The sequence below is a fragment of the Staurois parvus genome, unplaced genomic scaffold, assembly GCF_062004578.1.
Source record: "Staurois parvus isolate SC_StPar_1 unplaced genomic scaffold, SC_StPar_1.0 ptg000048l, whole genome shotgun sequence".
NCBI classification, from domain to species: Eukaryota; Metazoa; Chordata; class Amphibia; order Anura; family Ranidae; genus Staurois; species Staurois parvus.
The window spans coordinates 21501817-21573905 of record NW_028317844.1 but is presented as its reverse complement, the minus strand read 5'-3'; positions in this window follow the sequence as shown (position 1 = coordinate 21573905).

Sequence of the window (72089 nt, the reverse complement as noted above, 5' to 3'; positions counted from 1 at the left end):
TCTTACAATATAAAGCTCTTCGCTGTAGGATTTATAATTTTTAAACTACAACTGTTTGAAGATGGCAACCGCCAGTAAAGTGAGCAAGTTGGAGCAGTTTGTTTTTAACCGCTCTTCTCTGCCCTTGCTGTAGAGTGAGTTGCCATAGGAACCCAGGTGTGTGAGCAGGCAGCAGAGTGACAAGCCACTCCACCCAGTTACTCTGCCCACTCCAGTTGTAGACTACTGGTGGAGGCAAGAACACTTCACACAATTTCCCCAGAAATTGTAGCTTTTCTAGTTAAGTGTTCTTGCATGGCAAGACCACTTACTGTTATCTCACATATATATTCTTATTATTATAGCCAAATTTACCACCCTAACTCCTCCCACAGTTTTTACACTACATAGACAGTAATATACAGAAACGTGCGGATTGTTCCCGATTGGTGTGCTATTACTTTGTGGAACGCTTCTCCGAATGGTGCACAAAATATCGCCGTTTTTGTGGTGAAATTGGTCCCATAGGAATGAATGGCGGAATGTTCAAAACTAGAGTGGGAGCTGACAAAAGCTAGAGTGTGAGCTGAAAAATCAGGATATGATTTCTAAACTGCCATCACTCCCTCATTTTCAAGCCCACCTACACAAATCTTATTACAAAACGTTCAGCTATCCCTGCTGCCACTAAAAATGTCCACTGCTAAGCCATAGTCTTGATAGTTTTCACAATATGACCATTTGTTTGCAACTCACGCCGCCCATTGACATTCATTGAAACTGCACTCTAGCCACCTCAAATTTGAAGGGCAATTGCTAAACTGCGACTGTGCTTTCATTTTTAATATTTCAGAGACATACTATGCATCAAAATGTAGGTCTGGGTCTTGTGATTCTCACAATATAAAGCTCTTCACTGTAGGATTTATAGTTTTTAAAACTACGACCATTTGAAGACGCCAGTGAAGTGAGCAATTTGGAGCAGTTTTTAACCGCTCTTCTCTGTCCTATTTGAAATCGAATTTTGAATTCATGACAGTTTGGCCGGCTTCTGGTTAAAGGTTTGGGAATAAGTTTTCTATAGTAGAAAGTATTTGAGGTGTTTAACTTAAGATCCATACTGTAAATATGATGTTCCTTCAAAAGCTCAAAAAGGTATTCTTATTCTTCTTATCATAATGGAATAGAATAGATAACATACTGTATGATACTAGAAAAATAACAAATAAAGCACACCTGCACTTAAACCAACAGGAATAAACAAATATACAATATACATGTTTAGATATATACATTGTAAGTAATAAAAAACTCACAGTAACCAATCAGGCAGAAATAAATAGTATGCCTCCTGGATTGTCCAATATATCCTTAGCTCCCTGCCATCACTGTGGAATAGTGAAGGATGGACTGTTCCATGAGCCAGAGCTTTGGAGCTTACAGTGTTATTAAACCCAGGATCCTGGATTCATTTTATCTGGTCTCCCACATTACAAAGAACATGGAAATGCAATTATTTTAGTAAATATAAACTGCTAAATAACTTTTCTCATTATACGTTAGAGCAGTCTTGTGACTTCAATCAGTGTCCAGCAGAGCACATGTTAAACTTTGTAGGAGTTTTTTTTCTGCTCTAGGAGGATGCAAAACCCCTGACCCTCTGTCTGGACAGTGCTGATTGGCCCTGTGCTGATCACATGCACTCTCCCAAGAAAAAAAAAACCTCTATAGCAATACACACCAAACTGAGCATGTGCAAATGCCTACAGTTCAGTTTGTCTTATCAGGAGACAAGAGGTGATCGCTTGAAAAAGGGGATGGACAGAGAAGAAAGGATCAAATGGCCTTTTTACACAGAGGATTAACCCCTTAGGTTCCACAGTGAGCATAAAAAGCATGCTTTACTGCATATACAGACTGATTTTACTGTTGTGGGTTTAGTAACACTTTAACTGATTTTGTGGAGAGGTATAAAGAAACAATTTGCCCTTCTATAAACACAAATATAGGAAAGGTAAGTTGTCATCAGCCAATGTATTATAGCTGAAGTTTGTACTCAAAGTATATGTAAACCCTCACCTTGTAAAACAACCGATACAGTATAAAATAGAAATGAAAGGTAAAGCATTTGTGTATGGATATAAAAACATTATAAATACCTTTTTACCCCCTTTTTTTTTATAAGTGACCACATACCCTTTATTCTCAGCTGCATAGAGAGGTGGGGGAGACGTCTGTCCAGTGAATGGCTGTGTAGGGCAGGAGGGGGGCATGTCAGTAGAAGTCTGATCATTGGAGGAGAGCACACTAAATCCCCAGCCAACCAGAGAACTGACCGGTCTGTGCTCTTCTGCTTAATGTGGTCAATTTTTTTCATAGGAAAGAAAGCAGAGAGACCGACAGGAAAACCACATATTTCACTCAAAGGCAGCAATACAAAAAGAACAGGATACTTTTTCATACAAGTTAATGACATGGCAGGCACATATCAGGAATATAAAATGTTGGGTTTAGATATTCTTTAACTCATGACTAATGTAAAAAATGTAATTAAAAAGACATTTTTTTACAGTCAGATTCAGGGTTTGAATGTGATTTTTGATAAAGGAATCAGAGTGACAGAAACAGAGGAAGTTACGTTCTTCTACTGACCTTGCAAGGCATTCTGTGGAATCTGGATGCAGTGGATTACATAGATCAACTGTTTGATTTAAGCACACTTTTATTGTCCACTAATTGACTCACTGAATGTTTTTACTTGTTAACTGGCATTGCTCTTTCATATACGCAATGTACTACTGTATACTTTGTGATTGTTGCTTGTTCCTGTTAGTATGCTAGTGATTTTTTCTTATTTTAACTTACAGGTTAGAAATGACTGCTGCCTGCTAAACTATATTTACATACTATTTATACATTTTATGTCTCGTCTTGTCAGAGTTGGTACATCATGTAAGAAAATGAAAGCAAGGTCAACCTTCTTCAGTGCTCAGAAACACTGTTCTTGACATTGATGTATCACTTTTTGATTATTTTCAAGGGGGTAGCAATTACTTAGGAAAGTGGTCTTTAAATATACTTCCAAAGCGAGATAAAGAATGCATTGTCTAGCAGAAAAGTACACAAACTGTAATTGTACAGAAAACTTATCATCTTATGACTTTTTCCAAGTTGCAAGCATGCATATATGTTAGTAAGAAGATGGGTTGAATGCTGTTATTATATTTCAGAAGGAAGAAATATATAATAAAAATGCACCTTCCATAAAAACCTCCAAATGTGACACATTGAAAGGAGGCGTATTGACTACCAGTCTTTTAAATGTGTTTGAGTTTCTCTTTCAATGAGAGGGAAGCATGGGGGTTGGAAACAAAAGTAATTCTGTCATCTCAATTTATTTTCACACTGTGATAAACTTCCTTTCAGCTACTAGTTTGTCAAGTGACCTTTGCAGCTTATCCATTTTTAAAACAAAACGTGAAAATGCTACTAAAGTTTACACATAACACATTATTATTACAATCATAATCTATAAATACTATAATAATGATAATAATACATTGTTTAGACTGTATAACATCAAGACATTAGAAAGAGTGAAATAAATATATAGTCTAATGCAGATATACTCTTTAGTCAAAAGAAAAAATGAAAAAAAAATCTCTGGTGGTTCACCTGCTAATTTATATAGTTTTATGCCAGTGACTTCAACAAAAGTCCACAAACTACAATCAGGTCATAGCCTAAAAAAAGAAAATAAATTTCAATAGCAACAGATCTGATAAAACCACATGTAATAGCTGTGAGCTATTAGCTGTCAGCAATAATACTGTGCACGTTGATATGTCACCAAACCTATCCTCATGAATCTTCAATGGAATGAAATTGCACTGGCTTAAAATACACTGATCTTATAGGTTTTCTTACAAATAAACTCATAGAGGTTGATTTGCTAAAACTGGAGAGTGCAAAATCTGGTGCAGCTGTGCATGGCAGCTAATCTGCTTCTAACTTCAGCTTGTTTATATAAGCATTGACAAAAAAATCCTGGATGCTGATTGCCTTCTGTGCAGAGCTGTACCAGATTTTGCAGTCAGTTTTAGTAAATCAACCCTATAGACAAATTAGACTTAAAAACTTTTTCAATGGTAAGTTAAATTTTTTAATAAAATATCTAATTTCACCCTTTTTTTCATCCACTGTTGAATCTCAGTACTGCTAATCTCATGCAGCCTAGCACTTCCTGTCTATATGCATGCTCTTTAATGGTGGCTACCAGGCTTTCTTCGTCACGATTTTTCCTGATGGTGAAAACTGTAGACAATGTTTGCCTAATGTGTCTTAATGGTGACACTTGGGGGTTTATTTACTAAAGCAGGTGAGTGCAAAATCAGGCTCACTTCTGCACAGAAACCGATCAGTTTCTAATATCACCTTGTTCAATTAAGCTTTGGCAATAAAACCTGGAAGATAAATGGTTTCTATACAGAAGTGAGCCTGATTTTGCACTCTCCAGCTTTAGTAAATTAAGAAACCCCTTGAACTCACCAATAGAAGCCCATGTGAAATGTTCTACAATAGTATTTGTATATTTGCTTTTAGTTGTCTCTTTTTTTTCTTTTTTCGCTGGGGTGGATGTATAGCATTTACCATTTTTCCACAATCTGCATAGCTTAAAAAAACAAAAACTCACACTTTCAGAAATGTTTTCCATTATTATAATATGTCCATCTGTGGACAAATAGGCCTTAGATAAAGTTGATGTTTACTAAAAACAGAAAAGTGTTTTAACAGGATATAATATTTTATGAATATATTCAAGAAAATAAGAGAATAAGTACAGAATAATTACTGGCATGAGTATCATAGCTGTCACCATGATTATAATTAGGGATGAACTTTAGGTTCAGGTTGACCATGAGTTCAAGTGAATGGGCAAACTGAAGCCAGCTTTAGATGGATCGAACCTCAGCTGGTGGAACAGACTGGGAAGAATTGCCATGCATAAATCCAAGTTGGTTACTACTAATTAGACTGTTTTCATCAGAAAATTCCTGTATATGGTTCCTTATAATTTTTTGCAATTGTTTACATCATATTAATGTTAGGCTGACTGGTCTGTAGTTTCCTGGTATATATCCTGGACCTTTTTTGAATATTAGTACCATGTTTGCTTTTCACTATTATCTGGTAGTAGTCAGTAAGCTTTCCTTAAAAAATAGAAATAATGGTCTGGCTATAACATGGCTAAGTTCTTTGAGAACTTTCAGTTGCAAGCCATCTGGTCCTGGTGATTTTTTTCACATTAAGTTTTTCTGGTCTTTTTTGACTAATCATGGAATGTCGATGAGGACTCTTCTGCATTGTATTTATTAAAGGACCATTTTTTCCTCATTGATAATCCTTTTAATATTATTATTCAGCCACCCAGGTTTAACTTTTGTCTTCTCATATTTGTTGCCTGATGAAATGCACTGATGTATGGCATTGTTTATATTTCCTTTGAGCACTCCCACTTTTTATCAGTGTTCTTTCATGCAAGTGTTTGATCCCAATTAGTATCATGTAACATGAAGCGCAGCTTGGTAAAGTTGGCTCTTTTGAAATTAAGTGTATGTATGCTTTACCTGTGCCTCCCTTTCCTATAATTTATGGCAAACTCAATTATTCTATGATCACTATTCCCTGAATTATCCCTTACTTCCACATCTACACGTCCCACTGAATAAATTTTTACATGATATCTGCAGACAACTGTGCTCCTGGAATCACAGGTACTCTTTTGTTCATCCTTTCTGGCAAGTGTGCATAGCTTCGTGTATAATTTCCATATACCAGTAGGCTAAGCCTACTTGGCTTATAGGAATAGGAACTGCTACATTATTAGCTATATTCCCTGCCCACTTGTACAGAGGCAAGTATTATAGTACAGTATTGTTTTTGATAAAATCCATACATGACTCTGATCCTAGAAATGGGTCTGGCATGGATTTTTAGGTGGGGCCCCACTCAAAAAAAAAAAGAAAGGGAATGATCCTCCCTAAAAACGTCATACCAGTCTAATTACTAATGCTATCCAAGACTCAAATTTTCACCATGGGGTGCTGAGCTACACACTAGACTATGTGTGGTTCATTTAGAATTCAGATGAATTTTTTCATAATTCTGACATTGAACAGATTAGAATAGAAAAGAAAAGAACAGGAAAGAATAGCACAGAAAAGAATAGTAAAAAATAGAATAGAAAAGAGTAGAATAGAAAAAAACAATAGAACAGAATCAAATAGAATATAATTGTCATCCGAAATTCAAATTTTGAAGAGAATAAATTTGAATTTGAATAGAATAGATTAGAATAGAATAAACAAAGAATAGAATAGAAAAGAAAAGAATAGAATAGAAAAAAATAAAATAAACAATAAAATACAATAAAATAGAAAGAATATAACTGTTGTCTGAAACACGAATTTCAAATAAAATTATTTCAAATAGAATAGAAAAAAACAATAATAAGAATATAACCATCTTACGAAATTTGAATTTTAAATAGAATACATTTAAATTTTAATAGAATAGAAAAGAATAGAATAGCCCTTGTAGTTCCGGCTGAGGATGGCTTCTGCCTGGCTGAGCTGTTGCGCTGTAGCATCAAGCACGGTCGTCTGCCATGATAACCAGCGTGGAACACAAGATGAACTCTCTTCATTATTGACCTTTTGTATTACTAAATTTTACATAAGTTCTTGAAATATATCCCCCCACCTCCTTCCCATCTGGGTGGGTAAGTAATTAATAAGGATATGTAATCCTTTATATGTATGTGCACACATACATATTTATGCAATAGGTGTTTTTTGCCCCACTTTTTAGTACTGAGTTCTTTGACATATTGTTCCACGGGTTGCTGGAAAGAAAATCACTCAGAGTAAGTGTTGATGAGGGAATCCCTCCCCTGGAGGAGGAGCCAAGTAGGCCTAGCCTACTAGTATATGGGAATCATACACAAAGGTATGCACACTAGCCAGAAAGTAAAAGAGACAGAAAAAGGGTGAACAAAAGAGTACCTGTGAATTTAGGAGCACATGTGTCTGTAGGTGTCATGTAAAAATGTATTCAATTGGATGTGTAGATGTGGAAGTAAGGGATTCATTAGGCAATAGTGATCACAGAGTAATTACACTTGCCATAAATTAAGTGACATGGATAAAGGATACATACACTTAATTTTCCATTATAAAATATTTTATTAAAAAAATAATTGGTGAATACAGTTTAACAAAAAAACAAAAAAACACACACACACAAACAAACAAACAAACAAACAAACAAACACAAAAGCAGGCAAATGGAAATGTGAAAGGCCACCCAGCTCATGAACTAGAAGAAAAAGGCTGTTTTCAGCAACTGGTATGATAGCAGTTGAACTGACAATCAGTTTTGCCAAGCTTTCATTCAGTTGCTTGGGGTTTGGGGACTTTTATTGCACACTTCTGCAGGGGAATGGAAATCTGGCATTGGAAGCTAATTATTGGATATAGTAATTTTGGTGTTGGCAAAGGCTGGCTTGAGTTTCAAGGCTTCACTTTGAAGAATGGTGGGAAGCCTATGGCCATAGGATTGTATGCTTCATTTTTGTTTATCCCTGTGAATCCCATCTTATCCCTGGAGAAAAACCTACATTTCAACCCCCCCAGAAAAGGGGGGTTGAACTGAGTCTCCCACCAAATATGACAGCCCAACAAAATTCAGTTGGGTCCCCTTGATGCTTGTTGCCAATATTTTAACTTAGTTTACGTTGTTGTCTCTGCCTATGTATGGTTGACCTGGGCAGGGACAGCCTTACAAAAAATACAAAATTGCAAAAAAAAAGTAATAATTGATAGTGAATTACATATATAAACCTATACAAAATATATTTTAAAAAGTACAAAATGTAGAAAAACTGGCTTCTGAGTGTCTGGGATGAGAAACACTATGCTGGCAAAGCAGAGAGATTTCAGGAATGCCTAGTCTCTGCTGTGCATTGCTCTACCACTGTATTAACCCCCCCCCCAAAAAAAAACCCCAAATACAAGTAAATAAATACATTCCCAAAGTTGGGAGCATGAAATTGTCCAAAATGTCTTGGTATGCTGACACCTTAAGAGTTCCCTTCACTGGAACTAAGGGGCCAAGTCCAACCCCTAAAAAACAATCCCACACTATAATCCCCCCTCCACCAAACTTTACACTTGGCACAATGCAATCAGGCAAGTTCTGTTCTCCTGGCAACCGCCAAACCCAGACACGTCCATCGGACTGCCAGACAGAGAAGCGTGAGTCGTCACTCCAGAGCAAAAGTCTCCACTGCTCTAGAGTCCAGTGGCAGCGTGCTTTACAGCACTGCATCTGATGCTTTGCATTGCATTGGTGATGTAAGGCTTGGATTCAGCTATTCTGCCATGGAAACCCATTCCATAAAGCTCTCTGCACACTGTTGTGCTAATCTGAAGGCCACATGAAATTTGGAGGTCTTTAGCTATTGACTCTGCAGACAGCTGGCCACTTCTGCACACTTCCACTTTAGCATGTGCTGACCCTGCTCTGCCATTTTATGTGGCCTACCACTTTGTGACTGAGTTGCTGTTGTTCCCAGTTGCTTCCATTTTGTTATAATACCACTAACAGTTGACTGTGAAATATTTAGTAGCAAGGAAATTTCACAGATGGAGTATGGCAACCTATCATGGGTGCCGTGCTTGCATTCACTAAGCTCCAGAGAGCGACCCATTCTTTCACAAATATTTGTAGAAGCAGTCTGCATGCCTAGGTGCTTGATTTTATAAATTTTATACATTTTTGGCCATGGAGGTGATTGTAACACCTGAATCCAATGATCTGGAGGGGTGTCCTAATAATTTTGGCAATATAGTGTAGCTCTTACTTGCAATAAAAATAAAACCTTCCACAATCCTCCAAATGACCAACAGCTGATATGGACACCAACTAATATTGCCCAACATCAAACAACCAATAAGGGGAAACAAAGCTGCAGTACATCCTTCAAGGCCATGTGTGCCAAATCAGCTAATGAGCATTGAATGAAGGGCACCAAACCACAGGTGTTGTAATTACATTCTGGGAGAATGGTAGCAGGGGATACAAAAGGGAGGATTTTCCTCTCAGATACCACATGTACAATCAAGGTAAAATGAGAAACTTATATAATTGGGATTGTATATAGACATTTATTGTATATAATTGTAATTACATCTAATTTTATAAAAAAAAATTTTGCATTGTTGCATTTTTTCATCTTTTGTTGTATCATTCTTATTAGATCTTATATAGTCCCTGAATGATTATAACTATCCCTTGTGCTATTTGTGGAGGTTTGGAGGGATGCCCCCTTGGAGACATCTAACTACACTCTCCCCCTTGATTATTATAACTTGTGTCTGCACTGTTTTTTTCTGTATGTTATTTTTTGTCTGTGTTTATTTCAGGCTTAGTTTCAGAATAATACTTGAAACTCCCTGAAGAAGGCTTAAAAGTTGAAACTCATTGGGATTTTTCTCATGTATGCTTTTAATGAAATATGTATATGTTGGGATGTTAGCCTTTGGAAGGTTTTTTTATCATTATGTATAAATAAAATCATGATATATTTTTTATACAGTTGCAAGAAAAAGTATGTGAACCTCTTGGCATGAATTGGGCATAAAATGTGCTCTGAAAGTCACAACAATAGAAGAACACAGTCTGCTGAACATAATACTACACAAACATTAGATGTTGCCATGGTTTAATTGCACAGAACATGTAAACATTCACAGTGCAGGGAGGAAAAAGTATGTGAGGCCCTAGCTTAATGACTTCTTCCAGAGCTAATTGGAGCCAGGAGTGAGCCAACCTTGACTCCAATCAGTGTGATGATATTGGATGTGTTGCTGACAGCTGTCCTGCCCTTAAAAAACACACACCTGTTTTGGGTTAACTGGTTTCAAGAAGCACTGTCTGATGTGAACCATGCCTCGCAGAAAAGAGCTCTCAGAAGACCTAAGATCAACAATTGTTGACTTGCATGAAGCTGGAAAGGGTTACAAAAGTAAATAAATGAATAAGGTTGGCCGATGACGCTGGTTGTTAAGGATGTAGTGGGTGCCAACACTCACTGTTTCCTTAACAACCATTGACAGCAAGGAAGCTGTCATGGATGGTAGCTGTATTTCTACTGCTCCCAATGAATGACGGAAAGGTCTGGTGTTTGGGCAAATGCCCAAACAGCCAAAATTTGATCCAAACTTATGTTTGAGTTGAACTTTTAGCTCATCCCTAGTCACTATGAATGCAACTTTTTTCTCAATTTCCTCTCCCTCCTTATTTATATATAGGCCCCCATATACAGTGTTTGATGAAATGTAGCTTAACTAATCAAAAATCTACATTGTAGCCATCCCCATGACAAAGAAAACTGAAAATTCACGCTTACTTTTAATTGTTTAGAAAGTTTTTGTAGTTTGACAATTTGAACAGCTGAGAAATAGCAAATTGAAAAAAAAATAATTCAAACAGCTATTTAACTCTGGCAAAAATGTTGCACTTTTAGACAAAAGTTTTTCCTATGACTTTATTCTTGTTTTAAGCATTATAAGTGCTTTATTGTTCATTGCAAAAAGCTGTCATGAAGTAATAAATGTCAGTTTAATAGTTTACTGAGCTTGCAATAAAGTTAAAATCTCTTAGAAGAGAGGCTGAGCAAATACGTTTTGTTTCTCTAGGGCAAACTGAAATTTTACCTCAGGAGACGGAATCAATTTATATCATTGCAGCTAAGACATACAGAATACAAATCACACAAGGCTTTGCAGCAGCAGAACTGACATTTTCTTTTCCTGGTACCTTAGACATATTTTACAGAATATTATAACAATGGTGTGCTTGCAAGAATGAAATAGAAATCCTGCAAAACTGGGCACAACATTAAAGGTAGTTTTAACAATTTTTACATAGTGAATTTTTGATGAAATGCAATCATAGCATGGGTATCATTAATCCTCACTATTAGACAAATACAGTATGTAGGGCTAGCTTAGGGTATGTGGTGCACTATTCTTAACAGGAGTCCTAACATGTCACCAAAGGCCACAGTAGCACCATTTCAAGGAGAATGACAGTGCTGTTTTAACAAATTAATTTCTTTTATCACCACGTATTTTATTGAGTTTCAGGAACAGTTGTGTCCACTGAATTCTTAAATACATGACCTGTTGGAGGTGCTCGTAGGCTGGAATAAATGAAACACTGGGGTAAGCCAAGTGTTAGCCTTTACAAGCACTATAGTAATCAGCCTTCTTAAAGCCTGTGAGATTTACACAAACTAAGTGGGATTACAGTTGTCAGCACAATGTGATTTTTGTCATGGATTAGGACTAGTGCAAACTATTTCTTATGATGACTGCACAGTAAAACCAAGCATAGTTACAAAAATATTGTCAAAACAAATTTTTATGTAAGCCCGAGAACAAAAATGTAATATATTGCAGCATACCATTTCACCATCACAAGATGTGATGCCTGCTTTAGATTTTTTGTTGTTCAGGCTATTTTTCCTTTATTTTCACTTGGTGTTCCTGTTAATACCACATTTTCTATACAAGGGTGACAGGGCTCATTCACTGTTTTGTATGAAGGGTCACAAACTGAGCAAAACAGAGCAAACTGGAACCTACCTTGACTGTTACTGGGTACAGCAAGTAGCAGAATTTATGTAATGGGTGGTATCCCCTCCTTTCTAGATTGTAAGCTCCAAGGAGCAGGGCCCTCAAATCCCTCTTGTATTGAACTGTATTGTTGCTGTATTGTCTCCCGTTCTATTGTAAAGCACTGAGCAAACTGTTGGTGCTATATAAATCCTGTATAATAATAATATTCACAAGGGACCTCTTCCCAGGTGTTTGCACTCCCAAATACTGGCAGACATAGCAGGAAAATGCAATAGGACCCCTGATAAAAGATGACCAGATGACTGTGTGGAGAAGGAGGTAGCTGGTGGGAGCACCAAAGAGAAATACTTGGATGTGCTTAACTGCGAGGGCTGAAGGAGCAGTGTTTGGTAAATATAGCATACAAGAAATAGCTGTGCCCAGCTGTAGAGGTGCAGAGGAGCAGAGTTTGGCAAACAGAGCATAACAGGAAAAACTATGACTATCTTCAGGCCCACAGGAGCAGCGCTTGGCAGGAAAGCCTACCAGCAACAGTACCAGTGTCCAGGAGCATCAGGTGGGGCATGTCAGGAGGGGCAGCTAAAAATTGCTCAGATCAGTAAGGCCTGGTTCACACCCATGTTTTAGTACATCTTCAGTTTAGCAGAAATGCAGTACAGTCCATTTATCATGGTTTCCTTCAGGTCATATTCACATCTGTGTGTTTTCCACTGGTGCGTTTTTTTTAAAAGGGTCAGGGACCTTTTTACCCACAGGAGGTTGCCTTTTTGTTTCTTCAATAGAAACACAAAAAATGGGGTGCTTGCGTTTTTGATGTGCTTCTGCTGCATTTATGCAGGCTTCTCCCACAAGACAACAGGTCCTCCCAAAAATGCAAAAAGCATAAAAAACACATTAAAAATGCGTCAAAAATTAGCAAAAACACACCGGGAAAATGCATCAACTGCAACTTGCATACATGTGACTAAATGGAGTTGAGAGTGTGGAATATCTGAGTGGCTGCTGGTACTTCTGGTTGATTTTGGTCAAACTATTAGAGTTAGAGACATCAAAAGATCTGAAAAGGGAATTAGCCTGGGAGCTGTCAGTGCTTGATTTATAGGTGATGGTAAAATTGAATCTCAAGAAAAGTGGACCCATTTGACTTGCTTAGGGTTTAACCTGTGGGCATTTTCTAGGTATTGCAAATGTTTTGTGGTTAGTTGGAATTGGTATAAGATGTATGAATCCTTCAGGCAAATGACCCCTCTCCTTCAAAGCTAATCAGGTAGCCCCTAATCTCTGATAGAATCATTATTTTCAGATGGTAACTATTTTATCAAAAGGGCACATAGTCATTTTTTGCCAGTCACAACCTGATGAAGCACTGCCCCAGCTAAAAGGGTCCGTATAAGACAGGACCAGAAAGAAAAGTTTTCTTGAATTTGTGAAATGCGTTAATAGCTTTTTTAGACCAGTCTTTGGCATTAGCTCTCTGAGTAAGGGCTTTAATGTGGCCTCCAAGGTAGATTAGTTGTTAATAAATTGACAATAGCAACTGGGGCAGAATCTTTGGCTTTCCTTGGGTCTCCTTGAGGGCAATAAAATACTGCAGACATTTTGCATGAGGTCCATGCTCAAACCATATTTTAAGATAATGTATACTAAGAATGGTAATTCAGGAACTTCAAAACATTTCTCCAGCCTTGTGTTAGAATTGTTGGCTCTAAATATTATACAGTATTTAATCTGCTGTAGAACAGTAAGGATTATATACCGAGGTATTAGGACAGCAAAATGATGCACAACTATACCACCATTGACTTGTAGAATAGATCTCTAAAGATGTATTTAACAAAACACCGAAACAAAGATATTCATAGTGTCCTTCAATTCTTCTCCAGCACAGATTGTTATAAGATTGTAAGCACATCTTAGGTCGAGTCATTCAAAGTGTTTGCTGATGAGAGAGAAAGGGTACCTATTCTTTATATTGATGTTATTTAGTCAACAGTGATCTATAAAAGAATGGAGGAACCCATTTTTCTATACAAAATAGAACCCTTCATCTGCTGGGGATAAGGAGGGGTGGATAAAACCTTTTTCTAAGATTTTCAGCAATGTACATTTCCATAGCTTTAGACTCAAAAAATGCAGAGGGAGTAAATGAGTCCACTGGGAGATGTGGAAGCTGGGACCAAATAGATTGAGCTATGGCCTATGAGGTGGTAGTCAGTCTTCCTTTCTCTTGCAAAAAACATCCCAGACCTCTGGAGGGAGATATGGAGTGACTTTGGAATGAAGGAATTTAACAGACATTGGAGGTGTGACTGCCTTTTTTTGGTTATCAAAAGGAGGGTATTGAGGATTAGGAGGGATATTCTCTCATAATGAAGTTAGCCAACTTGGAGTGGAGAGGTCTTCTAGAGGATAGGGTCAGAGGACAAGATGATGCCGTCAATTGCAGAGATGTCATCAATGGCCAAAAACTTCAAAGGAGATGAGATGGAATTAAACAGAATGCCCATTGTCTGGGCTAGGAAAAAAGGTGCACAGAAGTTACCTGCTGTATCCAATGCAATAAAACGTTGGCATATTTGTTACAGTATTGGAAGGTGGTAGAAATAGATACACAACCCCATCCCTCTTGGGATGGTGCCGGCATCTGTCATTGTCCTATCAACCAGTGGCGTGTCCCTGCCTGACTCATTCAGTTGTCAGAGACTCCTGGTTGACAGGTAAATGTAAACAAAGGAACAGGTATTGTGATAAAAACAGGCTGGGGACTTATATGTCCATATGTGGTCAATGATGTCACCCAGGATACCCAGTTCATTTGTTTACATTCAACTGCAGTAGCCAGGAGCTGTCATTAGTGACAAGTTGGCAATGGGATTGGATGCATTAGGTTGGTAGGCATTGTTCATTGTGATTGATGAGGATCACTGGATAAAGTGATTGACAATGGATTTACATAATTTTTGGGATTTCTTATATTTTTATAAAGAACTTGTCAAAAGTGTGCCTTTTATCTATGACACATTTTTTCTGAATGCTTAGGGAGGGCTTCCAGATTCTGAAAATCCCTCTGCCCACAAACCCCCACATCCACTGGGCCAGGATTGTTGGGAAGAGGCCCTTATCCACATCGGCATGGGGACAAAGTGCTTGTCAAGGAGGTTAAAGGGGTGTGTCTTGATATGGTTCAGGAGGAGTTTCCCTTTCAAATCCATACAATCTGGTGAGACCCAAGGCTGTTTTTTGTGACATCCATACCAGAACCTTATTATGGATAAGGGACTGGTATGTACAATTTATTTTTATGGGGACCCCCTCATCAGGTTTTTTGTGTTGTGTTCCCCTTTAACATTTATACCAGACTAGGTAATGGTGGCAGAGGCACAGGGAGGCACAAGAACAGAAGAGAGGCAGTCTTGGGAAAAACTTGAGCTTGGTAACACATGGACAAATGTTGTAGGGGTGTTGGGTCATTGCGATCACTGGTCTTTTAAGGATGTGGCAAGTGATGCAGACACACTTCATTGGCCAAGACTACGGTGCCTGGGGTAAAACCTGTAAGCGCACAACCCCACATCTTAGGAGACACATCTCTTGAACAAGGAAGGTAGATAGTCACTGCAAATAGCATTGTCACTTTATTAGTATATATTATTATACAGGATTTATATAGCGCCAACAGTTTGTGCAATGCTTTACAAAATGAAGGTAGACATTACAGTTACAATACAATTTGGTACAAGAGGAAACAGAGGGCCCTGTTCGTTAGAACTTACAATCTAGGAGGAAGGTTTGAGCGATACAAAAGGTAATAGCTGTGGGGGATGATCTGATGGAGGAAATAAAAGGCAGTTTACTAGTTAGAAGCAGGATAGGCTTCTTTAAGGTTTTCAGGGATCATATAAAGGTGAATAGATTAGAAGATAGCTGGACAGATTGGGGTAGGGAGTTCCATAGGATGGGAGAAGCTCGGGAGAAGTCCTGGAGGTGACATGGGAACTAGAGAGCAGAGGGCCTTGGGAAGATCGAAGAGAGTGGTTTGGTTGATATTTTGAGACCAGATTGGTGATGTAACTGGGGGCAGAGTTATGGATGTTGTCAGTATTTAGAATATTAGTTGGGTGAGTGGTAGCCAGTGGAGGGATTGGCAGAGAGGGGTAGCAGACACTGAACGGTTGGTAAGGTGGATGAGCCTGGCAGCAGTATTCATGATGGACTGGAGGGGGGATAGCCTATGTAAAGGTAAGCCAATGAGGAGGGAATGGCAGTAATCGAGGCGAGAGATAACCAGGGAGTGAATTAGGAGCTTTGTGGTATTATTAGTTAAAAAGGGGCATATTCTGGAGATGTTGCAGAGGTTGAGGTGGCATGATTTGGACAGGGATTGGATGTGAGCCTGACAGGATAGTTCAGAATCCAAGGCTCCCCTAGCACCCTGGCATGTGGGGATGGGTTGATAGGGGTGCTATTGATCCTGACTGAGAAATCAGGGAAAAAGGCACATGGGGGAGCAAATATTATGAGCTCAGCTTTGGATAGACTGAGCTTTAGCAAGTGGTGTGACAACCAGTCTGATATGTCTGTTAGTAAATCAGTGATACGTGAGGAAACTGATAGGGTGAGCTGAGGAGTAGAGAGATAGACTTGTGTGTCATCAGCATAGAAATGGTATTGGAAACCATGGGAAGCTATCAGCTGACCCAAGGAAGAAGTGTAGATCAAGAATAGGAGAGGTCCAAGGACAGGACCTTGGGGGACCCGACAGTAAGAGGAGTAGGAAAGGGGGAAGTAGAGTTGCAAGTGACACTGAAGGTACGGTGAGATAGGTAAGATTCGAACCAATGGAGAGTACAGTCATGGAGAACAAGTAAATAGAGTTTTTGAGGAGGAGGGGGTGGTCAACTATGTCAAAAGCAGAGGAGAGGTGCAAGAGTAAAAGTGTGGAATAGTAACCATTGATTTTAGTGGTTAGTAAGTAATTTGTGAGTTTTAGGAGATCAGTTTATGTGGAGTGTTGTGGGTCAGATCCAGACTGAAGAGGATCGAGAAGCTCAATAACGTGGCAGCTCAGCCAGTTGTAGACTAGATGTTCAAGGAGTTTGGAGGCACAAGGGAGAAAGGAGATGGGTGTTAGGTTGTTAAGAAACAATTTTTATTGAATTTTATACACTTGGTACAAAAATATCTTGACATACCAATCTGTAAACCATTTTTTCATAAGAGTGGTGAGTACAGAAGTCAGTACAATTTTTGTAATGAAAACAAAAGGCAGTATCTGAATAGACATCAATGACACAACAAATCAGTGTACAGTAACATAAGCCAAATTCCAAAAGTTAAGCAATTCCCTAGGAACAGAAGCTTGGTTAAAGACCTGACAAAAACATATCTATCAAAAAGACAATTGTGAAAGAGTGATGTATGAGCTAAGAATCATACAGAGGAGCATGGGCTCCAATGTGTGACTGGGGAATAGAGAGCTGTGGGATGGGGCTACAAGAGGAGTTGGACAGTCGTAGCTTACCCAATGTATTGGTAAGTTGAGCTTTGAGATACCAAACCGAATATCAAAAGGTTCCATATAAGTGGCTAGTTCCGCAGGAGTAAAGGAGTATTCCATGAAGCTCCACCATCTAGAGATAAAGCGACGTGTGACTTAAAATTCTCAGTAATGGTGTCCAGCTTCTCCAGTTTAAAAAGAGCAGTAAATGCCTGTATTACCATCTTGAGCTGTTGGGGGTTTGACTGTATCCAAGCTTGCGTGAGTGCTCTGCGAGCTACCAATAAACAAATATGGATCCACTGAGGTAGAGCATTAGGACTTGCTGACATCACGGGATCTTGATAATTGAAGAGACAGAGCATAGGGTCGTTGGTGAGAGAGATATTGTATAGTTGATTAATGTAACCAAGAACTCGATTTCAAAAGGTGGAAACTCTGGCACATTCCCAAAGGCAATGAAACAAAGTAGGTGGAGTGTGGTTGCACTAAGGACATGTAGCACAGGGAGTGACAGCTGGATTTGCTGAGAAAGGATAGTAAGCTCAGTGAATGATTTTGAATTGAGTTTCCCATCATGTTTCGCAGAGAAAAAGTGAAGAGATTTTCCTGTATCCTGACAGTATTTTATCCAAAGTTTCATCAGTAGACAGTATGGGAGTCCATGACTTAAAAGGAGTAAGATGGTATTTTGCAAACTGGTGTGACATTAGATGAGAGTAGATTGCCAAGATGGAATAGTTATCCTGATGCAGTAGAATTTCCATAAAGGAGCACTGGAAGGGATGTTGTTTTGGAAAATAGCACGACCGGAGGAAGGTCACTTTCTGATGGTGGTAAAAGATATGAGATCCCGGTAAGGAGTATTTGGCAGCTAGTACTGAAAAGGGCTGGAAGGTACGTTTGGTATCATCAAAGATGGATATGACTTTAGTAAGTCCGCTATGAGACCAGTGGGTAAATGCTGCATGCTCACTCGCTGGATGGAACATAGGGTTTCTAAGAATAGGCAGGTGGGAGGATATCCTTAGTGGTAGGCCAAGTAATTTCTGCATTTCTCTCCAGGCCAATACTGTGTCTCTGATCAGGAGATTCAATCGGAGAGATCGATAAAGGGTCTTGAGGTTAGAATGCAGAATGGCTGGAACGTGTAGCAGAGACACCAGGGCCTCCTCTAGGGAGTAGTTCAAGTAACGCGATATCCCAGTAAACCAATCAAGACTCTGATGAAGAAGGCAGGACAGGTTGTAAAATGTAATATTCGGCAGGCCTGAACCCCCCTCACTCTTTTTGGGAGACTTAGCTTTTGTAATGCAATACACTTTTTTTTACACTGTCACAGAAAGGTCTGTAGAGCCCTATGAATCTTCTGAATATTAGAATGTTTTAACAGAGTAGGGAGTGTTTGCAAAGGATAGAGCAATCTCACAAATGAAACCATTTTGTAGAGATAACATCTCCCAAAGACTGAAAGGGGAAGAGTCATTCAAGCTTCCAGTTCCTGTACAATTGTGTTGATTAAAGGAGGGTAATTTAGGTAATAGAGATGGTTCTCTGACTATGTAGATGCCCAAATATGTAATGGATTGTGTAGCTATACTAAAGGGAGAGGAAGGAATCCAATGCATTGAGGTATTAGAATTCAAAGAGAGTACTTTGCTCTTATCAAAATTGATTCTTAGGCTGGAGCATTTAAGGAAGGTTGCAAACAGGTCCTGAAGTAGTTGGAAATCTTTGGGTGGATCTGATGAGAACAGTAATATATAATCCACAAAGAGAGCTGAGCTGAGAGTAAGGTTGTGAATATTGACACCCCTGATGTTGAATTAAGTAATCTGGACAAAGGTTCAGAAGAGGAGGGGGGAGAGCGGGCAGCTCTGTCTGGTGCCTTTGGTCAAGGGAATGCTCAGGGAAATAAAATCAGGTGTGACTAATCTATCTGTAGGCAAGAAGTACATGTGTCGTAAAAAGTCCAGAATGGGGCCCAAAAAACCAAGTCTCCTCATAACCATGAAGAGCCAGGCAAAGCTTATGTTGTCAAAGGCTTTTTCAGCATCTAAAGATATAAGTATTAGACCAATCTGTGGGTTTGTGTTAGCATGTTTCAGGGCTAACAGTACTTTGCAAATGTTGAGCGTTGCCGAGCGACCTGGCATGAACTCGGATTGGGCCGGATGTAATATGTTGGGAAGCAGTAGGGCCAACCTTGATGCCATGATTTTGGAAAGTATTTTGGCGTCTACATTAATTAAAGAGATAGGTCGGTAAGATCCTGGAAGCAGTGGGTCTTTCCCCTTCTTAGCTATGAGCTTAATATGCACCTGGGAGCCAATTGGGAGATATGGGCCATCCTCCCACATTACCTTATAGACGTGATACAGAGTGTCTGGGATGAATTCCAAAGTCAATTTATAAAATTCCACACTAAGACCATCAGGTCCAGGAGCTTTAGCCAAAGGTAAATGTTTGATAGTGGCACAAATGTCATACCGTCTAATGGGAGCATTTAAGGCGCTTAGATGGGATCCAGAGAGCTTGGGGAGATTTATAGAGGCTAGAAAGACCTCAGCAGCTCTTGAGTCAATCGGGTCCTCTGAATACAAGGAAGTGTAATAGGAGAAGGTCATTAATATCAGATGACAGTGTTAAAACATTGCCCGTGGGAGACCAGAGCGCAGAGATATGAATAGGAGTACAAGGGCCCGCTCTAAGCCGTGCCAACAGCTTTCCCGCCTTATTGCCATATCTATACATTTTTAAGGTGGAAAAAGCTGATTTGGCTGCTTTCTGGTGTTCAGCCCAATAATCAAAGGCTCATTTGGCAGATTGCCAATTCAGCCTGTTCTCATGTGTGCGATTGAGGGAGAACGTAATATGTGCCTGACGAAGAGATTCACTCACCTGTCGGTAAAGCAGTTGAGACCATTTCTTAAATTGTGTGGTATAGGAGATTATGCGCCCTCTAAGGAATGCCTTCCTAGTTTTCCAGAATAGGTTAGGATTGGTTAAGTGTGCTCTATTCGTGTCTGCAAATTCCTGCCATGCCACTTAGAGATGAGACTTGAAGTCTTCATTATTGGCTAAATAGGCAGGGAAGCGCCAAGGGCTAGGGGATTTTGGAGTTTTCAACCCAGACAGCTGTAATAGACTGGGACAATGGTCAGAGATGGTGATATGGGAAATGAAGAGAAGAAAAATGTATCCGGGTGTCAGATCACTTCCAAAAAAATTATAATATTTTAGTGCCATGTCCTAATTATACCAGTCAAAAATTGAAGGGAAGAAAATGGGGGAGAAGTTTCAAATGGACTTTAAAGGCACAGAAATTTCAAACACATATTAGTAAAATCATTTTTACTTTATTATGACAATAAGTCATGAAAAAACATCTTGCAGTTTAAAAAAGATCATAGTTATAGTGTCTCCGCAGACAATGTCCCACAACCCACCATGTACAAGGAACACACTAGTGATGAGGGATACAAAAACCACCAGATGGATCCTATGGGGGGGGGGGGGTGAGAGACATTAATGTGGTGAGTCTGGCTACTGTGGCAGAAACAGCCAATGAGTCGTTTTCAATGGAGGAGATCCTATCTTTCATCTGTGTAATGCACTGAGCCTGGGCATGGAGATCTTTATGAAGCTGTTCTAGTCCTTCAAGAACAGCACTATCGACCGCTGCCATGAGAGAAGGTGTTAGGAGTGCCATGACTGTGTGGGCAATGCCCGCTGGTGAGGCAGAGTCCAGAGGCTGGGAAGCAGGAGGCTGCGGCTGCATTGGGCTCTGCTGATCCCGTGTCAGCGTGTGTCCTGGGAGCAGTGACCATCTTGGCTGCAGTGGCCGCTGTTTCCCCCTGTGACAGGCGGGGGACAGAAGAGGAGCTGGTGTGGCTCTATATGGCACCAGAACCAGAAGTCTTGAGTGCTTTTTAAGTATGGGAGTGACTAGCACATGTTTAAGAGAGTTGGGGAAGATGCCAGTAGAAATGGAGAGATTGAAGATAGGAGTTAGAGAGTGAAGGATAGAGCCAGAGGGTGACCATAGTATTTGCGAGGGAACAGGGTCCAGGGGACAGGTGGTAAAGTGGGCTTTAGAACAAAGTTTAATAACCTCCTCTATAGTAGCTGGGTTAAACAAGGGAAGTATAGATTGTGCAGGTGGACAAGGACTGTAGGGTGAGGGAGATATCTGTACAGTGGACAGCTTGTCACGAACTGTATCAATCTTTAGAACAAGATGCCTGTTAGGATCACAGAACACCTCCCAGCCTCTTCTTCTCAATAACATAAATGGAAGGAATTAGTCCACAAAGAGCATTGGAAATAAAAGTAACTGATAACAGAGTCAGAGATCAGAGGAAGTTATAAGCTCACACTATTTCTGGCTGGATGAACAGGTGTAATTTTGCACCAATTGACCAGATATAAACACTTGTATTGAAATATTTAGTAGACCAAAATGGAGCACATATAAGAAATAAATTTTAGAGTTCGTATACACTTTAAAAATAACTCATGATTGAAGTAAAGTTTCTCCTATTATTAATGACATTTGTCTATGAGGAATCAGCAAAATCCGTTTGACCCTACTCCGACTTGCTGCCTTTTTTTGACTGTGCTAAATTAAACTTGAATCTCATGTCCTATGCTATGCAAATTAATTTTTATTTATTAGTTTCCCTATTTGTACTATGGGGATTTAGGTTTGTACTTCAGTATATTCTTACTAATGTGAACGATTAAACTAGTTATACATTATAGCAGACACATGGTATGTCTTAGTTAGTAAAAGGGTAAACATATGTGAGTTCCCTAAGGTTAAATAGATCCATATGGCAATGTTTGTCTTATGAATTACAAATATATTGCAATTCATATTTCCAATTTTTTTTTTCTTCTCATAGAAATGGCAAGTTTTTCCTTTGATACCTTAGTTGTGCTCTGGATCTGGAAACAGATGATTAATAAAATCATTTAATAATGCAAAATTTATGTTCAGGAACACTACGCATTTAAATACACCTGTAAAATGTGTTCAGGGAATTGGCTCAAACAGTGTTTTGTTCACATCTGTTTAAGAAATGTAAACGCCTGGTAAACACGTTTTGTTATTTAAACAACAAAATAAAAAAAGAAAAAGATAATTTAGGTCTGCCATGACTTGCATAAAAACATGAAGGGGAAAGAATAATAGGAAAGAATAAAAGAACACCTTTATTACAATAATCAAATAAGAAAATACATAATTAAAACTCTGTTTTGTACTAATCTGCTCCTGGTAAGTGACTCTACAGTAATTCATATACACATATACAAAGCCCCCAAAAAGACAGGTGTTAAACATATAGGCACTGCATTATCAAACACTGTGCAAACAGAACTAGATCCCAGGTTCATCGGTACCCACAGATAGCCCTTGTGCTCATTAGGGTATAACTCTCCTCTTGAAATGGTACCTCACCACATGGTGTGGTAACCTTGACCGGTCATTGTCTTTTCTGAATCAAGGAATGAAGAAGGTGTTTTTTCTTTTCTTCTGTTGTTTGCACTGGTTATACTGTATAGCCAGATACTGGAACTGTTATTTTGGATCTGGAAGTCACAGTTCATACTGTTGTTTTCGGGTATGTGTTGTAATTTGTAACAAAAAGTAGCTCTGGAAAATATTTTTTACTTAAGTATTAGCCTTTTCGGTGCTGTGATACTGTACGTTGAATTACAAATACTAGGTCATGTAAGACTACTCAAATCTATTTTGTATAATTCTTTTTCTTTTGATGGTATTTGATATTTTTTAAAAATATTTTTGCTTTATAGAGTTAAAGACTAAAATAATAATTTAAAAAATCCCTTACTTTCTTTTATAACATCTATCAAATAAAAACAACAGGACAGAACAAACACCCCAATGTGACATCTTTTTGGAAAGTAGACACCCCAAAATGATTTTATTTTTGCTACAGATTTTTGGAAATGAAAAAAACATGCAGGTATTGAGGTGGTTAAAGCAGGGAGCTGGCTAATGCTGCACTTGATACAGCACCTTATCTATGTATAGGTCATACACAGGGGGAGGAGGATTTAAAGGAGTAATGTACAGGTCATATACAGTGGGAGAATGAAGATTTACGGGGGTTAATATGCCAGATAAAGAAGGTAAAGGTGTTAATAAGTGTTTACATTTGTTATAACTATGATTGGCTATTGTGGCGATCACAAGTCAAATAGCCAGTCTGATTGGCTCTGTGCATTTTGTCTGTGATCAAGTAGTAAACAGAGTGCCATTTTACAATGGCACTTCAGGATACCACAAACCCACTGTTTTAAAGCGTACAGCAGTGGTCAAGTGGTTAAAGGATTCTCTTACACATTACACTTAAAATGCACTTATTCACTGTGCATTAACCCTTTCTACTGGTATATAATTAGCATTTGACTATGATCAAGCAATGCTACTTTTCTGTTTTTTAATTATTGTCCTACTACCATGGAAACAGTGGCAAAAACACTGTGGGCATACGTAGAAGAAAATTGTTGTCATGGAAATAGCTTTCTATACACATAAATGTACCCTTGGTGAAGCATGCACAATTTTACCTTTCAATTCTGTTACTTTAACACTATTATTTTATTTCATGACATTTTTTTCCTAAATTCTTTTCACAAATATGATATTTATACATATAGAATTGTTAGCTTCAGAGCTATAGGAACACACCAGTGACAAAGCGACTCAGACATCCAATATACTTGGAAGTGTCAGATGCTGAAGATACTACTGTTGTTTCTAGGTCTGCAAAAGACCAAAGGATTATTGGGATATTTTAAGGCAGTATATCATATGCAGTAATCTTTGTGAACTAACTTTAACAATTAAAATAGCTAAAAAGAATATGACATTTATGCCAGAATTTAGGCTGATGTGTGCAATAATGGATTTATTGAATGGTAAAGAAAATACCACATTTGTTACTTTTCTCACAGTTATCTATCTAAAACTGAATGGATGAACACAATCCTTCACCAAAAGTTTTTAAAAACCCTGAAACAATCAAACATTTTGATGGATCAAAAGCTGGTAAAAGGGGCATGGCTTGGCAATTGCAGAATGAGGCTGTGTTTCAAGCATGCTCTGCCATGTTGTATTATTCTCACTAACAGTAATTCTCCGAGGTAGCTAAACTTCTGACCACAAATGGCCATGGAACCCACGATAACCCAGCTACTCCAAACGTAGGCCCTTGCTAAGGACTCTTGAACACTGTAGGGCACTATCCATTTACCTTCCCTAAGGCACCTCCAACAGCAGTCCCAACAAGTACCCATGATTTCCCTCAGTGTATCAGACTTACATGGCAACTCCCATGATCAGATTCTACACCGAGGGTCACATGTGGCCCAAGACTGTTGTGGATGTGGCCCAACACAAAACCATACACTTACTTAAAATGTTGATTTTCTGTCTGGAGTTTTTTTGTTAAAATGCATTTACACTTAGTGAACACATGCAGTGGAAAAAAAAGTTTATACCTTTTATTTGTGAGCAACTATTTTCAAGGATAAAGCACATGAAGGGAAAAATTAGAACCAAAATATCTGATGACCACTTTGAGACGTCATTGAGAGTTGCTACTACATCCATCAAACCATATATTGCATTCATTTTATAAAACACAGTGTCAAATATTGCATTAGTTTTATGTTTTTACTCTTTCATAATGAAAAATATTACAAAAAATTAAGTTTTATTACTCAGATAGTTACATTATCTATATCATTGATCACTAACTTATGATCTGCCTGACTTTTTCTGCTTATCTATACTTATTTTAATATATTTTATGTGTGGCCCAAGACAATTCCTCTTTTTCTAATGAAAGCCAAAAAGTTGGACACCCCGTTCTATACCATATCATCCCTGATCATGCCTTGGAGAAGTTGATTCGCCTGCTCCCACATGCCAAAACCAGCTAGATACACAAATTCCTCATTCCTTACAACCTTCATGAGAGACACAGTGCGGATGTTTATTCCCTACTGCCCATCAGCAGCTATGTGATTTTTTAGAGACTCTTTCTCTACAATGCCAATGCCTACTCAGTTACTGACCTAGAGAAAGAGAATTAGCACAACAGCCCAACCAAATACATCTCTTTCCAAGCAAGACATGACAAGAGTTACTCGCCACCAACAAACACACACAAACAAACAGAGACACCTGTACACACACACAGACATGTACACACACGCACACATACACACACATACAGAAACATGTACACACATACAGACACATGTATACACACAGGCACGTACAGACACGCATACACACAGATACATGTACATACACAGAAATACACACACACAGACACATGTACATACATACACACATACACATGTACATGCACATACACACATGCACATACACACACACAGACACATGTACACACACACATACATGTACATACATGCAGATACATGTACAGATACACACATGTACATACAAACAGACACATACATGCATACACAAACACACACATGTCACGTACACACCCCTCCCCATAAAAAGTTGCAGTACTTCGTTGTTCACGCACAGAGTCGGGTACTGCACTCTAGGGGGAGGCAGAGATCACAGCACATACTCCTTTCTTTGCTTTCACTGCGCTCAGCTATTGAGCAGTCTGACAGCTCCCAGTGCCAGTGAGAGATCCGGCCTGAGCTCCGAGCCTGCTCAGCAAGACGGCCCTGGGGGACACACTCGCCCCCACCATAATTTCCACTCGCCATTGGTGAGCAGGAGAGTGGAAATTTCAAGCCCTGTCCTAGATGATATAGAAAATTGCTATAGATGAAACAATGGCAAAATTGGGGGAATCCCTGAAGTCACCAGAAGAGATTTGAAGAACAAAGTGGCAATCACAACTGTAATGACAGTGCTTGGACTCTTCTTTTGAAAGGTGATCAGTCAACAGTAGACATCCTGGGGCTGGATATCCAGTGAACCTTTTCCTTCTATCCCATCACCTACTACCAATGCTATCAGCACCGAATTTAGCTTCCCACGCAGATTAAACTTTTAAGGCTTAATGTCATTCTTATCATCAGGCCCCAATGATAGGTCAAGTAGGTCAGTAGGTCAAGTCCGGGACTGCATAGGCTTTAGGTCAGAACCTAAAAACAGTTTACACAATCTGATCTTCTATGGTGGCCTCCCATCTCTTTACATTTGGTGCTCCTGGGAACTCCACACTCCATGCTGGTTCTAGGACAGCTCACCTTACTTGGTTGAGAGCATCAGTAAGCATGATGGTTTAACTCTGTTCTAGCTGCACCTTGTGGTTTGCAAAGGGGGCCAAGGTCCCTCTTCTTCTCCCTTGGACATGTGAGACATCTGATGCTCACTCTCAGTTCTCTGTGTACTGGGGGGAGTGTGGAGTCTCCCAGCCTATTTGTTAATTTCACAATAATATTTTGTAAAATTAAAACTTCAAGTGGTTGTAAACCTCTGACATGAAATATGAACAAAGCATATCCCTCTATAATGTGTACTTGTCTCAATCCAGAGAAGAGTATAATTTCTGTCTGATGTCTCTTTCCTCTGCTATCTGCTTGAGTCACTTTTGATAAGTTTTCCTGACACCAAGAGGGAAAAAGGTGATGGAGAGGAAGTTCCAGCACACAGCCTGTGATTGATAGCATCAGCTCTATTCTTGTGTGCTGGGTGTAGGGAGTGTGCCTCTTTCCTCCAATCAGCTATGATCACTGAAGAGTGTAAGTTCAGCTCTTTGCCCCCTGTTTTCTGAAAGCTCAGACAAGATAAATACATTCTGCACTTTGAACAGCTATAGAGAAGAAAAGAATGTATATGAACAGGTACAACTTATGTAGGAGGATTTGTGTAAGCTGGTCACTTTAATAGGTATTGTGACAATCGCGTGTCAGACCCCTGACCTTCTCACCAAACTTGTGACCGAAGGACTAACCAATCTAACACCGCGATGTCACATGAGTAACAATGCCACACCCAGCTACACCCTGCACAACGATTTTCCAGCTAATTGGACCACAATCGATGTACCTGCAGCCTGGGAGCATTTGTTACTGGGTCAGGTTAATTACGCAATTAACCCTTCACGCTGCCACCACCTCCTTTTTGTACAGAGAAAGAGGAAACTCAGCAATACACTAGGATATATTGCCTAATCGTGGGTATACCGCTATCTCCACAGACAGGTTATACCGAGGGTTAAACACTCATAGTAGCGCTCTTCAGCGGCAGGGATTCGTAAGTCACATTAAAGGGCTATAGAAACAGTTCAACACTTTCAGAAAGTAAGATTTATTACTAAAAGGTCAAAAGGGTGCAGTAGACATATTTACAGAAAAAAGATGTAACCAATATATACGTATATATATATATATATATATATATATATATATATATATATATATATACAGAGCACAACAGCACAGCCAACAGATAACAGAAAGAAGTTCAGGTAAATAAGTACTTGCCGAGAGAATCCTGGGGTTAAGCAGTTTCAAGTCTGATGAGCTAAAAAGGGAATTTGACTAATTGAGTGGTGTATTTGACACTCACATAAACCCTGGGTCAGACTGGAACAGCACTTCTTTTCCCCTGCAGGGTGCACCCTAGATAGACCAACTTTTTCCTGAACTTAAATGCCATCTTTAGATATGGACAATAGCCCACAAACTCCTTCATAATCTCAAACTTTCCTTGCTTCCTTAAACTATTCCCTGTCTTGGGCACACCAGTATTCCCTTCAGTATATTCTGGTTCTCCTTTCCTTAACCTAGCCTGATCCAGCTACTCCCAGATTCTCCCCTTTCTAAAGATGGAGTCCTCCACTCCTACTTCCACCTTAGGACTCAGTTTGGCTCACATTTAGATAACTGGTGTCTACTTCAACTTTACCACTACCTCCACGTTATACTACCAGATAAATAACTTTTTAGGGCGAAAAGAAAACTCTGTTTAGCATCATCCCCTCATTGACATACACTCTCTATTTCTCACCCTACCGTAGTGGAAATGCACACTCACTAAACTCACTACCTCCATATATCTGAGCTTGGAAAAAAGATCTAAATTGTTCTTTAATGCAAAACCAAATCAATTATTTTCAGTAAGCTATAGGAATCAGGATATAAACTACTTAAATACTAATACAAAACTCCAGATATACTACATCAAATAAATCGTCAGAGCTCTCTACTCTGTTGGCATTGTCAATCCCCCTTCTTTATATCTTCTGAAAACCCATCTGTAAACCCTTCTGTCCTTTCTGTAAACCCTTCTGGAAGTGAAGAATATTTATTTTAAAACTAACAGATATACCTCTCAATTCTGAACCTTGTCTTTCTTAATTCATATTAACCACCTTTCTATCAAAAGTTATAAAACTCTCTATAGATCCAGATCCTAAATGTTGCTAAAGCCGGCATGTAAACAATCAACCACTCCCACCATGTTACAATAGTTCATTCATATTCACATTAACACAACAATTCTAATAAAAGATCTTACAACTTTCCCTCCACTGTCAAGAAGAATTCAGAAAAAATATGGTACTATTGGTTAAACTTTCACTACGGCCCTCTTTCACTAACACAATCCAAATTAATTATACCCTACACTTCTACATTGATTCTACCAGATCTCCACCTGTTGTCACAAACATCCAACTGCTGTCCCACCTACCTCCCTCACCCTCCCACTGTAGGCTTCCCTAGGCCTCCCAATCACTAGTTTCCCTCTCTAAACTCACCCCTCTCTAATCTTATCTCTCATCCCCTTCTCCTCAGCTTAACCCCCTCCCCATTCCTCTCTCCTCCCAAATCCCTCCCCCTCATCCCATTTTTTCTTCTTTACACAACCCACTATATGCCCCTATCTTAATTGTTCTCTGACGTCAACACTCTCTTCATATTTTATAATAAATATTTCTGGAGTGCAGAGCAATCAACAACTACATCCCACAGCAACCACATACTGGTCACTTTGCAATACAATATCCCTTTAATCTCCATTATTAACTCATCTCATACTCACAGTGATGTTCAAAGTATTTTGGCTACTTCTAGTGTATTAGTTAAAAGTTACTACAAAAGACTATGTATTTCACCTTCCTTGTACATTACAGAATGTGGTTCTTTAATCACTTCTACATTGTATCTCTGTCTCTGAGATTCTTTACATAATACTAAAAAGGTTGTAATTACCTGGAAATTGCCTTTTTTAGGCCAGCATTTTAACTGAAATTATTCACATGCTTATTTATATATTATTTTCGTGCTGTAAATTACAGTATCAGTCAAAAAGTTATTGGGAATACTTTATTAAATTCGAATTTGGTGATTTAAAAATCACTGGCTACAGTAAAATGCCTGCTTTATTTAATAAGCACTGTCATTTCCAAATAAGTTCTATGAGAATGTTGTGCTTTATATACTGTATTTTAGTGTGCCCTTTAACCCTTTTGCTGCCAGGCCATGCACTCCACTTTCAACCTCAGGTGGACAGACCATTTTTGCATTATTTAACTTGTTTTAATTTTTCATAACATAAATTATGTTACCAGCACCACTGTTTTCTAAAAATCTGGTATGGGAGCGTGACAAGGGTGGATCCCGAACCTACAGTTCAACCAAACACCCTAAAGCTACTCAAGTCCCCTTATATATGGATTGAAAATTTAGGCAATTAGTGATCACTATCAATGGGGGCCATCATTATTGAAGTAAAAGTGGGTTAAAATGAGAATCCATCCATACGCTGCCTGATGGGATCTGACAGCTAGCTACTGCAGTCAATCAATCCCAGAATGAGCCTAATATATTTCCACTGTCAGTCACTCCACTAACACTGTCATTGTTGAAACAGTTGTGAAATCCAATCTGTATAAAGAGTAACTTTATTGAAACAATTATCAACTTACATGTGTAAACATATTCCACTGTGATCGTGATGGAGGAGTCCTGGCTGGATGTAACTACCTGCCCTTCTTCACCAGAGAGGTGAAGGAAGCCAGGGCTGCCAGCAGAAGGAGAAGAGGGACCTGCTTGAGGGGGATTACAGAGCCATATTCAGAACCATGGTATACCGCTGAAGAAAACACACTTTCCAGATCGAAGGAAGAGGGAGAGCCAGGATGGATGAAATTTGTGCTTGATCAAGGGGAAAAGCCAGGATATCAGCTCAGGGACAGCACTTCAGGAGACAGGGCAGCCACAAGGGGAGGTAGATGGAAAATACATTCACAACGCTGGAGACCTGTTGAATGAAGACTGCTGTCCATGTGGTGAAACCAGAAGAAAGGTGCTGGCTGGGAAGGGATGCATGCACAGCTCACTGTAAAAATTTGGCAATGCCGAATCTGTCTGAACTCCTGTGCATACACAGGACTGATGTCATCCCCGCTGGCCCAGTGACAGCAGCAGCCCAGACCCAAAAGTCAGTTGACTGAAGATGTCAGTGGCCAGGTGGGAAGAACCGGGACTCTGCATTGCTGGATCCAAGGTGAGTATAGTTCCACTTAACCAGCACAGTCATGGCCTTGAGCTTATAGCAGAGTGGGTAATGCAGCCAATGTAAGGCATGCGGACCTGGCCAGCTAGAAACGGTTCTGTTCTGCCCTATGCCCTTTGTTGTTGGCAGACACAATTTAGGAATAGATGAACTCTAAGAATACACATAAAAATTGCCACACAAGGTGGCAACATGTCAGAAAGTGAAGTGCAGCTAAATAACATTATTCACTCTTTCAACGGCATATAGTAGAAATCAGTTTGCTGATTGTTATAAAGCAGAAGTGTGACTTGACATGTGAATCAGTAAGAACATAAATGGTTGTAAAGGCAGGATATTTTTTTACCTTAATGCATTCCCTGCATTAAGTTAAAAAATGTCCTAGCAGTTGTATCACCCCCCTCACCCTCCATATATTTATCTAAGACCTATCTCAATCCAGCTCTGTGCCTGTCTCTCCTCACTGGACATGGAGGCAGAAGCAGGAGCCATTGGCTCCAGCTGCTGTAAATCATATCTTGTAAAGAGGAATCGGATACACACAGCCCACCTAGGCAGCAAGCCTGCAAGTGCCCCACCATAGGAAGCAGCTTCCAATGGGGGTGCACAGAGAAAAGGAGAAGATAAGAGTATAGGAGAGAAGGTTCAAGGCGCTCTGTGCATTACCATAGCACAGAGCAGGTAAGCATAACATATTTATTTTTAACCACTTGACCTCTGGAAGGTTTTACAAAAAGAATCACTATTTACATCACTTTAACACATTTTCTATATTGGCACAGAATTGTATGATTCTGCACAGCATTTTACCTTCACATAGGATGCTGTTGAAAATAATATTATTAGCATGTTTCAAGGAACATGTCACAGGTTGCCGTCTGCATATTTATAGGAGCAGAGAGTGTTCACTATAGTGGATATTAAAGCGGAGTTCCACTCAACCTATCATAAAATAAAAGTCAGCAGCTACAAAAACAGTATCTGCTGACTTTTAAAAAACAGCCACTTACCTGTCCCTCGGTCCCGTGGTGTGTCCCCCGCAGATTGTTTCACTGGCCATCCTGTATTCCAGGAGGCCGGCATCTTCAGTGTGGGCACCCGGCTGTGAAAGCTTGCGGCTTCACAGCCGGGTACCCACTGCGCATGCGCGAGTAGCGCTGCGCTTCGTGAATGGTCCTGTAGTCTTCTGGGACCTGTCACGTGTCCCAAAAGTCTACAGGGAGGGAAGGAGGGAGGGAGGACACCTTCTGCTTCCTATCGCCTAGGCGATCGGACCGGAAGTGGTGGAGGGTACCTGTCAAATTCAGGCAGTCCTTAAAGCGGAACTTCCCCTTTTGGGTGCAACTCCACTTTAAGAAACTGTGTTCACTTTGAGTATCCAGTTGTGTTCAAGGGACATGTAAAGAACAGAAATTTTGTTTGCTTAAGACTGTGTAACTGTAACATATATAGATTCACTCTTTTTACTTTCCAAAGTTAAATTGTTTTACTCCTTTAATAAAGCAACCTTATGTGGCATATTTTTATTGCAGTGGCACAAGATAAAGTCATCATATCAATATTGTCAAAAAGAGAAACATTTTGATTTAGCTGGCACAGGATATTGAACAGTGTATTACTGTGAACAGGTCATGCAACACAATTGATTTACACTTGAACAGGATAATATGTGACATATTTTAACTCAAATCATTTTGAACAATTTCCTGATGTGTCTATGAATACTCTTATTAATCCAGGTCATTATATAGCTAGCAGTGGTTAGTCACAACATTTTCTGCTCAGCAATGTGTTGTTTTTACAATAAAAATAGGATGTGCTGCCCCTTTAGGAGTAAATGCCTAATAATGTCACAGTGCTCAATGTCTAAAAAATATATTATAAAGAAGCAAACAAAAGTGAATAACAAAAGAAAATAAAGTTCCATTATAGAAATCCCAGAGTAATGAGAATTTCTGGTGTGACCAATATAGACAACTGAGTGCCACAGAAGTGATAAGATCAAGAGGTGCTCCAAACCCACTCCACACTAGTTAGATATGCTCCTTACCAAAGAAGCTGATCCCATAAAGAGATATATTAACTTGCTGCCATGTAACAACAATCAATTTGGCTGTCAAAGTCAAGTGAGGATTCCTAAAGAATGCTCTCAATTGGAGTAAATATAAAAGAGATCTCATAGTGTAGTATGATAAGAGCAACTCCTGATGTATTTAAAATTGCACTTTCAGTAGCTGAGTATAACATCCATATATAACCTAATACAGCAGCAATGCCGAGTCCACCATTGGTGTGTGTGATGATGCCACGTGCCTGACACCACCCATCTTTCTAATGAGCATCTTCAGGGAAAAGGGGCTGAAATGTGATGTCTATACAGGAAATTACATACAGTCCACGAAGGAGATACTGTGGTAACCATAAATACCTTCTATGTGGAAAAACACAAAAAAGGGACACCAAATAAACAAAATGGAACATTAAAAAATTAAATTGTAAAAACTTCCTTTTTCATGTCAAATTAAGAAAAAGAATATTCATTCCATATTCAATCACTATCTTATGGTCAAAAAATAACTGCATCTAGAAAACAATTAAATAACATAAACACAGTAAGATTCAACACATAGGATCTCCATTGCAGGTATTTACATACATACTCTATGTCAGTATAATTTTTATTAAAATAAATAGAAACACTTCAGATAATAATAAAAACATGTCAGATAAAATGGTAAAAAAATTAATAATATAAAAGATACAAATAAAAGGAAAAAGGGTCTCAATTATTACTAATGTAGCAGTTGATATCCCAATCAACATTTATTCTCCATGGACAATGAGTTTTCAAGTTGTAAATACATTGGGTCACACATTGGGAATCCATTCTCTTAGCATTGCTTCCATGCCAATGGGGAGATAACATATCAATCCCCACTAGTCCCAATGATAGTGGATCCTTATTGTGGTGTAAGGAATAGTGTTTGAACATATTATGTCCCTTAAACTCCTTTTTAATATTTGCTATTGTTCTCCTATCCTACTCCAGTGCCCACTTGGTTCACCCAACATACTGTAGACCACACGACCATCACATTGGGATTTCTATATTGGGACTTTTGTTATTCACTTTTGTTTGTTTCTTTATAATATATTTTTTATATATTTAGCACTGTTACGTTTTTATGTATTTTTTCTGAAAGGGGCAGGACAGCCTTTTTTTTTCCATAAAGAGTTTTTATTGAAATATGACATTGTACAGAGAAGTTGTAACAAACACACCTAGGCATGTACAAGTGTTAAAGATCCAAGAAGGCAAAATGTTTGAAGCAGTTACATAATGGTATATTTTGAACAAGTTCGACTCACAAGCTCAGGATACTCCATCAGAAGCATCTATCAGTCATATAAACAAAACAAGATAGAACAGAATAGAATATGGACCCCTATGAAAGGTGTGTAGAAAAGAGTGTAAACAGTGGGCGAATGGCCTCTTCACAAAAGTCATGTCTCTGAAGGAGAACTGAGACTCCTCCACCACTTTACAGGGCTAACCATGTACCTGTCAGTTTGGCAGTGGGAAATAGTAGTGGTTGAACACAATAGGGATAAACTCACAACTTAACAGAGGGAAGGGAAAGGCTGGATGTATCTAGAAGAGTTGTGGAGTATAAAGAAAAAAGGTAACAGAAGAGGATAGAATAAAGAGAAGAAAAAGGAGTAAGGAGAGAAGGGAGTGGGGAGAGAACGGGAAATGGGAGAGAGCAGGAAAAAAGTAAAAAAAAGCACATCTTATTTTTATTGTAATTTATAGCATGTCTTGTATACAGATATGTTTAAATGTGTCACATACATTATTTATTTGACACTATGTGCAAGGTTTTTTTTCCATTTTTAAATGTGTTGCTATTGAATGTTTGAATAAAAGAGTTGTATGGATTCCATATGTCCTGTTGATGTAATCTTTCTAAAAACTGTAGGATAATTAAAATAGAATAGTCAAGTGACTTTGCCTAGGGTAAGATGTTACCATTAACCTGCTGGAGGCTGAAAATACCTTTTTTTTTATTCTCCTTTCCTCAGTGACCAGACTGTAACATTGTAATCACAGGTAGAGTGGCTGCATTAGGGTGCTGGTGTGTCATACATTTGTGAACACAGCTGAGAAATGCCCCAGGATTTAGGCTCTATTCACACTTGTGCATTTTGTAAACACTTGCAAAATTATTCATTTTTGTGTGTATTTACAAAATGCACTAAAAATGTGACACATTTTTGGTGCCATTCATTGTTAATAGCATCTCAAGTGCAGCAAGAAGATGTGCGCTTTGCCATGCGGAAAAACATGCAATAAACATGGCGAAACATAAAAATACTCATGGCTCAACATATATTTAACCTCTTCCATACAAGGCACTTTTACTCCCTTCCTGCCCAAGCCATTTTTCAGGTTTCAGCGCTCACACTTTGAATGCCAATTGCGCGGTCATACAACACTGTACCCAAACTACAATTTTAACATTTTCTTCACACAACTAGAGCTTTCTTTTGGTGGTATTTAATCAACACTGTGGTTTTTATTTTTTGCTAAACTAACAAAAAAAACGTTTTTCTTTGTTTCTGTTATAAAAGTTTGCAAATAAATAATTGTTCTTCGTAAATTTAGGCCAAGATGTATTCTGCTACATGTCTTTGGAGAAAATAACCCAAATTGGAATGTATTATTTAGTTTGTAGGAAAGTTATAGAGTTCACAAATATGGTATATATCTGAAAATGTATCAATCCTGAAGTACTGACGGCCGATCTAATTTCTTGAAGTCCAAGAACGTCAGAACAGTACAGATATCCCCCAAAATTTTTGCAAAGTAGACAGTCTGACGTATTTCATAAGAGGCATGGCGAGTTTTTTAAAGTTGTAATTTTTTTGTCATAATTTTTCAGAAAATGAAAAAATGAACAAAATTATTTTCACTATTTTTCTTTTACATACTGTCACCAGTGCAGTACAGCATCATCATATAACTGGCATGGCAGTGATCAGGGACACTGGTGACAGAATGAAAAAAAATATGATAATTTAAAAAAAAATGTTTTTAAAACATTTTTAATTATTTTTAATTTTTATAACTTTTTTTCTCTTTTTTTAAGATTTTTTTTTCATATTTCACTATGACCAAAGTAGTATAATGTTACCATAGTAACATTGTACTACTTTGGGTAAGTGATCAGTATTTTTTTTATTTTTTTTTTACACAATTTGCTTATAGCAAAGAATTACTTTGTTATAAGCAAGCATTTACCTGAATGACATCGATTCATTCAGGGTTTTTTTTTGTGCCTAGCTGTGATTTGGCCACGGCTAATCACATGACACAGCTGAGCTGTGATTGGCCCAGCTTGTGCATGTGATCGCTGTGACCATTCAGAGCTAGACACACTTGCATACAATGGATGGCATGAAAGGAAGCCATCCATTGTATACTGAAAGTAGGTAGGTGGTCTTTTTCCTGTTCCTTGGGGGCCCCCTCAAGATACCAACGGTCACACCTGGACACAGCTACAAGACCTCGGAAAGTGAATGCACTCAAGTCACCTCAGTTGCGATTGCAAACACTTCAGTTTTATTGGCATAACATCAGGGTTATTATACTGTAGTCTTTAGGCAAACACACCCTCAGACCATCCAATCAAATACATGTACATTTTTTACCTTAACTCAACAATTATTTGTATGAGGTTTGCATTTTCACTCTTCTGCTTTATCTGTCATACCATATCTGGTCTAAAGCCCAGACCATGGCTGTAATCTGACCCAGCACCCAAGTTGTGGTTACAACTTTTCAGAAATGAGAGTAAACCTTATCTGCTTTTTTGTAAAGTTTGCAAAAACACTCATTTCTACATGAAGCTGGCATAAACAGTTTTGTTAGTGTGTACATATCTCATATATGTATGTTAAACTAGCATCTTGTATTAGTGTATACAAAATGGATTCAGTTATATTCCATTTAATCATTTCATATACAACTGTCATATGACCTCCTGTGATTGGTCATAGCAGGTCACATGGTACTAGAAACGGGGCTGGTACACAGATCTGTCATCGGCCGTGTCCGAGGTACAGGGCCGGTGACAGATCTCACTGCAGAGCAGTCCTGTGGGCAGGCGCACTGCTCTTCCCTGAAATGACGCCATATGGCGTCCACCCGGAGGGACGAGCTGCCCGCCCGGCCACCATCTGGCTATAGGCCGGACGGCAGCTGGTTAAAATTTTGATAAATATCAAATATTATATCAGATCTGATATTGGAATGCATTTTTTTTTAATTTTGAAATTATGTTTTACAAAATATTTAAACTTTTGCTAGTCAGATTTGCCAAAGTTCTTCAAATTTTATAATAAAAAACAGTACATTTTCTTAGACAGTGTTTTGGACAATTGTCTTGAAACAACCCATTTGAGTTTCAGGTTTAAAGAACCCTTATTAAGTCACTAGTTTATGTTTGGGTACCCTCCACACTTATGTGACTTTTTTTTACGTTGCTCTCTTATCCAATTGCCCCAAAAGAATTCATATCGTGTGGTATTTAGGCTTCATGTCTATTATTTCACATGCAATTGTATGTAAGCATATTGGACTGATCTTACAGCCTTGTTGTAGTCAACGTGTCCTTCCCAAAGATTTGCTACCATTGCTCTATTTCAATTAACATTTCTTGTGTTCCTCTTACAGTATAAGAAAGAAAGGTTGCAAATTAACAGTTTTACTTTGTACCATTAAAGGATAAGTTTACCTTTTGTAATATGTTACATGTTACACTCATATTCAGGGTATAACTTGTAACTGTAGGACCTGTACCCACACCCACCCAACCCCCATTGTGATAGATAGCCGGGGAATCTGCTCCCCCCCACTAGCTGTCACAATTTAAAAAAAACAGAGTTCTGTGAATGGGAAACTACAATCCCCAACAGCTATTGCTGTTGCTTGTAATTCTCAATGAACTACCACGGGAGCACTTTGGTAGTTCATTGGTTCTTCCTGTCAGGATAAAACTGCCTGTTAGTATGAGGTATGAGCAGACAGATTACACTGACAGTCTGCAGGAGTTCCTGCATGGTACCAGTGATCTGCTGATCACAGGTGCAATGCTTTCCAGGCTCCTAAAACAAAACTTAGTAACCTGAAAAAAAATGTGCATTTATTATTTTTTGTTTAAAGGTGAACTTATCCTTTAAAAGATCCCCCTTTACATTTTCTAAATATCGCCCAGCCTGTGCATGTAAATAACCACAAATGTATACAGGCACAGTATTCTAAAGTTTTGAAATACCATGCATCAAAAAACATGAATATATTTTCAAATAACCAGAATCTTGCATTCAAAATATCTTGAAGTTTATGGGGGCAAGTATTTATTAAAATAGAATAAATCACATACCATAGCCCTTACTTGTAAAACTGTCAGTAGCTTTAAAATTTTCCACTCTATATCACTGTATTTGCTATTCTACTGATAGAAAGGTAAATAGTGACTACCTTTAATGGTTTATGGTGTATATGACACAATATCATTAACTTATATAGTATGTAAGCTTGAAGTCACTCTGAGGAGCCCATTACTGTGACCTGGCAATTAGCTGCTTAGGTACTTCTTGCTGTATTATGCAAGGAGGGGGAGAGAGAGAAATATGCTTTCCCATATCCAGGGGCGGACTGACAACTCATGGGGCCCCCGGGCAATAGGGGATCATGGGGCCCCTGTGTCCTCACCAACACCTACAAAAGCCTATGAAAAAGCCAATGAAAAGTACCAGGGGCATCTCATGGGGCCCCCTACTGACCCCGGGCCCCTCGGGCAGTGCCCGAGTGCTCGAATGGTCAGTCCTCCCCTGCCCATATCAGAAAGTAGTGGGAATTCTTGCTGCCCTAATTGCTGAATGGAGCAGTAAAAGAAGGAGATGGGGGGGGGCAAATGAAACAGAAGAAATGGGGTGGACTAGTAACAGAATATCTCCTATGTGAGTGGAATGAGTAAAGGTTCATTAACCCAAACAATCAAATATTTATGAGGGTGTAGGTTCAAAATCCAATTACAATTTGTTTGCAACCTTATCCTATTGTTGAAAAAAATTTGCTGATATTGACTTTGATTTTGTTTTATTATATTTAACTACAGAAAAAACAATAATGTTATAACGTCCTTCTTTATACATTGGTGCCATTGTGAAGGCATTTCACGAGGATAACCTATTCTACAGAGTCTCTGTGGAATTATATGAATGTTTCAATATTCTAATAAATATATGCATTCATCATTTTCAACAGTCCACTCTAGGTAATGTTTACATAGAAGTTTTTATTATAATTTTTTTTTTTTTACTTTTTTGCCTTCATCTTGTCCTGACTTTTTTTTAAAGAACATTGGAGTGTTAAGGATTACCATATTTAATTAGGAAGCTCCTGCTAAGTTCAGCAGCAATTCATGGATCCATCTACCCGTTATTATCCCAGTTAGATATCAATTTCAAGATGCATCTTCTCTGAGAATAATTAAAAAATGCTTCTGTGTAGCATGGTTTGTAGATATAGATGGTGTTTATATTCTAGATGTGCATAAGGTAGTGAATTCATATGAATGTTATCAGACCCCTGATGTCACTGTAATTTTATTGTGGATATTGAAATAACTTTCCTGAAGGCACCCCTGATCTACTGTTTTCAAGTAGGCTGTTTGGAAAAATGATGCTGCCTGATTAAGCTCCCAGGCTGCATCTTAACTGTCTGCAATCACACAGATGCAATGGGATTCATATTCTACTGCTATGCTGATAACCAATTATTAGCTTAATATTTGTCTTACGTGATGTTTAACAGCCTAATAAAAAAATACTCTGTGCAATGATTGCTAAGAGAACGCTGAAGTTATTTCCAGCATGATTAAAGTGGTACAGCATTATACTGTATGTCTTTTTTTACTTACATTTTTTTCTGCAGTATATTATTTCTGCTTCATTTGTTCTCTTCATTTTTTGTTTATCATTAGGCTGTTAGAGGCAGTGATGCATTATAAGTCTAGATGTGGAGGTTTGGTTACCTACATGAATGACAACTGGAATCCATTCCTAAACAAGTTAGTGACAGGTAGACCAACAAATACACCATGAGAAATTGGACAAAGTTCTAGTTTACATGCTACTAGGCTGTCTTATCATTTATACAGTGTATAACTCATTGTTAAAAGTGATCTATAGTTTACTATACTGATGGTGCCATATTTAGACCTTCCATAGAAAAATGGCACCTTTATAGTCAATACACAACACTTTTATTCACAACTTAGCTCCTTTTGCTTTAACTTCATTTCATCCTCAGTGTGTATTCCCACACATACATTAGCATACAAATGCAAATTATTCCGTTGTCACCTTTGATGCTATTTTCACAACAATGACCAGTAAAATCCTCAAACTCTATTGTATTATTATATTATGGCTGGATTTAAAAAAAGTAAAAAAAAACATATTTTATATTTAAAATATATAAATACATACAGCCAATACCTAAACTGTGAAGATATTGAGAATAAAAGCCTGTTCATCAATAAAACAGTAGTTTTATAGATTTAGGTTGACTTAGATTTGAGTCATGTGATGTTCTTGTCTGATCATTAGCAGAAATCAACAATTTTTATGTTTACAAAAACATTGTTTCCTCTTATCTGCCAGTGCCTCATGAGATAAGTTTATGTTTAGTGTTTTTGTTAAGTAGAAATTATTTGGTGCTGTGCTAATAAATTAATATATCACATGATCAAGAAATCAAAAACAAAACAAAACAAAAAACTTCACAAATCGAACATATAAAATAGAATAAAAAAAAAAATATAGAAAAGAATGCACATGAATAATCCAAAATCATGGATAACAGTCATATATACCCCCAAAATGCCATAAATGATAAATAGGTGACTATAGGTGACAATCCTTAGTAACCATATATTTAAATGTATGGTTATTAAGGATTGTCACCTATAGTCACCTATTTATCATTTATGGTGTACGTAGGTTACACCGTAGATTTATCATTTTGAGGGTATATCACTGTTATCCATGATTTTGGATTTTTCATGTGAATTCTAGTCTATATTTATTTTTTTGAAGATTCTAATTGATATGTTTGATTTGTGAAGTTTTTTGTTTTTTTTTTTTATTTCTTGATTATGTGATATATTCATTTATTAGCACGGCACCTTATAATTTCTATTTAGCAATTTTCCATTGTGGTATGTAGTAAGGTGTTGGCAGTTGTATATAGAGACTGGCAACTTAGAGCGCGGGAGAACTATATAGAGATATTTTAGTGTTTTTGTATTTTTAAAATAATTTTAGATTATAAATAAAGATAGCCATATTTTGTTTAACCAGTAAATTATATTATATTGTATTTGTGTAAAAGGGTGAATTAAGGTATTTCTTGCAGAACATCTGGTTTTTTAGGAAAGAAATTTAAATTACTGTACATATCTGAAATTACAAATCCAGAGCTTGCTTTGTACTGCTCGGGGTATTACTGCCTATTCATTGCACCTTGTAAAGTTTAATAACACCTCAGACAATTCATTCATTTAATTATACATATGTTAACTAGTTAACTTTCTAATATTTTTCTCCCTGATGCAGTCTCAATTGCCACAGTGAGCCAAAAATTCTTTCTGATCTCTGATAAAATACTTAATTTTTAATTATAATTCCTAGATAGTAACTATTTGTATATTGTGCTTTCAGAAATGTATCCACCTCTTTTAAAGATAAGAATGCTGAATTAGTAATGCTAACGCAGTTGCACCAAAAGTGTGCCTAGGGATAGTTTCGCAAAATTATAATTTCTGACATTTATTAAACTACACAGGCCTGGTGCTAATTTACCAAGACCAGTGTTGATACACTCCATTTAAAAACCTGAAGAGAATATGTGTGGGGCATGTGAAATTGAACCAACTAACTCATAGCAAACTACAGTTTCAAATCAACATAGCAAGGGCAACCACACATATTTTAACATACATGTGGTAGCTCTTTAATGTGGAAGGTGACCTATTTTGCAAAAGTATACATTAAATGAATATAAATAATCAAAACATGAGCAACTCAACCAGACATAAAGTGGACATAGAGTGGAAGCACATGAGCTACGCTCAGGCATTGTAGCTGGCTAACATAACAATGCTGGGTTTTGACTCGGTTTTCCGGCATAACCAACATTTCTTCTTAGGGCTCTGGTACACTGCAGCTGATAAACTCACATTTAGGAGCTGTTCATCGTTTTTTTCAGCAGCCCCTGAACTCACCCTAATGTCTTCCTATGTGTCCATGTACACAGTCGTTTACAGGCAGTTGAGTTTACAGTCGTTTTTTTGAATGCAGAAAACTTGCGTTCAGCAGTAGTTTTTTATCAGGGTTTCAAATGCAAAACGCTTGTAAACACGTGCAAATGTGGCTAACCACTTTATAGGCATTTGCAGTTGAAATTTTTTTTTTAACTCTTCCATTTCCAGATGCTGTCCAGAGCTATTTTCATCATGAAAAATGCATGCAAAGGGTTTTCCTGGGACTCAAATGGTACTCAAATGGTACTCATATGTACACCATACTTTGAGGTTCTGCTTGAAAAAAAAAATGTTAGACACTGCTGCAATAATTTCTGCACAGAAATGAGCTGGAACACATCCAAACACCAAAAAAAACCCCCACAATTAATCTGAACAAATACTGCTCTCTCTGCTTCTGTTTTAATGCTATGGCAAACTGATCCAAGTGGTGGTCCTGCTCATTCAATCTGGAAAAAAATATTATGAGTAGGTGGATTGCCTATATAAATAAATAAAAAACAACGTGCGCTATCAAACTATTGAATAAGCTAATATAATAGAGCCGCTGCAATAACACTTAAAAGGTGATCCCACACTTAAAACATAAAACATACATAAATAGTGTTGCGCTAACTCATATAAACATAATAGTCCATAAACAGATTCAAACGTGATAGTTCAATCAAAATATGAAATATAAATATAAAGTGCTTGAATGGTGAAAATTAGAGATGAGCGAATTATTCAAAAATTCGATTCGGCTGATTCGGCGAATTCGCGGAATAAATTTGATTCGAGTCGAATATATTTGCTGCGAATTTAACTTATAAAAAGGGTGTTTCTAGGCTTCAGAGAGCCTTTATAATAGTGCAGAACACTGTACCTTTAATTTAAATGCCCTTGGAGACTGCTGGGGAAGAGAAATAATACTGTCAGTCAGTATGACATGCAGATGAGTGCCGTCAATCTTAGAATCACCGCACACTTCACTCATTTGGGCAGTCACGGGGCCAAAACCAGAGTGTGGAGCCACAGTGTGGCGGTGGAGGCAGCAGCAATGGGAGGCCATACAGCACCCTATGACAAAATGGAACCCACCAGCAGTGTGAGGAGACCTGAAAGTGGCACATGGCAGAGTGTGGCGATGGAGACAGCAGCAATGGGAGGCCGTACAGGGACCCATGACACACTCTGGACCTGGCAGCAGCATGAGGAGGCGGTACAGGGGCCCATGACAGATTACGGGCCTGGCAGCAGCATGAGGAGTCGGTACGGGGCCCATGGCAGATTACGGGCCTGGCAGCAGCAATGGGAGGCCCGTAATCTGCCAGCACCCTATGACAAAATGGAACCCACCAGCAGTGTGAGGAGACCTGAAAGTGGCACATGGCAGAGTGTGGCGATGGAGACAGCAGCAATGGGAGGCCGTACAGGGACCCATGACACACTCTGGACCTGGCAGCAGCATGAGGAGGCGGTACAGGGGCCCATGACAGATTACGGGCCTGGCAGCAGCATGAGGAGTCGGTACGGGGGCCCATGGCAGATTACGGGCCTGGCAGCAGCAATGGGAGGCCCGTAATCTGCCAGCACCCTATGACAAAATGGAACCCACCAGCAGTGTGAGGAGACCTGAAAGTGGTACATGGCAGAGTGTGGCGATGGAGACAGCAGCAATGGGAGGCCGTACAGGAACCCATGACACACTCTGGACCTGGCAGCAGCATGAGGAGGCGGTACAGGGGCCCATGACAGATTACGGGCCTGGCAGCAGCATGAGGAGTCGGTACGGGGGCCCATGGCAGATTACGGGCCTGGCAGCAGCAATGGGAGGCCATACAGCACCCTATGACAAAATGGAACCCACCAGCAGTGTGAGGAGACCTGAAAGTGGCACATGGCAGAGTGTGGCGATGGAGACAGCAGCAATGGGAGGCCGTACAGGGACCCATGACACACTCTGGACCTGGCAGCAGCAAGAGGAGGCGGTACAGGGGCCCATGGCAGAGTGGCGAAGCGTAAGCAGCTTAAATTGAAGGCCATACAGAGGCCTATGTTAAAAATAATAACATGTTTGGGGCATGATTCATGGCGGATTTAGTCAGTTGTGTCAGGAACTGGTGGTTTGAAATCCAGACTAATCCACGCCTGATTCATTTTCACAAACGTGAGTCTCTCCACACTTTGGGTGGACAGTCGTGTCCTCCGCGGAGTTACAATACCTCCTGCCGCACTAAACACGCGCTCCGATGCCACGCTACTGGCCGGGCATGACAGCCTTTCAAGGGCAAATTCAGCTAGTTGGGGCCAAAGGTCAAGTTTCGTTGCCCAGTAGTCAAGGGGATTGTCTACCTCGGTTGGCAGGGTGCTGTCCAAGTAGGCCCAAGCCTGTTGTTTGAGGTCCTGCTCCAGGTCCACCTGATGCTGCTGCTGCGGCTGGTTAGTAGTTTCCTCACTGCGCTGGTGAAGAAAGCTACTCATCATCGACTGCAGACTGAGGCAGCCGCTGCTGGTGGAGCTGCCACTGCTCCTACCACCCCACCCCTCCCCTGCTGCCATGGCAGCGGAACGCGAGCGCACAGGGCCCACAGTGTCTGAGGATGGACGTTGGCGCAGAAAGGCAGAGACCAACTGACTACATAGGTGGTTTTTATAGTACGTTATTTTGGCCTCCCTCTCAGCAGGTGTGAAAAAGGCCACCATTTTTGAACGGTAGCGAGGGTCCAACAAGGTGGACAGCCAAAAGTCATCCCTCTGTCTGATGGTTATTATTCGGCTGTCGCTACGCAAGCAACCGAGCATGCTATGGGCCATTTGTGCCAAGGAATGCGAGGGACTCCCTGCCTCCATCTCCACAGCATACTGCCACGGTGCGTCTGGGTCCTCTGTCTCCTCCTCCTCCTCTACCAGATGCTCCTGCTCCTCCACTCCTGTCCGCTGAGTGGAAAAACCACCCATTTCACTCAATAATTCCTGAGCACCAATGTCCTCCTCTACCTCCTCCTCTTCTTCCTGTCCTGCCCCCACAGGGGTCATGTGGCGTTGAGATCTGTGCGCCACGTCTACCGCACCCTGACCAGCCATTGTTAACAGCATTTGTTCCAGGACGTGCAACAGAGGAATGACGTCGTTCATCCCATAGTCCTGCCGACTCACGAATAGCGTGGCCTCCTCAAAGGGCCTGAGCAAGCGGCAGGTGTCACGCATGAGCTGCCAATGGCTGACATCTAAGTTACACAGGGGAGTACCTTTATCCGCTTGTAACATCAGGAAATCGGTGATGGCCTTTCGCTGTTCGTAAAGGCGGTCTAACATATGTAGGGTTGAATTCCACCTTGTTGCAACGTCACAGCATGAGGAGTCGGTACGGGGGCCCATGGCAGATTACGGGCCTGGCAGCAGCAATGGGAGGCCCGTAATCTGCCAGCACCCTATGACAAAATGGAACCCACCAGCAGTGTGAGGAGACCTGAAAGTGGCACATGGCAGAGTGTGGTGATGGAGACAGCAGCAATGGGAGGCCGTACAGGGACCCATGACACACTCTGGACCTGGCAGCAGCATGAGGAGGCGGTGCAGGGGCCCATGACAGATTACGGGCCTGGCAGCAGCATGAGGAGTCGGTACGGGGGCCCATGGCAGATTACGGGCCTGGCAGCAGCAATGGGAGGCCATACAGCACCCTATGACAAAATGGAACCCACCAGCAGTGTGAGGATACCTGAAAGTGGCACATGGCAGAGTGTGGCGATGGAGACAGCAGCAATGGGAGGCCGTACAGGGACCCATGACACACTCTGGACCTGGCAGCAGCATGAGGAGGCGGTACAGGGGCCCATGACAGATTATGGGCCTGGCAGCAGCATGAGGAGTCGGTACGGGGGCCCATGGCAGATTACGGGCCTGGCAGCAGCAATGGGAGGCCATACAGCACCCTATGACAAAATGGAACCCACCAGCAGTGTGAGGAGACCTGAAAGTGGCACATGGCAGAGTGTGGCGATGGAGACAGCAGCAATGGGAGGCCGTACAGGGACCCATGACACACTCTGGACCTGGCAGCAGCATGAGGAGGCGGTACAGGGGCCCATGACAGATTACGGGCCTGGCAGCAGCATGAGGAGTCGGTACGGGGGCCCATGGCAGATTACGGGCCTGGCAGCAGCAATGGGAGGCCGTACAGGGACCCATGACACACTCTGGACCTGGCAGCAGCATGAGCAGGCGGTACAGGGGCCCATGACAGATTAGGGGCCTGGCAGCAGCATGAGGAGTCGGTACGGGGGCTCATGGCAGATTATGGGCCTGGCAGCAGCAATGGGAGGCCCGTAATCTGCCAGCACCCTATGACAAAATGGAACCCACCAGCAGTGTGAGGAGACCTGAAAGTGGCACATGGCAGAGTGTGGCGATGGAGACAGCAGCAATGGGAGGCCGTACAGGGACCCATGACACACTCTGGACCTGGCAGCAGCATGAGGAGGCAGTACAGGGGCCCATGACAGATTACGGGCCTGGCAGCAGCATGAGGAGTCGGTACGGGGACCCATGGCAGATTACGGGCCTGGCAGCAGCAATGGGAGGCCCGTAATCTGCCAGCACCCTATGACAAAATGGAACCCACCAGCAGTGTGAGGAGACCTGAAAGTGGCACATGGCAGAGTGTGGCGATGGAGACAGCAGCAATGGGAGGCCGTACAGGGACCCATGACACACTCTGGACCTGGCAGCAGCATGAGGAGGCGGTACAGGGGCCCATGACAGATTACGGGCCTGGCAGCAGCATGAGGAGTCGGTACGGGGGCCCATGGCAGATTACGGGCCCATGGCAGATTACGGGCCTGGCAGATGACGACGAGGCTGCCAAGTGCGATCAGCCTCATCATCATCAATTAGGGTCTCCGCCTCACTACTAGCCCCCTCGGCTGCGTGTGGGTCAGGAGACAGACCTGTCTCTAGACCGGCTACCGAGCCACTCTCCTCGCCAGTACTTCTTCGCCTGGCTGCTGAAGAGGCGGATGTCTCCCCCCGTTCCTGACCGCCCTCTGTTAGCTCTTCCTCACTGTACAGTGGGGCTGAGCCCACAGCATGCGATACTTCGCTTGGTGAGGGAACACCAAAGGACAGGGGCAGGTAGAGGACACGTGATTCCAGTGGGCTTGCTCCCGGGCCATGCCAACTAACGGTTGTGTCTGACGTACCCACCGACCGTTGGCTGTAGGTGTCAGAGGTGACCTGGGAAGAGGAAGACGAACGAGCCAACCAATCGATGACGGCAGGGTTGTCGGTGGAGACACGACCGCTGGATGACACCGGGAGCACTGGCCTCTGGCTGCGACTAGTGCTGCCTCGACCCCTTCCTCTGCTGCCACGTCTGCTCGCTCCTGAAACATTGCCTCCTCTGCCACTCCTCTGCGTGTTGTCTGACATACTCTTTAATTCAACGATTCTGTGTCCCTGAGTAACGATTCTGTGTCCCTGAGTAACAATTCTGTGTCCCTGAGTAACGATTCTGTGTCCCTGAGTAACAATTCTGTGTCCCTGAGTAACAATTCTGTGTCCCTCAGTAACGATTCTGTGTTCCTCAGTAACAATAATGTGTCCCTGAGTAACAATTCTGTGTCCTTGAGTAACAATTCTGTGTCCCTGAGTAACGATTCTGTGTCCCTCAGTAATGATTCTGTGTCCCTCAGTAACAATTCTGTGTCCCTGAGTAACAATTCTGTGTCCCTGAGTAACAATTCTGTGTCCCTCAGTAACGATTCTGTGTCCCTCAGTAACGATTCTGTGTCCCTTAGTAACAATTCTGTGTCCCTGAGTAACAATTCTGTGTCCCTGAGTAACGATTCTGTGTCCCTGAGTAAGGATTCTGTGTCCCTCAGTAACGATTCTGTGTCCCTCAGTAACGATTCTGTGTCCCTGAGTAAGAATTCTGTGTCCCTGAGTAACAATTCTGTGTCCCTGAGTAACAATTCTGTGTCCCTGAGTAACGATTCTGTGTCCCTCAGTAACAATTCTGTGTCCCTGAGTAACAATTCTGTGTCCCTGAGTAACAATTCTGTGTCCCTGAGTAACAATTCTGTGTCTGTCCCTGAGTAACAATTCTGTGTCCCTGAGTAACAATTCTGTGTCCCTGAGTAACAATTCTGTGTCCCTCAGTAACGATTCTGTGTCCCTCAGTAACAATTCTGTGTCCCTGAGTAACAATTCTGTGTCCCTGAGTAACAATTCTGTGTCTGTCCCTGAGTAACAATTCTGTGTCTGTCCCTGAGTAACAATTCTGTGTCCCTGAGTAACAATTCTGTGTCCCTCAGTAACGATTCTGTGTCCCTCAGTAACAATTCTGTGTCCCTGAGTAACAATTCTGTGTCCCTGAGTAACAATTCTGTGTCCCTGAGTAACAATTCTGTGTCTGTCCCTGAGTAACAATTCTGTGTCCCTGAGTAACAATTCTGTGTCCCTGAGTAACAATTCTGTGTCCCTCAGTAACGATTCTGTGTCTCTCAGTAACAATTCTGTGTCCCTGAGTAACAATTCTGTGTCCCTGAGTAACAATTCTGTGTCTGTCCCTGAGTAACAATTCTGTGTCCCTGAGTAACAATTCTGTGTCCCTGAGTAACAATTCTGTGTCCCTCAGTAACGATTCTGTGTCCCTCAGTAACAATTCTGTGTCCCTGAGTAACGATTCTGTGTTCCTGAGTAACAATTCTGTGTCCCTCAGTAACGATTCTGTGTCCCTGAGTAACGATTCTGTGACCCTGAGTAACAATTCTGTGTCCCTCAGTAACAATTCTGTGTCCCTGAGTAACAATTCTGTGTCCCTGAGTAACAATTCTGTGTCCCTGAGTAACGATTCTGTGTCCCACAGTAACAATTCTGTGTCCCTGAGTAACAATTCTGTGTCCCTGAGTAACAATTCTGTGTCTGTCCCTGAGTAACAATTCTGTGTCCCTGAGTAACAATTCTGTGTCCCTGAGTAACGATTCTGTGTCCCTGAGTAACAATTCTGTGTCCCTGAGCAACGATTCTGTGTCCCTCAGTAACAATTCTGTGTCCCTGAGTAACAATTCTGTGTCTGTCCCTGAGTAACGAATCTGTGTCCCTGAGTAACAATTCTGTGTCCCTGAGTAACAATTCTGTGTCCCTGAGTAACGATTCTGTGTCCCTAAGTAACGATTCTGTGTCCCTAAGTAACGATTCTGTGGCCCTAAAGTCTCTCTGGCCCTAACTCTGTCCCTAATACAGACAGGTCTGTCTCTCTTGAATGACTGGAGGCTAATGGAGAATTGTAAGATGGCCGCAATTTATAGCTCCACCATTACACAGTGCTGGCTGGCTGGCTGCTGATTGGCTAATGCGATCACATGTCATGAATGAATGCATTATGGGTCAGCGCGCCTTGTCTGCGCACCTTCCCAGAGATCCCCGCTCCGTCGCCACACATGTCGTCGCCATTTTTGGGAAATTCGATTCGTGCATCCGAAGTTTGCTAATTTTCGGATTCGGCGCGAATCGAATTTTTCCTGATCTTCGAAACGAATTCCACTTCGCCATGTTCGATTCGCTCATCTCTAGTGAAAATCAAATAAGGTGCTTGAATGGTGAAGAATCACTACGATGTGCTCCGGATAAATAAAGTCTATTTGAAAAACACAGTGCTCCACTTTAATCACTGTTCCTCCACCTAAAAATATATATGGATGGGGCAGAGCCTATTGACGTAATTGCCGGCTTTTTACGGAGTGGGAGTTTTGTATTGCAAATCGCTATGTTACTGCTTCTATCATTTAAGCCAAGAAGAGTCCCGTTTATACTGTCATTGAAGGGGTGCCTGTCATCAGCTCTCTGCTGCCAACTAGAACATCTTTTTGGAATTACCATGCTTGGTTGACCTGTATTACTTTATGGGTCCACGGTAGGAGGTGAGCGGCCATCCATATATTTTTTAGGTGGAGGAACACTAAGTTAAGGTGGAGCACTGTGTTTTTCAAATAGACTTTATTTATCCAGAGCACATCGTAGCGATTCTTCACCATTCAAGCACCTTATTTGATTTTCACCATTCAAGCACTTTATATTTATATTTCATATTTTGATTGAACTATCATGTTTGAATCTGTTTATGGACTATTATGTTTATATGAGTTAGCGCAACACTATTTATGTATTTTTTTAGGTGGATTGCCTGCATCTTCTGAATTCATGGCCCTTGCGTAATGTCAGGAACCATAAACCAGGTGGAGACAGTGCAATTACAATCACACCTTTAATGAAATAGTAAATATAATGTAGATCAGGAATGTACTCAAAACAGAAGCCAGGGTTTGGATGCCAGTGTGGGTAATCAGACGAGCCAGGGTCAGGAAAATAGACGTCAATGTAGTCAGGAGCCAAAAATCAGGAACAGGAATTGGAAGAGAAGTCAGCCAAACCGAGTTATACACAGGAACACAGGCAGGAACACACTGAAGATCATAGACCACATAAGGGTAAGGAGGAAATGAGCTAAGCTGCTAAAATAGCAAAAAGAGCTGGCTGTAGGCTGGACTAAGGAGGCAGGTAACGGTATCCAGATGAGTCACTGTGGAGATGAGTGGATGGTAATTAATGACAGCTGAGCAGCTTCTGAATACTGAAATAAATGATCTGCTTGTTTAATATCGGGATTCCAGCCCTGTTAACTGATCTCCGCCATTACTAGTATAGTGCTTGTACGGGTCATCATATTGATCACAAAAAAGAACTATACTAGTGCCCCCTTAGTATAGGGTCTCCAAAAAAGCAGTGTTTGTAGGATCTGCCCCATTTGCTGCCAGCACTAACGTTTAGCCCCTCCGCTGCCCCTCCGCTCTGCTGAAACTTATCCCAGTTTCTGAATTTTAAACTTTTTGGGGCCTAACCCTCAACATGGGCATTACAAAAAAGAATGGATTGAGGTCATATTGGTCCACAGACCCGATTCATCATATACCCATGTTTTCTGCTGTTACATATATGCCCAACAAGGACCTGCAATGCACTGGTAGGTTGCTGGACTTTGAGTGGTTTTGCCAAGATGATGCCTGCAGCTACAGGCATCGTCCTAGTATTGTTTTTTTTCAGCTGGTGGTTGGCTTTCATGTAAAAGAAGTACTAGTAGCTAATTATCTGTTGTTTTTACAATTACAGGAAATGGAACCCCCCTCCCGCCACCTTCCAAGGCTTTCTTAGGCTCTCAAGTCCCACTGGGGGAAGTTGAGAATGCAGCTAGCGGTTCCACCAGCTGCCCATAGAGCTGATCAGAGACTTGAATGGCTCCAATCATCTCTATGGTCTAAGAGACTGGAAGCAACAAGCATTTCATCATTTTGGTTTTACAGAATTTAAACAGCATCATTTTAAAATTGGGAAAGAATCTGGTTACACCGATCTTGATGTGATCAGATGCTTTAAGAGCAGAGGAGAAATCTAGAGTCTAACAGACCCCAGATTTCTCAGAAAAGAGTACGTCACTGCCTATTGCTTTCACAGGGGATATTTACAGTCCCTGTAATGACAATAAAAGTCCCCCCGTGCTTGCATGCAAAGGAGAGCGCAGCGTCTGTCCCTTTGTGGTATGTAAACAGCAATTGTACCATGCATGTGAGGTATCACTGTGAATATCAGATTAAGAGCCGTAATTCTAGCACTAGACCTCCTGTGTAAATCTAAAGTGGTGACCTGTAAAGGCTTTTAAAGAGTCACCTATTGATATTAAAAATGCATGTCATTTGTTGTCGTACTTTCCAAAAAGGGGTCACTTGAGGGGGATGTGTTTGCACTGTCCTGGCATTTCAAGGCCTCTGAAACTGTGATAGGCAGTGAGGAAGTGACATGAGGAAATATGCCATTTAAAAGCCTGAAGGTGTTCATTGGATTTTGGATGTCTGTATGTGGCTAGGCTGCCAAAAAGACTCTCACATGTGGTATCCCTATATTTAGGAGAAGTAGCAGAATGTGTTTTGGTGTGTTATTCTACATATACCCATGGCATGTGTGAGCAATATATCATTTAAGTGACAACTTTGTGTAAAAAACAAATGTCATTTTGTGGCAAACAATAAAATCCATGGACTCAACATGCCTCCCAGCAAATTCCTTGGGTGTCTACTTTCCAAAAAGGGGTCATTTGGGGATGTTCGTACTGCACTGGTATTTTAGCACCTTAAGAAATGTGATAGGCAGTCAGAAAGTAAAGGCTACGTAAGTTCCAATATACTGTATATCAGGGCTTAAAATTATGAGTCTAGACCTACTAGCCAGGCACAAACCTTACTCTCCACCATTTGCCCCTCCCAACCTTGCCCAGGCCCACCTCCAACCCCACCCCGTCTCATCCCCTAACCCTGCCCCCAGCCCCACCCCCAACCACGCCCCTTTAGAATAAAGAGTCCAAAATATAAAAAACTGCAATTATAACATAGCTTTATTATGTCAATTTAAACATAACAGCAATAGCTTAATAGCAATAGGGTGCAATCAAAATATCAAGTTTTACAGCTTAAAACCTAGTGAACATTTTTTATTTTTTTTATTTATCTCCTGCATCTTTAAAAAGAGACTTTTTAATATTTTCAGTTATTATTGCACTTTTTCCTTAAACTTATTTTTGTATAATACTTTAAAATTTTTATTATTCCAGTTGTATTTTAGCAGAAAATTATACAAAGAAAATCAATGTGTTTTAGAACAGTAAATAACAAGTGTCTTACAGTTTATTTTGTAGCCCTATGCTCAGAGGTATACTGCAGTATACTAAGGCCACTGAGCTCTGTGTGAGGGCAGTGCAGTGGTTTCTCTACAGTGATCCCCCAAGGCGGTGGAGAGCAGGCCTCTCCTCGTGTCCCCCACGGCGGGGTAGAGCGGACCTCTCCTCAAGTCCCACACAACGGTGGAGAGGGTGTCTCCTCTCAGTGGAGGAGAGCGGACCTCTCCTGCACCTGTCCCCTCAGCAGCGCTGACAGTGTAATGGCGGTGCCGAAGAAGCCAGAAACCGGAACTTGGAAACCGGAACTTGGCTTCACAATGAGGCTTGGAGCGCAGGTGCAGCCCCTCCATCCATCATCTGTGCTCGCCGCTTGCCGCTCTCCACACAAGAATTTCTTCTCACACGTGGCGAGAGGGCGAGCGGCTTTTTTTAAGCCCTGCTGTATATACCATAGTTTGTAGATGCTATAAATTTCATACGGACCAATTAATATACACAACATTTTTTTACCAAAGACATGTAGCAGAATACATTTTGACCTAAATGTATGACTACATTTGCATTTATTGGATATGTTTCATATAGAAAGTAGAAAATATCATTTTTTTTCAAAATGTTTGGTCTTTTTTTGTTTATATCACAAAAAATAAGAAACCCAGTGGAGATAAACGAAAACCAACATAAGAAAGCTCTATTTGTGTTAAAAAAAGGACATAAATGTTGTGTGGGTACAGCGTTGTGTGACCATGCAACTACCAGTTGAAATAGTGCAGTGTCGAATAGCAAAAAATGGCCTGGTCAGGAAGGGGGGAAAACCTTTAGGGGCTAAAGTGGTTATACTTTGAGGGAAAAGGGGCATAGTGAAAGTAAAATAAGGAAAACAATGTTTGGAGAAGTTAAAATGGAACTTTTCCCCTAACAAGTTGATAAAAAATTTGTTATTTAGCAAGAAACAAATTAAAGTGGTTGTAAAGGCAAAAGGTTTTTTACTTTCATACATTCTATGCATGAAGGTAAAAAACCTTCTGTGTTCAGCAGTCCTCCCTGCTCCAAGCCCCCCCAATACTTACCTGAGCCCCATCATGATTCAGTGCATGAGAGCTTTGGCTCTGTGAGGACTCTCAATCCTCACAGCCAGTGAGGCAATGGGGAGAGAGAGAGGTGAGACCTGAGCTGCTGCTCTGCGTGTGAACAGACATAGACATAGACATGCCTGCTCCGGTGCCCCATTGCAATCTGATTGCTGTGGGGGCATCTGGCAGGAGGGAGGGGCCAGAATCACTAGCGGGGGACCCAAGAAGAAGAGAATTGGGCTGCTCTGTGCAAAACCATTGTTTGTTATAGATAAGCCTTTAATATCACTTTAATAATTATGCTACCAAAATTAGAGTGTGCTGTAAATTGCCTCCAATGGAAAAACAGAATGGTTGGCCCACAAACAGAGATGTGGTGATCGAAATCCTTTATTGGAATACTTTACATGCAACATGACAAGAGCATGGCAGCTCCAAGACAGGACAGAGGAGCAGTAGACGTGTTTCACACGAACACGTGCTTAGTCATTACTGATTAGTAATGACTAAGTAATGACTAAGCATGTGTTCCTGTGAAACGCATCTACTGCTCCTCTGTCCTGTCTTGGAGCTGTCATGTTCTTATCATATTGCATGTAAAGGATTCCAATAAAGGATTTCATCCACCACATTGCTGTTTGTGCGGCCAACCATTCTGTTTTTCCATTGCATCTGTGATCACAGATCTGGCCAGCACCTGTGTGCCTGTGGAGGGGTTATGTAGATTCTGCACTCACATGGAGCGAATCATTTGCTCTGTAAATTGCCTCCAGCATTGTTCCTGATTCTCCATGCTGGAGCCTACCATTTTGCTGAAGCCCAGAACCCTTGAGCAGCAGTAAATCTTTAGGCTGTTAGCAGATTGGGTCTCTACATTTTTTGTACAGTGCCAAAAAAAAGAGTAACTGAGCATGTGCAGAGCTGGGTGAGACAGTGTGTTATTTGATTTTAAACAGAATAGGCACGTATTTTTAATGTTTTACGTAGTTATACCTGCAAAAGGGGTCAGCCTGAAGTGATCTAGCAGGACTTTTTTGACTAAAGTTCCACTTTAAATACTAAATCTGATTGTATACAAGTAACAAGTAAATGCATATTTGACAGTAATTTAATGACTTTATTTATTTATTTATTTCAGGTACTTATATAGCACCGTCAATTTATGCAGCTCTTTTACGTATATATATTGTACATTCACATCAGTCCCTAACCCTCAAGGGACGTACAATCTAAGGTCCCTAACTTACATTCATACATACACAAACTAAGGACAATTTAGACAGGAACCAATTAACCTACCAGCATGTCTTTGGAGTTTTATGGTTCAATGTTGAGGAAAGTAGTTATCTATTAGCTTCTTAAGCAGTATTGTGAGAGATGAGCATAGGTACCTATGCAACATGTTCTTGAAAGTGGGTTTAAAATATATTTCTGCTCTACACATATGTTTTGAAATGTTATTCAGATTTGGTAATTTAGGTGGAGCTGTGATTTGTACTGATTTACAAGATTTAATATAGTTTGACTAAATTATCTGATATAGTTGTCAATGGCCAATTAAATATGACATTGGATAATTAAAGGATTTAGCAGCAATGGGTAAATGAAAGAAGATAGTTACATACCCAATAATAAGTTTTACAGATAAGACTGTAATAGAAAATGTTTTACTTTTTTTCTGAACAAATAATCACTCAAGTGATTATGTTTCTATTAATGTTTCATAAAGAAGTAATTACTTTTACTGCTCTTTTTTATGTCAAACATTTTGCATTTAAAATAAATAACTTAATAGAAAACAATCAAATAACAATTAGAACTGTTAATTTTTTTCATTCTCAGTTTATTGTTCGTAAGCTAAAAATACAAATGAGTTTTGAAAAATAAATTAGAAGCATTAACAGGACAATTTATTAATATACTTAATAAAACTACAAAGGTTTTGAGGTCAATTTTCTTTTACGTTTTATGTTTTTTAACCTCCTTGGCGGTATGATTCTTTCTGATTTTTTGTGCTGAAAGCAGTACCATTTTTTTGCATGGAAATATGTAGTTTTTTATTGTAGGCTGTAATTTTTAAGAATAACTCACTGAAATCTGTCCGAACAAGAGTCTATTAAACATTCCGGATATGATAACATTTGAAACACGAAATCATAAATTATAATTTAATAAATAATCATAAAAAATAATAATATAATAATAATACATTTAATTCAATAATATAATCAAACCAAAAACACTGAAATTTGAAATACAGAGGCAAATTCGCACATCGCTGAGCAAAGTCACAAAATCGTTTTCAGTGTCTGATGACGAATTTCCCCACAAATCATTATCACTCAATTCTGCAAGTGGTTCTGATTTACTATCGCTGTTCTAAAACCGCTTTTGACGTAAAGGGACGCTTTTTGGACGCCATGGACTTTTCTAAGTTTCCAGGCAGAAAGAACATTCAAAATGCAGGCAGGGCACAGGACAAAGCAGTAGGGACCAAATATATGTGAAATGCATTGAAACAGCAATGACAGCAAAAATGACATTTTTTTAAAAATTCTAATTTCCCGCCGGTTCCGGCTCCCGTACGTCCCGACGTCACAGGGACCGGAACACAGAAGCCGGATGCTGGCATCCGCCAGAGGAGATGGCCGGGGACGCTGCAGGGGACACATCGCGGGAGCGCAGGACAAGGTAAGTGCTGCAGGGACCCCCAGAGCAACGCCGCATGGTAAGCCCGAGTGTAGCTTGGGGTTACCGCTCTTGGTATAGAAATTTTACCCCGAGCTACACTCAGGATTACCGCTAAGGAGGTTAAATATCTTTTGTCCTTATAATATAATAAAATACAGCAACATTACATGCATGATCACATTTCTTTTAAAACCAAGACATTTTAGAGAAAGATAAAAGTGAATTTACATAGTGGGACTTTTTATAATAATAATAATTTATTTGAATAAAATACTTTTTTACTTCCTGCCCAGGCCAGTTTTCAGCGCTCTCACACTTTGAATGACAATTACGCGGTCATACAACATTGTACCCAAACTAAAATGTTATCATTTTCTTCACACAACTAGAGCTTTCTTTTGGTGGTATTTAATCACCGCCAGGGGTTTTTATTTTTTTGCTAAATTAACAAAAAAGACCAAAAATTAAACAAAAAAAAACGTTTTTCTTTGTTTCTGTTAAAAAACTTTGCAAATAAATAATTGTTCTTCATAAATTTAGGCCAAGATGTATTCTGCTACATGTCTTTGGTGAAAATAACCCAAATTAGGATGTATTTTTTAGTTTGTAGGAAAGTTATAGAGTTCACAAACTATGGTATAGATCTGAATATTGATCAATCCTGAACTACTGACAGCCAATCTAATTTCTTGAGGTCCAAGAATGTCAGAACAGTACAGATATCCCCCAAATGACCCCTTTTTGCAAAGTAGACAGTCCGACGTACTTCATAAGAGGCATGGTGAGTTGTATTTTTTTTGTCATAATTTTTTGGAAAATTAAAAAATTTAAAAAATTTGTTTCACTATTTGTTTTTTACATATTGTCACCAGTGCAGTACAGCGTCATCATATAACTGGCATGGCGGTGATCAGGGACACTGACTGGTGAAAGTATGAAAAAAAAATATATATATATTTTTTTTATTACATTTTTTTTCCTTTTAAGATTTTTTTTCATATTTCACTATGACCAAAGTAGTACAATGTTACCATAGTAACATTGTACTACTTTGGGGAAGTGATCAGTATTTTTTTTTTTTTTTTTTTACACAATTTGCTTATAGCAAAGAATTACTTTGCTATAAGCAAGCATTTACCTGAATGCCATCGATTCATTCAGGGTTTTTTTTTTGTACTTAGCTGTGATTTGGCCACAGCTAATCACATGACATGTGCATGTGATTAGCTGTGACCATTCACAGCTAGGCACTAGTATGCAATGGATGGCATGAATGAAGCCATCCATTGTATACAACTGTCCTGTGACCTGCTGTGATTGGTCACAGCAGGTGACATGATACCTGCAACGGGGGGCGATACTCAGATCTGTCATCGGCCGTGTCCAAGGTACATGGCCGGTGACAGATCGCACCGCTGCGCGGCTCTGCAGGAGCGCAATCTGCGCATGTGCGGGAGGACGCCGTATGGCGTCCACCCGGAACGCTGATGTTGTTTCGGCGCCTGTACGTCCCGACGTCACAGGGACCGGAACACAGAAGCCGGATGCCGGCATCCGCCGGAGGAGATGGCCGGGGACGCTGCAGGGGACACATCGCGGGAGCGCAGGACAAGGTAAGTGCTGCAGGGACCCCCAGAGCAACGCCGCATGGTAAGCCCGAGTGTAGCTTGGGGTTACCGCTCTTGGTATAGAAATTTTACCCCGAGCTACACTCGGGATTACCGCTAAGGAGGTTAAATATCTTTTGTCCTTATAATATAATAAAATACAGCAACATTACATGCATGATCACATTTCTTTTAAAACCAAGACATTTTAGAGAAAGATAAAAGTGAATTTACATAGTGGGACTTTTTATAATAATAATAATTTATTTGAATAAAATACTTTTTTACTTCCTGCCCAGGCCAGTTTTCAGCGCTCTCACACTTTGAATGACAATTACGCGGTCATACAACATTGTACCCAAACTAAAATTTTATCATTTTCTTCACACAACTAGAGCTTTCTTTTGGTGGTATTTAATCACCGCCAGGGGTTTTTATTTTTTTGCTAAATTAACAAAAAAGACCAAAAATTAAACAAAAAAAAACGTTTTTCTTTGTTTCTGTTAAAAAACTTTGCAAATAAATAATTGTTTTTCATAAATTTAGGCCAAGATGTATTCTGCTACATGTCTTTGGTGAAAATAACCCAAATTAGGATGTATTTTTTAGTTTGTAGGAAAGTTATAGAGTTCACAAACTATGGTATAGATCTGAATATTGATCAATCCTGAACTACTGACAGCCAATCTAATTTCTTGAGGTCCAAGAATGTCAGAACAGTACAGATATCCCCCAAATGACCCCTTTTTGCAAAGTAGACAGTCCGACGTACTTCATAAGAGGCATGGTGAGTTGTATTTTTTTTGTCATAATTTTTTGGAAAATTAAAAAATTTAAAAAATTTGTTTCACTATTTGTTTTTTACATATTGTCACCAGTGCAGTACAGCGTCATCATATAACTGGCATGGCGGTGATCAGGGACACTGACTGGTGAAAGTATGAAAAAAAAAAATATATATATTTTTTTTATTACATTTTTTTTCCTTTTAAGATTTTTTTTCATATTTCACTATGACCAAAGTAGTACAATGTTACCATAGTAACATTGTACTACTTTGGGGAAGTGATCAGTATTTTTTTTTTTTTTTTTTTTTACACAATTTGCTTATAGCAAAGAATTACTTTGCTATAAGCAAGCATTTACCTGAATGCCATCGATTCATTCAGGGTTTTTTTTTTGTACTTAGCTGTGATTTGGCCATGACATGTGCATGTGATTAGCTGTGACCATTCACAGCTAGGCACTAGTATGCAATGGATGGCATGAATGAAGCCATCCATTGTATACAACTGTCCTGTGACCTGCTGTGATTGGTCACAGCAGGTGACATGATACCTGCAACGGGGGGCGATACTCAGATCTGTCATCGGCCGTGTCCAAGGTACATGGCTGGTGACAGATCGCACCGCTGCGCGGCTCTGCAGGAGCGCAATCTGCGCATGTGCGGGAGGACGCCATATGGCGTCCACCCGGAACGCTGATGTTGTTTCGGCGCCTGTACGTCCCGACGTCACAGGGACCGGAACACAGAAGCCGGATGCCGGCATCCGCCGGAGGAGATGGCCGGGGACGCTGCAGGGGACACATCGCGGGAGCGCAGGACAAGGTAAGTGCTGCAGGGACCCCCAGAGCAACGCCGCATGGTAAGCCCGAGTGTAGCTTGGGGTTACCGCTCTTGGTATAGAAATTTTACCCCGAGCTACACTCGGGATTACCGCTAAGGAGGTTAAATATCTTTTGTCCTTATAATATAATAAAATACAGCAACATTACATGCAGGATCAAATTTCTTTTAAAACCAAGACATTTTAGAGAAAGATCAAAGTGAATTTACATAGTGGGACTTTTTATAATAATAATAATTTCTTTGAATAAAATACTTTTTTTTACACTGTAGGTGTGTTTTTTTACTTTGCAATTTTTTTGTAAATTAATACAAAAGGATACTATGTATCCCTTACTCATGCACGTGGGGTGGTGGATACTGTGGAGCCCCCTTATCCTAAATGGGGATTTCATATTATGTTTCCCCCACAGACACCGTATCCACTGGGACAGGGATGTGAAGCAAGGTAATTAAAGATAGTTATTTAGAGGTTGTATAATAAATTACCATATCACCCAGTAGATGGCCTCCATTCAGTAGCCAAAAAAGACATGCAAAAAAAGGGGGGTTGTGAAAAGAAATTCACAGAGAAAGTGGCTACATTATGAACAGAGTGTGACAATCAGAAAAATTTCCAAAAATTATGCATTACATATACAAGTTTGACATTTGGGCAATCGCCCTGGTTTACCATCACCTCAGTATGAGACAATACACACAGACCTAAAACCATATAAAATGACACCAAGACCGGTCCAAATAATTGTGCAACAAAGACAGTGACTACTAGAGCCTAAAGTCTTTGTAGCACTGGTTCACAGGTGAACACTTCCCACAGGAGATGTATGCAAAAATTATACCATAGGTATACCATGTAACATGTTGTAAATATGTAGACATATGCTACTACCAAAATGGTTATATCCCAAGCAGGGAGTGTCAAAACATTACACTATAGATATAAAATATCACATGTATGCAGTGCAGCAAGCACAGTATGCGTCAAAAAGAGAAACATGCCTCTAGGCCTATAAGGGACAAGAAAAAATGAATGTCATATATAAAATGCAGTACACTCCTATGGCGGCACATGTGGTTGGGGCCCATTCATCTGTAATATAAGCGACTGTTTCCTTAGGGCTCTTAAATGAGAATAAGCCCCATTTGTTACCAGGATGGAAGGATAGATGCAAATAGCAGAGCACTGCTTGAAATGGTTTCTTCACCACTATATGTGGACTACACACCACTTTCTGTAAGGAAAACAAGACAAATCCCAATAAATCTTCTGCCTGTTGAGATACATGTAGTATATCCTGTTTCCTATGAAAAGCACCATGATGTCCCCATCCTGTAGTGAAACAAACAATATGTGGAAAGTCACTGGAAGAGCTTTACTCTATGTAAGATGTATAGGTTATATCGATCACATAGGACCATATAACTAGTGTCCTGTAACAATCCACTCACCACCTGCGCAATGGATAATAGGAGAGGAAAAGATGTCCTTCATAGGTACTGCCAACATTATGCTAAATATCATGGAGGTAAACTGGATGGCACAAAAGTGAAAGGTTTCTATGCATTGCACTTTCCTCAAAGGAGAGGTGATTTTGACAGAGAACTGCTAAAAAAGGAGAAATATTGGATATATAAACTTGATACAATGTACCCAAAGGGGTTAAATGTGGAATGTGATCTTCAAGTATTTTTGGATAAATAGATTTACATAGTTATGTATCCTTATGTTGCCATGCGTCAGTTGATCTATGGCATTTTTCTATCTTCACTAATGGGTGAATTATATGTCAAAGCATGGCTAGTAGCAGTATTTGGTATGGATTTTCAGGGGAACCATACCATTTTTTGTGTGGAGTCCCTCCTAAAATCCATAGCAGATCCCCTGTCCATGATAAGGGTCTGGTGTTGATTTTAAGGTGAACCCATGCCTTGTTATGTTTTGTTTTTGTGTAAGGTCCCCTTAAAAATTCATACTTTTTCCTTATCCTGGCATGTATGTACACCCCCCACTCCACCCTGAGTTATCAAGCCACATTTCCCACAGAATAAGAAAAAACAAAAGTAAGAAAAAGCATGGCATCCCCCTTAAAATCCCAATCAAGACCTTATCATAGGTAAGAATGGATTTGTTATAGGAAGCCCTAAACAAAGAAATAGCATAGTGTCTCCTTAAAATTTAATGCTGGGAGGGGCATGACTTATTTTTCAGCACAAACCAACATATTCTATACAAGGCATAGCCCATGCCTAAGACAGAAAATATTCCTAACTCCCTCTCCCCCAGTAACCACATCGGGTTGATATTATTCACTATTGCAGTGCAGTGACAGTGAAATAGGAGGCCGTGGATGGAAAAATGTTGCCCAAATAAAAACCCTCCTCAGCTGCTAGCGTGTCCATGGTTAGGCAGAAACAGAGGATGGCAGATAATGGGATGGAATCTACCCTGGATCTCTCCAGCACAGGCTTCTCTATGGAAATTCAATAAACAAGTCTTATGACCGAAATCACTAACAGAATCAACAGACTCCCGAGCCTACTTCATGATCCCAAAGTGAAAATCTTTGTCCAATCTCTCTGCCAGCTACCAGAATACTCCTGTTTATTCCTAAAATTGTTCATTAAGACCAAGCAGGCTTTGCCCCACAAAGGGAAGATGATACAACAAGATCACTCATGTTATTCACTGGGACCATCTTAAAGCTGAACTAAACCCATCAATTTAACAGAATAAAAACAATTTTATTCCTGGCATTCCAGGAATGCTGTCACATTTGTCCCCCTCTTCCCATTTTTTTTTACTGTTTCTTACAAGCGTTCATACCTACCTTTTGGTGACTTACAAAAAGCCAATTCACCCACCCCCACCAACTCTTTACTTATGATATGCCTTCCTCCTTATGACTTCCTCAGCATACAATTTAACCTCAGTAATGACTTATTCCTATTTTTATATATCAGTCGTTCAGACATTGCACTTTTTACTTGAAATCTCTCCAAAATCATGGAGAACGCAGAGAATATTAAAAATAGAAGTTAAAAGGGAAGTGATAAACAAAATCAGGTAATCTGCGAATAACCTGCACTTATGTACTTTGGGGCCACATATACAGTAACACCTTTAGTATTTGGATTGTCTCTTATAGCAATTGGTAAAGTCTTGATTGCCATAGCAGAAATAATGGGGATAACAGGCTACCCTGTCGAGTAGTCCTAGAAATTTTAAGAGAGTCAGAAAAATGTCCCCATAACTTAATTTAAGCATGGGGATGTGAATATAGGGGTCTCAATATTTGTAAAAATGTGGAGCAAAACGCCATTAATCCAAGGTCTGAAATAGATAAAACCAAGATATTGAATCAAATGCCTTGTTTGAGTCAATTGATAACAAAGAGCAGTTGAAGGAGCTCCATCTCAATGAGATTTCAAAAGTGATATAATGTTGATCACCCTTCTAATTTGACCGGACCACTGTCTGCGGTGAATAAAATTGACCTAAACTTTGTGTATATAGGATCCGATAAAGGAGGACAAACTATTCATCAGAACCTTTGTAAATAGTTTAAGATCATTATTGATCAGTGAAATTGGTCTATAATGTAGCGGTACCTCTATAGGAGCCAGAAAATTGCAGGTCCCAAGGTCTTTTCCCACTTTTGCCCCACTGCCAGGCACCAATGTACTTTCTCACTTTTGGCTAGAAACAGTCTAGGGTTTGTTTTAAAAATAGGTTGAACTTGGATGGGGATTAGGGAAAGAAGAATACTCCAATAACTTGCCATAATACACTTTGAGGACACTGAAATTGCTTCTTGAAACTTGGTACTCCCATAATTCTGAACACTGCAAAGTATGGACAGGTCCTGCACAGCAGTATCGAGGATGTTGAGCCTTCCTCAGTGAACAGTCCAAGCAAACAGCCTCCTTGAGGAATGGATAAGCTATGCTCTTCAGGACAAACTTCTTAGCAAACACACAGTTGATCTTCTAGCACATACAAGAGGGGTAAGTTCTCTCTGTACTAGCAGAACATCTTGGGATAAATGGTCACCTCCTACCAGTATCCTGCAAGCAGTTTTTCCCAGTGATAGCAGACTAGACTCTCCGACGACAGCCCTCTCAGTCAGCCATCAGCAGCAAACAGTTGACTTCAGGCCTCCCAGCCTGCCAACTGATGCCTCCACTCAACGAGCACATGGCAGGGTGCCCAGGAGAGGCAAACAAGTCCCTAGATGATGATCTCCCCTTAGGAAGAAGAAGACGAGGCTACTCTTTGCTCCAGAGTATTTATGCCTTCTCCCAGAATCCTCTAGGCTGGCCCTTCTAGAAACTGGCTGGGGCTGCATAAATATTAAGCTGCAAACTAAATTTACCTACACTAACACTTATCTATAAACCCCAAACAGAAATCCAGCCTTACTGGGTACAGTGAACCAAACTAAATTAAACCCATTGGCTACAAAGGGCCCAAACATCATTTACCTATTCTAGCACCTGACTAGAAGGGTGCTACAATAATTTTCCATCTCTCTATGGTCTTTCTGTGGCTTAGGTACCACTGAAATACAAGCCATGTTTAGGGCAGAGTCCAGGATATAACCGTTTCTTAGGGCAATAAAGAACCATGCCATATGGTTTACCAGTACCTAATGGAACTTTTAGTAGCATCTAATAAGCTATGGTTGGTAAGGGGCAGCGAAGGGATATTTAAATCATCTAAAAAAGAGGACAGCTTATCAATATTATCAGCCACTGGAGCGAGTACAGGGAAGAGTAAAATTTTTGAAAAGTGTCCAATAGCTTTTGAATGTATTGAGAATAGGCTCTGTTGGGGCATATTATTTATTTATTTATTTCAGGTACTTACATAGCGCCATCAATTTACGCAGCGCTTTACATATATATTGTTCATTCACATCAGCCCCTAACCCTCAAGGGGCGTACAATCTAAGCTCCCTAACTCACATTCATACCTACACATACTAAGGCCAATTTAGACAGGAGCCAATTAACCTACCAGCATGTCTTTGGAGTGTGGGAGGAAACCGGAGTACTCGGAGGAAACCCACGCAGGCACAGGGAGAACATGCAAACTCCGGGCAGGAGGTATTATTTTCAGAACTAAAAAGCATCTAGTTTTAGGAAATGTAGTAGTATTCTAAGTAATACTTTTCTTGAATCTCTTGGATAGTGCTAAGTTGAGATCCAATCTAGTGGCATCTTTTTTTTGGCATAAGGAGTGATCAGGGCTATACTTATGAGCCTCGAGGAGAGCTTGAAGATCACAATCCATTCTTTTTATGTCAGCTTGCCTCTCATGTATAAGTTTAGCAGAGATCTGAATAATGTTGCTTTAAACTGTTGCTTATTGAGCAGCCCAAAGTATAACAGGAGGGATGGCATTATCAATATTATTTATAATGTAATCTAGGTTGGCATTCTGGATTTTTGCACATCAACAAATGTCATTCAGAAGTGACTCATTTAGCTGCCACTAAAAATGTTTAGGACTGCATAAGATGACAGTAATCAAAACTAAAGAGTGGTATAATCAGGCTGTTGCCTTTATGGAGGCCTGTTGGATGGTTTATATTAGGGTGGATGAGACAAATATGTGGTCAAGTGTGAATATTTGCCAGCACATCACAAATCAAGTAACGTCCAAGTGGCTTTTATTGAAGAGAGATCACATCACAGCAAACGTGCAAAATATGTAGCCAATGCACAAATATGTAGAGTGGGGGAAAGACAAATGGGTATAGTCTTTCATCAAAGGATTACGTTAAAGAGTGAAAAAGCTGAGCCATCCTTTGGCAGGCATTTGAGTTGTGCTTAAACTGGGTTATATTTATTTATGTAAAGCAATGTTGAAATCACCCCCAGGGATGATTACACCCTCCAGATGAGGCAATAGAATGTGCAACATTTCAGAAAAGAAATGGGTTTGACACATATTAGGAAACAAAAGAGCACAACTGTTTTCCTACAAGGCTATTTACCAAGAGAAAACATTCCGCTCGGATATCAGGTGCTTAGGAGATCTCCTTGGTTCGCGGTCGAACATTAGAAACTAACAAAAGTTCAACCACGAACTACGAACAGAGGGGACAATTCACTAAGCGGTATCTTACCGCATCTGAGTATGCAGTAAGATACACACAGCTACTAAAATACCACATGAGTTATATTATTACCTCATGCGGTATTTTAGTAGTGAAAACATTCTTTCATGTTTCAGCTGTCAGCAGGGTTCCTCCCTCCCCCCTTGTGATGTCATCATGTGCTTTGATTGGCCGAAGTACTGCACTTGACCCGAGATCAGGTGCATTGGTTTAGCCATTCACAATGCATTGTGCACAGTGCATTGTGGGGTGAACAGCCCACCGAATGCCCTTACCGACAGTTTGTTCACCGAACACATGAACGGCCAATGTTCGACTCAACATGCCCAACACTAATCGCCACCCCCCTAGTCTTATCTTGGGCACTAGCTAAATAAAATACTGGGTAATGCTTATGGAGAAAGGAGGGTTTATGGGAGGCCATGAGTGAGTTTCTTGAAGTAAGAGCACATCAGCTCATTGAAAATGGTAGTATTGGAAGATCTGCTTCAATTTAATTGGGGAGTTAAGGTCTTGGGTGTTATGTGAAATTATACGGCAAGACACAACTTTAGACTCAGCCATATTACAAGACCAGGAGGAGAACGTATGAATTTAATGGGTCAGTATTTACTGGTCCCCATATTTGTATGATCCCACCATTGGAAAAGGAGATCTTCTACGTTTGAATAATAGAAATGTAGAAAGCATCCCTAGTAAGATGTATAAAGCAAAGAATAACTGTTTATTAGCTTAATATATGATCTGTTTCATAAACTGAATCAAGAATGTCAGTAAGCTACCTTAAAGCTAGAGAGATGAGCCAAATAGCACCTATACAATGCCCAAATAAGGGCTTGTTATAGAGTCACAGTAGGTGGCATAGGATTCAAAGATCAAATCTCCCTGAGCTATCAGTTACAGTAAATAAATCACAGAGAAAAAGCGGAAGTGAGGGACACAGTCCCACATGGGCCCTCAGGTGAAGGGGATCACAGGTCAGCTCCTTGTTAGATAGCTGTAGGAATAAGTATTCGCCCCCTAGGAGCAAAGCAAAAGTGTGTGTCTTGTTATTGTAAGAGAATATAAGACATAATGGGAAAGTCCCCCTGTACTTAAACTCCCTGCATGAAAGTACCAGGAGTAAAGGGACCTGTACTTCTAGATAGTGAATGGTGAAATATTGGCAAAATCTTGTTTGGGATGTTCCAGAACTGATAAACTGGGAGATTTTCTAGATTTCTTCAATACTAATATTTTAATACCATAGTAATGAGGCTTTACAATTATGTCCCTGGGTGGGCCAGCCACACAAGCCGATTGCAGAGCTTGTTGCGACCTATCTAGCTCCAATAGATGATCTGGCAAGTCCGGAAAAATATCTTTAAGAAAAGATGGTACAGCACTTTCCACATCCTTGACTGATTCATGGAGATCCCGGATTGTGAAATTATACTCTATTCTCAAGATCATCTAGTTTGGTCAGAGCCTGGTCCAGTTGTTGTTGCAAGTCCTCAATTCTTTGGGTGTTTTGATTAGTGCAAGAAATGGAAACATTCAGCTTATATTCTTCATTCTCGATCCAGGTGCCCAATTCTCTAATATCAGCTTTAATGTGGGTAGAAATATGCAGGGTTGTTTTAGAGAGTCCCTATGATCTGCGAATTTGTGAAAATGCTGTTGGTGCCCCATATTAACAGAGTAGGGTGTGCTGATGGCAGGGTCTAGAAGGACTGCTAGGAGGCTCAGTATGTTGAGTTATAAAAAAATGGTTCAGTGTCCTCAATATTAGAGATTCAGTAGAGACTGGGGATTTTCTGTCATGGGAGGGTATACTCAAAGGAGATAATCAACCAGGATGGAGGACTGATGCTGCTGCACATTCATGTGGTTCCCCTGAAGATTCCAAGCCATGTGATTGCAGCTGAGCTGCAACTGCCACATTAGCTTCAGTTGCTAAGGGACGGGATAACGGTGGCGGTCTGGAATGAGCCTACCTCTCAGTTCCTCCAGCCATTGTGTGAAATAGGAGGAATTTAAGAAGCTCCTCTCCCTAGGCTGGTCCAATGGGTGTCAATGGCTACTAGGACTGTTAGATTTTTGGCCTGCTTGGTGTGGAGTTTTTCTGGCAAAGTGGCCATCTTGGCGAGCTGTATGCATGCGCCCCCATATCTGCAGTTGTTTAATACAAAGAGAGAATATCCACAGTCCTAATGTAGCAGATCAATGAGGTCTGGGGAATACATTGAGGCTGTCCCACCCCAGCATACAGTATATGGCCATTTCCTTCCCTTTGCAATGTAGTTGTGGGAGTATGAGTGGCTACATTTTGGATTAGCTCTGTATGTAAAACTTTTATTAAGTATATTATTGTGGTACATAAAAAGTTGAAATAAGTTGTTTTTATTCAATTATCTTGTTTTGGGATGTAGTGCATTATTCCTAGACCAATTCATAAACATACCTGCTTATACCACTTGAAAGAAGATGAAGGGAAGGTGCTCAGAAACTGCATTTAGTGGCAGCAGCAATAATACAACTAAATGAATTACCTCCAAACAGCCAGAAGTTCAACTCGGGGGATGAATTGGCCAAATCTGGCCATTTACTTTATCTGTTTGGTGAACTGTGAACAGCTCGAGTGCTGGTCATACTCATGGTTGACACTCTTAAAACTCATTCCTACTTGTCCATCCTTAATCAGTGCGATTGGAGGCACTGATTCAAGTGAGTGGCTTTCATTGTAATGTTTTTATTAAAGCCTGTTTAGTTTTACACTACAGTTGCAAGAAAAAGTATGTGAACCCCTTGGGATTACTTGGAGTTTTGCATGAATTGGGCATAAAATGTGCTCTGAACGTCATCTAAGTCACAACAATAGAAGAACACAGTCTGCTGAACATAATACTACACAAACATTAGATGTTGCCATGGCTTAATTGCTCATAACAAGTAAACATTCACAGTGCAGGGAGGAAAAAGTATGTGAGGCCCTAGCTTAATGACTTCTCCCAGAGCTAATTGGAGCCAGGAGTGAGACAACCTTGACTCCAATCAGTGTGATGATATTGGATGTGTTGCTGACAGCTGTCCTGCCCTTAAAAAACACACACCTGTTTTGGGTTTACTGGTTTCAAGAAGCACTGTCTGATGTGAACCATGCCTCGCAGAACACAGCTCTCAGAAGACCTACGATCAAGAATTGTTGACTTGCATGAAGCTGGAAAGGGTTACAAAAGTATCTCCAAAAGCCTTGATGTTCATGTGTCCACGGTAAGACAGACTGTCTACAAATGGAGAAAGTTTAGCACTGTTGCTACTCTCCCTAGGCGTGGTCCTCCTGTAAAAATGACTGCAAGAGCACAGCGCAGAATGCTGCATGAGGTAAAGAAGAATCCCAGAGTGTCAGCTAAAGACCTACAGAAATCTCTGGCACATGCTAACATTTTTGTTGACACATCTACAATAAGGAAAACATTAAACAAGAATGGAGTACATGGGAGGACACCACGGAGGAAGCCATTGCTGTCCAAAAAGAATATTGCAGCACGTTTGAAGTTTGCAAAAGAGCACCTGGATGTTCCACAGCACTACTGGCAACATATACTGTGGACAGATGAAACCAAGATTGAGTTGTTTGGGAAGAACACACAACACTATGTGTGGAGAAAAAAAGGCACAGCACACCAACATCAAAACCTCATCCCCACTGTAAAACATGGCGGAGGGAGCATCATGGTTTGGGGCTGCTTTGCTGCCTCAGGGCCTGGACGGATTGTCGTCATTGATGGGAAAATGAATTCCAGAGTTTATCAAGACATTTTGCAGGAAAACGTACGACCATCTGTCCGCCAACTGAAGCTCCGCAGAGGATGGGTGATGCAACAGGACAATGACCCAAAGCATACAAGTAATTCAACAAAACAATGGCTGCAACAGCACAGAATACGCCTTCTGGAGTGGCCCAGTCAGAGTCCTGACCTCAACACGATTGAAATGCCATGGCATGACCTTAAGAGAGCGATTCACACCAGACATCCCAAGAATATTGCTACACTGAAACAGTTTTGTAAAGAGGAGTGGTCCAAAATTACTCCAGATCGTTGTGCAGGTCTGATCTGCAACTACAGGAAACGTTTGGTTGAGGTTATTGCTGCCAAAGGAGGGTCAACCAGTTATTAAGTCCAAAGGTTCACATACTTTTTCCTCCCTGCACTGTGAATGTTTATATGCTATGTGCAATTAAACCATGGCAACATCTAATATTTGTGTAGTATTATGTTCAGCAGACTGTGTTCTTCTATTGTTGTGACTTAGATGACGTTCAGAGCACATTTTATGCCCAATTCATGCAAAACTCTGCGTAATCCCAAGGGGTTCACATACTTTTTCTTGCAACTGTATGTTGAGTTTTCTATTTGATTTAAATGAAGTAAATTTTGAAGAGATATTTTAAAGCTTCAGGAGAGTATTACTAAGCACTCCTATAAGTAACTGAATGTTGGTTGCTGATATAGAGAACATCTAAAGATGGGAAGATAAGAACAGAAAGTGGATAACAGCTTTAAGCTTTTATGACCTTCTTCAAATATAGAGGTCATTATTTTCTGATTAGTTCCCTGTTTGCATAGAAGTGATGGAATCACTGGACAGTGTGTGATGTGTTCTGTTGTGTAATTAATGGGTGTCTTATGCATAGAAGGTGTTTTCAATCCAGATTGGTTTAATACAGAGTCATCAGTGAATATAGTGCAACAAATTATATTGTCTGGTCATTTTTGACGCGTATATTCATTTGGAGATTATGTTATTATGTTTCTGAGTTTGCTTATTTTTTCAAAACATTGACTTGTCACATATTTTAAGTTACTTTAGAGTGCGCTATATCATTTTATTTTTATGCTTTTGTGTTTTTTTTTTCATCCAACAAGTTATTGCAGCACTTCTGTATCTTATAATAAAATAAAATAAAATAAATAAATAATCTGCACTGAGGTACTTATAAACAACCAAATAAAGCTGCTAACTTGCAATTGTGATACCAATAGCCAATAAACATAAAAACTAAAATAAATAAATATCCAACACTTATATAATTGCAAAATAAAAATAAAGTTCAATAAAAGTCTATGAGAATAACAATGTGTGTGGAAACTAGCATGTCGCTAGCCTTCTGGAAAAAAGCGTGTATCCACCACCATGTGTCACCATTAAAAGAGCCTCTTAACAGATAATGTGGACCATTACATTATAAATGGTCAAATAGTGCTCAAACTTATTCCACATCACAAGATTTCCCTGGTTCAAAATGCGTTCTCCATCCGAATCTCTCCACCGCCATTAGATGTACACCGTAGGAAAATAGGAGTGGTACAGTCCTCTAACATTGACTTTGTGCTGTCATGTATTGATAAACTGTGAGTAATGTTGTTTTTGTGCAGCTGTTCAATATCACGAGCATCTTTGAAGTTCCCTATAAATAAGCCAGGGAGAAAAAAAATATAAAATCAAAGAGCTTATTTGCAGCCATGCCACTTTGGATGGAAGCCATCCATTGGAAGAGCCACTTGTGACAGCAAAAGTGTTGTCAGTGGGGAAACCAAGTCCAATGTTTCAGGAAAGAGAGCCACTGTGGAACACAGGGCAAGATATCACACCTGAGGCGGGCTGGTTGCTATGTTAACATGTTTCGGAGCTCCTATTGGCTCCTTTCTCAAACCAGTTTTTCCCTAAGACATTGGTGTATAATTTCTTATTATTTGCACTACTGCACAATTGCACAATATTGTGTTTGATATTTATTTATCTGTTGTTTCTTGTGGTCTACCAAATTATAGATTTATATTGTGAATTTAGCACTATTTTTTAGGTTTTAAATAATTTATATTAGGTGAAGGGTACAAAAAAAATAGAAAAAGGAAAAAGAAAAGTGTTGAAGCTGGATAGAGGAGGGAGGAAGCAAATATCCCCGTCAAATACCAAACCCAACCATCTTCCAGTTCTTAGGCTTAAGTAGGGGGCTGCAGATAGCTATATTTATAGATTCCAACCCCTCTCAAACCTTGTCTATCTGTCTGTCTGTCTTGTAGATTGCTTACTATTGTCTCCTTAAGCATAATCCAAGTGATCTTATGTTTCATGGCAGTAGAC